This window comes from Dendrobates tinctorius, unplaced genomic scaffold (assembly GCF_039654945.1).
Source record: "Dendrobates tinctorius isolate UK_male_01 unplaced genomic scaffold, ASM3965494v1 ptg000101l, whole genome shotgun sequence".
Lineage (NCBI taxonomy): Eukaryota > Metazoa > Chordata > Amphibia > Anura > Dendrobatidae > Dendrobates > Dendrobates tinctorius.
The window spans coordinates 1,456,725-1,528,813 of record NW_027361769.1 but is presented as its reverse complement, the minus strand read 5'-3'; the positions used below and the strand labels follow the sequence as shown (position 1 = coordinate 1,528,813).

General features: G+C 44.8%; 4 protein-coding genes across 4 annotated transcripts; 3 read left to right on the top strand and 1 right to left on the bottom strand.

The window, feature by feature from the left end:
• The first annotated feature begins 403 nt into the window (after positions 1–403).
• Positions 404–1,385, top strand: LOC141099700 (zinc finger protein 404-like). Its single transcript, XM_073587661.1, has 2 exons — positions 404–1,159; positions 1,243–1,385. The coding sequence occupies exons 1-2, from the start codon at positions 1,027–1,029 to the stop codon at positions 1,383–1,385; spliced, it is 276 nt and encodes a 91-aa protein (XP_073443762.1). The 5' UTR covers positions 404–1,026.
• A 10,056-nt stretch (positions 1,386–11,441) lies between these two features.
• On the top strand, positions 11,442–14,345 carry LOC141099690 (uncharacterized). Its single transcript, XM_073587651.1, has one exon. It carries the CDS (start codon positions 11,602–11,604, stop codon positions 13,330–13,332), a length of 1,731 nt encoding a protein of 576 aa, XP_073443752.1. The 5' UTR covers positions 11,442–11,601; the 3' UTR covers positions 13,333–14,345.
• Positions 14,346–33,443: 19,098 nt separating this feature from the next.
• Positions 33,444–52,758, bottom strand: LOC141099699 (uncharacterized). Its single transcript, XM_073587660.1, has 5 exons — positions 52,375–52,758; positions 40,059–40,182; positions 39,878–39,975; positions 39,589–39,679; positions 33,444–34,686 (listed from the first exon to the last, which is right to left on the bottom strand). Exons 1-5 carry the CDS (start codon positions 52,756–52,758, stop codon positions 33,497–33,499), a joined length of 1,887 nt encoding a protein of 628 aa, XP_073443761.1. The 3' UTR covers positions 33,444–33,496.
• Positions 52,759–52,947: 189 nt separating this feature from the next.
• Positions 52,948–68,122, top strand: LOC141099698 (oocyte zinc finger protein XlCOF7.2-like). Its single transcript, XM_073587659.1, has 3 exons — positions 52,948–52,956; positions 67,720–67,899; positions 67,982–68,122. Exons 1-3 carry the CDS (start codon positions 52,948–52,950, stop codon positions 68,120–68,122), a joined length of 330 nt encoding a protein of 109 aa, XP_073443760.1.
• The last annotated feature ends 3,967 nt before the right edge of the window (positions 68,123–72,089 follow it).

Genomic DNA, 72,089 nt, shown 5'->3' with positions numbered 1-72,089 from the left:
CAGGCTCATTTCAGATGTTATCCTTAGAAGACATCCTTGGAATAACAGACCGAGGTCAGGCTGACCTCTTAAGCCCCCGTCACACACAGCGAGATCGCTAGCGAGGTCGCTGCTGTGTCACAAGTTTTGTGACGCAACAGCGATCTCATCAGCGATCTCGCTGTGTGTGACGTATCAGCGACCGCCCCCCCGCCGGGTATCGCTGATCGTGCTCGAATGCCCTGGACATTTTTTTTGATCGTTGGTCTCCCGCTGGCCAGCACGCATCACTGCGTGTGGCAGCGGGAGACGATCGATCAGCGAACTGGAGCTGGTATCCAAGGTAAACCGCTGGTAACAAGCGCGCGTGTCGCTTAGTTACCCGCTGTGTACCTTGGATACCAGCTCCCAGCGCCAGCACGCTGGTTTCCATGGTACACAGCGGGTAACTAAGCGACGCGCATGCTTGTTACCCCCGTGTCGCTGGTCCTGATAGCTGATGAGATCTGCCTGTTTGGCAGCTCACCAGCGATCATATAGCAACACACCAGCGATCCTGACAAGGTCATATCGTTGTCGGGATCGCTGGTGCGTCGCTATGTGTGACGGGAGCTTTAGTCTGAATTTATACTAACTTAACAGCACCTGAAAGGGCCCAGGTGTGATCAGAAAGTGAGGAGCAGTAGGGGGACTGGATGCAGACACAGGAGATGATTAATTAGAAGTCACAAGAGGAAATGCAAAGGGAGATAGTATTGCAGCCATAACACATACCAGTGATAGCAGACAGATACAGGGGTGATTGGGGTTCAGGAAAGATGGGTGATGATGGTTTTGCAGCCAGAACACATACCTGTGGATGAAGCAGATCGATTGTCAGAGTGATAGTAATAGTGAAGCATAGTAATAATAATAATGAAGCATCTATAGCAGGGAGTCATTTTCAGGCATATTTCAGATGTTATCCTTAGAACGACATCCTTGGAATGACAGACCGACATTATACAGTAACACTATGAAGAGATCGGGGGATGACGGTATCATTGTATGTGTCAGGTTCCTATAAGGTGTCAGGATGTCGCTGTCTATTTCTCCATGGAGGAGTGGGAGTATTTAGAAGGACACAGAGATCTGTACAAGAACGTCATAATGGAGGTTCCCCAGCCCCTCACATCTCCAGGTAATAGACAGGACTAAATACACACGGCCTATAATTATCTGTATGTAGAGAATGAATTCAGTCCCTGTATGTGTTTCCTCCAGATCTATCCAGTAAGAGGACAACACCAGAGAGATGTCCCCGTCCTCTTCTTCCACAGGACTGTAACCAAGAAGATCCCAATGTTCCTCAGGATCATCAGGTAGATGTAGAGAAGGTGTCAGGAGATCTCCCCTATGATGTGTAGACGGCTGTGAAGGTCTTGTGCTCAGTCTTGTTTTATCCCCCAGTATTATATGTTTTATACTTGTGTAATGAGAACGGTGGAGATGGCAGGATTACAGCTGACACCAGTGACCGGAGGTAAACTTTTTACCTCCGATCACAACTGAGCAGTCATGCTGTGTTCTGACAGCGTGGGAACCGCGGCTCTGTGACCGGCAGGGATGATTTTACCGCCTATCAGAAGGGCTACACCGGTGTTTACCACACTGCCACACAGCTTGGGAAACACCGGCTTTTGTGTTGTGCATGTTTGGCTATATTCTGCGATTAAATCAGCAAATATTGCAAATTCAGAGATCGTGAATCGAACATTGAAATATTCGCTCATCTCTCGCCATAATACTGTGTGAGGTGCTGTGGGGCCGTCATACTGTGTGGGAGACCTCATACTGAGCTACATGGCCACACAGGAGAACAATTTCCTTGTGATGAGTCAGAAAGTGAGAAATCCAGGCCTTTGGTCTATCTGATTGCCGTCCTCCTGAATTGATATGGTGTTGTGTGCCAGGAGGGAGACATCGGATAGTACGTTCTGAAGGAAAGCAAAGATATAATGGCAGTAAGAATTCGGATTCCAGGCAGGGAGCATAGCGGAGACACAGAGCAGGAAGAGGTCATTAGCTCAGGTTTGCTGCACTATTGTGGCTTATAGTAAAGGTTATGTACCGCCGCATGGAACCGGAAAGTTCCTGACTGCATAATGCAGAAGAAGCATTCGTAAAGTGTTGCACCTGCCATCTGATGTGTATACTTCTCATCAAGTTCTTGTTAAGTGAAGGAAAGTCTATTTTTGAACTTTGGTCTCCCTCATTCATCTCCATACCATCTGGTCTGGGCCTACTACGACAGCATGCAATCTGCAGAGTCGGGATATATGACTCTGCCAAATATATATTTAACGGGTGGTGTAGAAAATTGCTTTGGAAAGGCTTCTGGGATCGACTTTGAGATTGCCCCTTGCAGACCTGGGGGGCTGGACCCTCATCTGACCTTGTTATCCATGGGCACACCGCTGGTGAAGGTTCCGTCTCTTCCTGCTGCACGCGCCATCTACTTACTCTGTGGTGACGTCACCGCTACCCGGTGTTCGGGCGGTGTGGAGATTTCCTTCTGAACAGCATCTGCGTCCTGCCTTAGTGTTGCCCCTTGCTGACCGGGGGGTTTTCGCCCTCCTCTGCTCAAGTTAAGGCAGGGCACATCGCTGAAGTTTCTGTGGAGGACTGCTGCGGGTGCCATCTTCCTCCACCTTCAGTAATGTCCCCAGGCGCGACCAAACAGCGACGCGGGATTTCCGTTACAGACAGACAGAATTAGACGATTATATATAGCTGACCCGTGGAAGCGCTGTTAGGCCGTCGTCAGAGTTTGCTCACTCCTTTCTTCAGCCCCCTGGCCATGAAGTTTTACACTTTTGCTACAAATAAACTACGGACTTTCAAAATGGATCAGTGAGTGCTGCAGTCCTTACTTTCTTTGGTGAAATTATATATATAGATAGATATGTGAATGTATATATATATTTGGCAGAGTCATATCTTCCGACTCTGCAGATTGCTGCTGTCATTGTATTATTACACAGGATTCTTATGATGTTACATCGGCTCATCTTCTTCTCATTCAGGTCTCTACAATATCGGATCCTCTCAGTGAAGATCTTCTACAAAAGAGAATTTTCCTGATTTACCCATCAAGGATGGATATGGACAGAGACAAGATGGCGGAGAGGATGTTACACCTCACCCTAGAGATCCTCTTCCGTCTCACTGGAGAGGTGAGAGATTCTGATGACGTCACATTACATCATTCTTATCTATGGGAATAACAGATGGACAGAACTGGAGAGGTGAGGACTCTGGAAATGTCTGTAGTGAGATTTATTAATGTGTCTCTCCATAACCAGGATTACACAGTGGTGAAGAAGACCTCTAGTGATCGCTGTCAGGACCCTGTGTCTGAGGGATGGGGAAGACCCCTGAGCCCAATCACGGGACCTCCACCTCACCCCCTGATCCATGAGGACGTCAATGACCAGAAGATCCTAGAACTCATTTACAAGATGATGGAGCTGCTGACTGGAGAGGTGACACTGCTGGGAATGCTGGGACATTATACGTTAACAGTATTGTCAGAGTGATAGTAATAGTGAAGCATAGTAATAATAATAATGAAGTATCTATAGCAGGGAGTCATTTTCAGGCATATTTCAGATGTTATCCTTAGAATGACATCCTTGGAATGACAGACCGACATTATACAGTAACACTATGAAGGGATCGGGGGATGACGGTATCATTGTATGTGTCAGGTTCCTATAAGGTGTCAGGATGTCGCTGTCTATTTCTCCATGGAGGAGTGGGAGTATTTAGAAGGACACAGAGATCTGTACAAGAACGTCATAATGGAGGTTCCCCAGTCCCTCACATCACCAGGTAATAGACAGGACTAAATACACACGGCCTATAATTATCTGTATGTAGAGAATGAATTCAGTCCCTGTATGTGTTTCCTCCAGATCTATCCAGTAAGAGGACAACACCAGAGAGATGTCCCCGTCCTCTTCTTCCACAGGACTGTAACCAAGAAGATCCCAATGTTCCTCAGGATCATCAGGTAGATGGAGAGAAGGTGTCAGGAGATCTCCCCTATGATGTGTAGACGGCTGTGAAGGTCTTGTGCTCAGTCTTGTTTTATCCACCAGTATTATATGTTTTATACTTGTGTAATGAGAACGGTGGAGATGGCAGGATTAGAGCTGATCATAGATGGGACTTCTCCATCTGTCGGTGACTTTTACAATATTTGTTTCAGGGTGAAGATCTGACCCATATTAATACTACAGAGACATATGTGAGAGATGATGAGTGGTGTAAAGAGGAGATTCCCACATATGACTACCCAGGTGAGTAGTAACCACTGAATGCAGAGAAGTCACAGATTATTCTCAGTCACCGGCTGTGGCTGCTTTATCGGTGGTGTAGTCCAGCCGTATTACCATGTTACCATTTTGACTCTAGACCACAGCATTCTCCTCCACCCAAAACAGTTCAAATGACTTTGGGCATTGAAAGCCCTTTTCTATAGAACTTACCACCTGGAGGATCCTCCTACCCCCTGGGATTAGTGTGAAGGTGATCCCTTAAAGCGATATCTATATGATTACTTGTACCTGACCCAATATAGGCCGAGTGCGCGCTTAAAGAGTCACACCGAATACAGAGTTAGGCCGGAATCAAACTACCGTGTGATACAAGAAACACATGAGTCTCTCACATCAACATCCGGCGCTGCTGCCTGTACTCAGGACTGGAGCTGCGGCTGCATAGAAATACATGGCTGTTGATGCGAGAGACTCGTGCGAGTTTCTCGCATCACACACAGTAGTGTGATCCCGGCCTTACATGTCTTCTCTTTTCTCAGTAAAGGCTTGCACACAACTGAAGTTTATTCTCAAGACAAAGAGACAGGAATTAGCCATTCTCTCCTTCACATTAGGAGACGCTGACCGTTACCTGCCCAGATCTGTAACTATAAAGCCAAATGACAGCGTACGTAGAATGTGCTGACAAGATAGAAAATCACTTGAAGAAAAATCTTATGCTGGGCCTGTAAGAGAAAGTGGAGGGTAATGATGCTGTTGGCTTCCTAGATCCCTGAGATCTTATCGGATGAATCTTCTCTCCCTTCTGTGCTGCGGAATGTCTCATGGTCCCTACAAGACCAGGTCCAGTCTTTCTGGCCAATCTTTCCTTTTATGATTAACAACAGTAAGGCTGCGTTCACACATCGCGTTTTTTTCGCGGTGGTTTTTACCGTGCGATTTTGCCACGAAAAAACAGCATCCCATGCAATCCTATAGGATTCTGCAATGCTGTGCTAATGCTACGGGTTTTCCCGCGGCGGAATCGCTTCGCGGTAAAATCCGCAGCATGCTCATTAATTTGCGGAATCGCGGCGATTCCTCCCACATAGGAATGCATTGTTCTGCTTACTTTCCGCATGTGGCTGTGCCCACCATGCGAAAAGTAAGCAGAACATTTGCAGATGTTACCCACGGTCCGGAGGAGAGGAGACTGTCCTCCAGGCTCTGGGTACCATATCCTTGTAAAAAATAGAATTAAAATGAAAAAATCGTCGGGTTATATTCACCTTCCGGCGTCCCGCGCAGCGTCCCCAGGACTCAGCAATACACGCGGCAGCTCCCGTTCCCAGTAATGCATTGCGATGCCTTTGCTGACGTCACGTGTCGCGATCATGTAGCGATCTCACGAGACCGCGACCTCAAAGGTCATTGCCGCAATGCATCACTGGGAACGGGACCTGCCGGAGGATCGCGGAGGCCTGGGGATGCTGCGCGGGACGCCGGAAGGTGAATATGGCCTGATTTTTTATTAATTTTTTTACTTACTATTTTTAACATTAGATCTTTTACTATTGATGCCGCATAGGCAGCCTCAATAGTAAAACGTTGGTCACACTCGTCAAACACTATGTTAGACAAGTGTGACCAACCTGTCAATCAGTTCTCCAAGCGATGCTACAGATCGCTTGGAAAATGCTAGCATTCTGCAAGCTAATTACGCTTGCAAAACGCTAGTTTTTCCGCCGGAAAATTGCGGGAATTTAAATTTCCCACGGAATGGAATTCCGGAATTCTCGCGGTAACTTCCACGGGAGTTCCGCAACGTGTGAACATAACCTCACTGCACATTTAGGCTAAGTGTGAATTTCTGTCCAATAACAGCAGAGTTTCCCTTTATCCTGACTTTTCAATTTGTATTAAAACCAACTAACTTCCAGGAGGATTGTGATAATCTCCAGGACAAACATTCCACCTGTGCCATGATAGATCTCTAAGCTGTGCGTGGCTGAGGGCTGTAATATACATTTATTCCCGCCTGCAGGAGATGTGTTGGCTCCAGCCCTGGTTTCATGGATTCACTCCACGTCATACATTACATTGTTTTCCATCCTAAGGAATTCAGATTACTGCACAATCTCTCCTGAAATGGGGAGCAATATTATTTTCTCTAATCTTCTGGTCAGGATCCATAGTAGCTCCAATGATCCACCATAAATGAGGGCAACTCTGGTTTACTGTTGTGTAATCTGTATTTGTAGTTTTCAGTTAATGAGATTCTCGTGCTCTGGGGCGGGGCTGTGGGTGGGGTTGTGGGCGGGGCTTTATGTTATACTCTGATTACATATTCATCTGTATTGGCTTATGACAGGTCGCTGACCCCTCACTGACCTGCCCCCATTATTACATAATGCATATAATAGCATTGATGTTATTGTTGACTAGAGGTGTGCCCGATGTTATCGCATCGAGAGGGAAGTGTGTGTGTGTGTACATGTGGGTGTGTGTGTACATATGGGTGTGTGTGTCCCGCAGCTGCCTGGGCACCCACCTCCGTGCAGTCACAGCCAGCAGAAAAGAGGGTGGTTTGTGGCCTGTGCTGGAGTTGTGTGTGTGAGTACATGTGTGTATGTGAGTACGTGTGTGTGTATGTACATGGTGGGCAGGCAGCGGCGGGGGGTTCTAGCAGCGGCCAGCTGGCAAGAAAGACAGTGGCTTGCGGCCTGTGCAGGAGATGGGGTGCGGCGTCACCAGAGGGCGCCCGCACCCCATCTCCAGCACAGGCCGCAAGCTGCGGTCTTTCCTGCCGGCTGTGACAGAGGTGGGTGTGCAGGCAGCGGCGGGTCCGGTGGTGGCGGGAGGGTCCCGGCGGTATCCCACTGGTGGTACTGTGGAAGGGCCTGGTATCACCAGCAGGTGCCATATTGGAATACCCATCACTTTGGTATTCCAATATGGCGGTTGGCGTACTTCCGGTGCGGCGCGGTGGATTGTGGGATTTGAGGACATCCAGACGGAAGTGGATGACAGACAATTTAAGGTAAATATATATATAGATAATGCCTATAATACTGTGGCTATTGTGAGGCTTAGAAAAAAAATTACATCCAGTAAAATGTCACCAGCGGCGCCTGTCCAGTAGCCTCTATCTCTTACTTATAGATGCTACTGTGCAGGCGCAGCCATCGCCGGTGACATTTTGCTGGATGTAATTTTTTTTCTTAGCCTCACAATAGCCACAATATTATGGGCATTATCACCAATAATATCAATGCTATTATATGCATTATGTAATAATGGGGGCAGGTCAGTGAGGGGTCAGCGACCTGTCATAGGCCAATACAGATGAATATGTAATCAGAGCACCACATAAAGCCCCGCCCACAGCCCCGCCCCAGAGCACCGCCCCAGAGCACGAGAATCTCATTAACTGAAAACTACAAATACAGATTACACAACAACCACAAGACGCATTTCATCACCAGGTATCATTGTAATCAGTATAACGGCGCCGACCTGACAGTGTCTGTAGGTTACTGAGCACAATCCGGCTGACAGGTTCCCTTTAAGACGTCTCCGCTCTGCACTATTATACACAGTTCTCTATAAATGTGTAATATTTCTCCATGAAACTCATCTGACAGAAAATATTGGAGCTTACGATAGTTTAGATTGTGACGTCACCGAGCCCCATACTCTAATTACCCCAGAGAGGTTTCACCACTAGCTGCTCATTTATTACTGATGGAGACTGTGGAGTTTGATCATTTCAGTAGATGTTATTGTCTATAGTCACAGTGTTTGATTACAGTAGTGTCCAAAATCCTCTGATTTAACCTCTTCCTGCAGCCAGATTTGTGTTCTTTATCAGGCCCCATTATTAATATCTGACGTGTGTCACTTTATGTGGTGATAAATTATTCACAAAGGATAATAGAAAACAAATGGATCTTACAAATTATTTTCCAGCTTCGCACTATACCCTACATACGGTTGTACACTACTGTCTGGGCACATGGCAGTGTTCAGAAGGGAAGGAGCGCCATTTAGCTATTTGAATGCAGATCTAGCTGGAATAGTTTGCAGACACAATGTATTGGGAGCATTGTTCGTGGTCACCTGGCAGCTCAAAAGATGTCCCCCATGAACATGCTTGGCTCTATCTCCTCTGCTTTCCATATCCCAAGGATTGCCTTGCTCATCGCCCTTTAACACCCTCACATGGAATCTGGACTTACACAGGGACCCCTTGGCTTGGACCATGGTGTTACCTGCTATTCTGTGGTGTTAGATGGCTATTCTGTGGTGTTAGATGTCCACCATGAACCTGCTTGGCACTTTCTTCTCTACTTTCCATATCCCAAGGATTGCCTTGCTCATCGCCCTTTAAGGCTGTTACATGAATCTGGACTTACACTGGGACCCCTAGGCTTGTACCATGTTGTTACCTGCTATTCTGTGGTGTTAGATGGCAAGCAGAATAGTCAGGTAGCTGGGTCAGAACCAGAAGGACAGAATCAGAAGACACAAGAGTAGTCAGTAAACGGGCCACGGTCACAGCAGGAGACAAACACACAAGCCGGAAGCTGAGCACAGAGGACTGAACCAGAGGAGAACAGCGCTGTATCTGGCAGATTCCGGCCATGTGCTTTGCGCTTTAGTAGGGTGTGGTACTTTCCAATTGGCTGAAGAAGGGAGCAGATTACTCCAGCTGGACAGCAGGAACAGATCCCAGATGAGATTGGACACACCATATGCAGAAGCCCTAATATAACTAAATGACAGAAAACCAGAATAGTAGAAATCCCCATAAAGTGATTCCATGTTATTAATTAATTCACTGAAGGTTATAATCTCTACACACGGGGTCAAAATTGTTGGTACCCCTCGTTTAATGACAGGAAAGCCCACAATGGTCACAGAAATAACTTAAATCTGACAAAAGTAATAATAAATAAAAAATCTATGAAAATGAACAAATGAAAGTCAGACATTGCTTTTCTTTTCCAACAGTTTATTGAGTTTTTAAATTTAAAGTGTAGGGAGGGACGGAGAAGGAAGGGCAGGGAGGGGGGGAAGGAACGAGGAAAGAGGGAAGGAAAGGGGAAGGAGAACTCAAAACAGATCATACATAGACATTGCTTTTCAGCCATGCTTCTACAGAATGTGTAAATCGCAGTGTGTCCACTAATTTGCATCACAGGTGTCTACAATCCTGGAATCCGTGAGTGGCCTGTATAGAGGCTACAGATACTCCCTGTGCTGTGTGGTGACATGGTGCGTATCACACTCAACATGGACCAGAGAAAGCGAAGGAAAGAGTTGTCTCAGAAGATTAGAAAGAAAATTATACACAAACATGTTACAGGTAAAAGTTATAAGACCATCTCCAAGCAGCTTCATGTTCCTGTGACTAAAGTTGCACATATTATTCAGAAATTTAATATCCATTGGACTGTAGCCACCCTCCATGGACATGACCATATGAGGAAAATTGATGACAAACCAAAGAGACAGATAATACGAATGGTAACAGAGCCCAGAAAAATTTCTAAACAGATTAAAGGTGAACTTCAAGCTGAAGGAACATCAGTGTCAGATCCCACCATCTGTCGTATGAGCCAAAGTCGTCTTCATGGGAGATGACCAAGGAGGACACCATTGTTGAAAAAAAAATCATAAAAAAACAGACTGGAATTTGCCAAACTACATGTTGACAAGCTACAAATCTTCTGGGAGAATTTCCTATAGACAGATGAGATAAAAATGGAACTTTCTGGCAAGGCACATCAGCTCTATGTTCTCAGATGGAAAAATGAAGCATATCACAAAAAGAACACTGTCCCTGCTGTGAAACATGGAGGAGGCTCTGTTACGTTCTGGGGCTGCTTTGCTCTATCTGGCACAGGGTGTCTAGAATCTGTGCAGGGTACAATGAAATCTCAAGACTATCAAGGGATTCTAGAGAGAAATGTGCTGCCCAATGTCAGAAAGCTTGATCTCAGTCGCAGATCATGGATCTAGCAGCAGGATAATGACACACAATACTGGGCTAAAAAGACGCAAGAATGGCAAAGAGGAAAATATTGGACTATTCTGAAGTGGCCATTTATGAGCCCTGACCTAAATCCTAATGAGCATCTTTGAAAAGAGCTGAAACATGCCGTCTGTAAAAGGCAACCTACAAACACGAGACAACTGGGGCAGTTGCTCTTGAAGAGTGGGCCAAAATACATGTCGAGAGGAGCAGAAGTCTCATTGACAGTTACAGAAATCGTTTGATTGCCATGATTGCCTCAAAAGGTTGTGCAACAAAATATTTTAGTTAAGGGTGCCATCATTTCTGTCCAGGCCTATTTCATGAGTTTTACTTTTTTAAATTCTGTGGAAGCATGGCTGAAAAGCAATGTCAGACTTTCATTTGTTAATTTTCATAGATTTTTGATTTATTATTACTTTTGTAGGATTCAAGTTATTTCTGTGACCATTGTGGGTTTATCTGTCAGTAAACGAGGGGTACCAACAATTTTGACCACATGTCTAGGAGGAGTGAATATTTTGACTCCACAGCAACTTTCTGGAAATTAACACGTAGTGGATGTTGGAGAGTGAAAATTACACATTTGCCATTTTATTACCCAACACATAGTGCCCAGATTGTGCTCCAGGAGACACACACCACAAATTAAGTGGGTTCCTCTCACTATAATATTGCTAAATACAGGGATCCTAAATGTTGTTTGCGCACACTGCAAGACTCCGAAGTGAGAGCGGATTTTGCTGGATTGGTTTATGGAAACCTTGTTGCTTTTCAACAGCCTTTGAGCCACTAATAGTGCGGGAACCTCTGTTTTTCCATTGACAGATGATGGACCTGAGTGGGGACTTGTTTTTTTGTGAGATGAGAATTGGTATTATTTTCACCTACATAACATTGATTGGTTTCTTTTTATTTGATATTTGGGAGGCAGAATGAACCAACAGTTGAACACCGCACACTACTGGCTCATCCAACAAGGTTTTCTATTAGACTGTGAATTGTCATTGTCTTGGCAAATAATTAAAGTTCTTTACATAAACTGTCCATAAAAATGGCAAGCTAAGTAGAAATGTTCAAAAATATAAAACTCAAGGATATTTCATAAATAAATAATTGTTTTTTATCTTAGCAGATGACTGTACCAGGAGATCAGAGGGACAGCTGACATCTTCAATTTTTAAATCTGATAATCTTGAGATCCTACAAGATACAACTGAAGTGAATGCCATTACTCCTGATATATCATCATCTATTCACAGCAAAGATCTGTCATCTGATCCTATGAAACAGGTCCCATCTTCTGATTCATTACTGACTACTATGGAAAATCAAAGTCACAAAAGAGGCATTAAAAAACAAACTGTTCCTAAAGCAAAGAAGTCATTCTCATGTTCAGAATGTGGGAAATGTTTTACATGGAAATCGCATTTTGTTACTCACCAGAGAACTCACACAGGGGAGAAGCCTTTTTCCTGTTCAGAATGTGGGAAATGTTTTAACCAGAAATCAAATTTGGTTAATCACCATAGAACTCACACAGGGCAGAAGCCTTTTTCCTGTTCAGAATGTGGGAAATGTTTTAACCAGAAATCAGATTTGGTTAATCACCATAGAACTCACACAGGGGAGAAGCGTTTTTCCTGTTCAGAATGTGGGAAATGTTTTAACCAGAAATCAGATTTGGTTAATCACCATAAAACTCACACAGGGGAGAAGCCTTTTTGCTGTTCAGAATGTGGGAAATGTTTTGCACATAAATCACATTTTGTTAGACACCAGAGAATTCACACAGGGGAGAAGCCTTTTTCCTGTTCAGAATGTGGGAAATGTTTTAACAGGAAATCACAATTGGTTTATCACCATAGAACTCACACAGGGGAGAAGCCTTTTTCCTGTTCAGAATGTGGGAAATGTTTTAACCTGAAATCTGTTTTGGTTAATCACCATAAAACTCACACAGGGGAGAAGCCTTTTTGCTGTTCAGAATGTGGGAAATGTTTTGCACATAAATCACATTTTGTTAGACACCAGAAAATTCACACAGTGGAGAAGCCTTTTTCATGTTCAGAATGTGGGAAATGTTTTAACCAGAAATCAGATTTGGATAGTCACCATAGAACTCACACAGGGGTGAAGCGTTTTTCCTGTTCAGAATGTCGGAAATGTTTTAACCAGAAATCAGATTTGGTTAATCACCATAGAACTCACACAGGGGAGAAGCCTTTTTCCTGTTCAGAATGTGGGAAATGTTTTATACAGAAATCAAATTTTGTTACTCACCAGAGAACTCACACAGGAGAGAAGCCTTTTTGCTGTTCAGAATGTGGGAAATGTTATGCACATAAATCACACTTTGTTAAACACCAGAGAACTCACACAGGGGAGAAGCCTTTTTCATGTTCAGAATGTGGGAAATGTTTTAACCAGAAATCAGATTTGGTTAATCACCATAGAACTCACATAGGGGGGAAGCGTTTTTCCTGTTCAGAATGTGGGAAATATTTTGCACGTAAATCACTGCTTGTTACTCACCATAGAACTCACACAGGGGAGAAGCCTTTTTCCTGTTCAGAATGTGGGAAATGTTTTGCACATAAATCACTTTTTGTTAGACACCAGAGAACTCACACAGGGGAGAAGCCTTTTTCCTGTTCAGAATGTGGGAAATGTTTTAACTGGAAATCACAATTGGTTTACCACCATAGCACTCACACAGGGGAGAAGCCTTTTTCCTGTTCAGAATGTGGGAAATGTTTTATCCAGAAATCAGATTTGGTTAATCACCATAAAACTCACACAGGGGAGAAGCCTTTTTGCTGTTCAGAATGTGGGAAATGTTTTGCACATAAATCATATTTTGTTAGACACCAGAAAATTCACACAGGGGAGAAGCCTTTTTCATGTTCAGAATGTGGGAAATGCTTTTGCACTAAATCAGAGTGTGTTAGGCACCAGAGAACTCACCCAAGGGGAGAAACCTTTTTCATGTTCAGAACGTGTAACAATTTTTAACCAGAAAGGGAGTCTTGTTCCACACCAAATAACACACAGGGGAGAAGCCTTTTTCCTGTTCATAATCTGGGAAATATTTTAACCGGAAAGCATTTCTTGTTAGACATCAGAGAAGTCACACAGGGGAGAAGCCTTTTTTATTTTCTTAATGTGGGAAATATTTTACTTGGAAATCAGCTGTTAATAAACATCAGAAACGTCACATAGGGGAGAAGCCTTTTTTATGTTCATAATGTTGGAATAGTTTTAACCAAACTTGAATTTTTTTAAATGGGCTGTCTCTTGTCATTCCTCATGTTTGCTGACAAAGGGATAAAACAAAATTTTATTAATTCCAAATGTAAAACTATACCCATAATTCACCCCCTGAATATTAGTCAGTAGGTGACTAAGAGAAAAAAACATATACCCCACATTTCAGTATATAGGGTGAGGTGATGTATAAACACTCACTCTCCAAGCCTCTTATTTCTACGTGTTTCATTGTGATCACCAAAGGCGTCATCAGGTGACTATTTAATATTGATCTATATTCAAGCGAGACTGGACAAAAAAAAATTAAAATCGTGTATCATGTTTTCCGAAACAGAAAACTAGCCACATATTGGCAGATCCCAGACTTCAAACTATATACTTCATAGTTTTTACATCACGAGGGACACGGATCTATCATTCTACAGGAAACAACCTAGGGGTCTTCAGCCTCGGTTGGAAGAATACAGATCTGCTCCATTGACTATCGTTGAACCATGGATACGTTTGGAGAAGCCAGGTTGTGATCCTCGGATCAACTGGCCTTGTACCTTGTATGGACTGAATGGATTGTCATCTTCCTACACTTGTCGTTACCTCCTCTCTGTGTGCCACAGGTGGGGTAGCGACCCTGGGAGCGAATCAGCGGAAGAGTGAGACTCTGTAATGTGCACTCTGTTGGGTATGTTGCTGGGACTGTTCTTTGTGTTATCTGCCTGTTGTGTGGTTCAGTAAAGCATTGCCACACTGTTTTACCCTCACTGTGTGTTGTCTGAGTAGCGTGATGCCCATGTTAAAGGGAGAGCCGGTGCTCGGTGGGACGATCCCTGATTCATGTGGTTTCAGCCAGCGGACCGCAGCACCCGCTGACCACCCCATGTCTTCACAGGCATGCTTCAATAGTCTCAATGTGAGGCTAGAAGCTGCTATAACCCGATCGGCTCTGCTACATACAGGCAATGATCAGATCACCTTTATGTAGCAGAGTTGCTCACTTGCTATGAGCGCCAACCACTGGGCAGCGCTCATAGGATCCGGCAGTGACAACCATAGAGGTCGGCTGGAGACTTCTGGTTGTCATGCCAACTCATCGGTGACCCGCGCTCATGTGACAGGGTCACCGATGTGCGGGATTTCTGGCCCATCATGTGCGAGAAAAGATGTAGGCTCAGCGCCGGTGCCCACATCAAAAGGACGGAGTCCGACATCAGCGTACATTTACACCCAATGTCAGAAAGGGGTTAAAGGGGATTGTTTTTACAGACAGAAGTGGTAATCAATCATGTATACATACAAATAACTACAAAAATACACAGCTTCTAATGTTAAATAGTATAGAGTTAAGACAAGAAAATATAATTTGGGTAAATATAATTTGTGCAAAATATAATTTAAAACACAGCAAAGAGGCAGAGATGCTGACCTGCCCAGGCCCCCAAACAAATGCACTATCAGGGTGAGTGGGCCCATATAGTTTTTTTTAAATCAGATAAATTTTTATTTAACCAAATTTAAGGTACAAAACAAAAGAACAAAAATCGCAATGAGAACAGCATTAACAATGGACATTAGTTTCAGAAATTCCTTTCCCCTCCCCCCATTACATACAAGAGCAGCAAATAATGCATGGTGTAACCTAAGTTCAGGGTCATCTTCTCTCCACCCAAGGTGTCCACAGTGTCTCAGATGTTCTTTTGCCTTTTCTCTTAATGTAAATGTTTTTTTCCGTATTCACAATATAGTCAGATTGTCTGAAAAATTCCCTCAGTGTCGGCGGATCTTCATTTATCCAGTGTCTGGCGATCAGTTTTTGCGCAATATATAATAATCTAGCTAGAGCCACCTTATATTTATTATGTACCTGGACCTCCTCCACATATCCCAGTATACACACCACAGGATCCCTCTCAATCCTACAACCATACGCGCCTCCTATGGCATTAAGCACCGCCGTCCAATATGGGTTCAGATTTGGACACTGCCATAACATATAGAGAACTCCAGCCCCCTCCATTCGGCACCGAGGACACTCAGAAGTCTGTCTCAGACCCGCTCTATACAGCCATCCAGGAGTCCTATATACTCTATGGAGTACATATATCTGCGAGAGTCTGCCCGGTTCACTCAGCGATAATTGGGGTATATATTCCATAATCACTTCCCATTTATCTTCCTCTATCCTACCCAACTCCTCCCATTTCCCCTGTGCTCTAATAGGATAATTATTTAAAAAAGTATGCATTAGATCCTTATAAATGCCCGACACTACCCCTTTTGTTCCCCCCTCTGCACAGACATAATCAATATATCCTTGTGAATCTCCATATTCATCGTCCTACTCTGCGTAACATAAGCATGCCTACACTGCCCATATTGAAATCTGCAGACCTCCCGTAGCCCATAATCTTCCTGGAACTTTCCAAACGGCAAGAGTCTCTGTGCGTCCTGCACCTGAACCATGTACTGTATTCCCAGTCTCGTGCAATTTTTAAATTCTCCCATTTTAACAAATTCTGGTAGAGTCTCATTTTGCCATATCGGGGAAAAATTTGTCAAGTGTTCCAAACCCCTCATCTTTTTAATTGCTTCCCAGACTTTATGTATCAGCGCTAAAGTAGGATACATCAAACCCAACTTCCTAAACCTTCCTGCCTCCAACCCCTGAACCAAGGGATCCCTCCCCGTCACCTGGACGAAGACCCTTTGTATTGAACCAGCCCCAGACACATCCCTCCACTCCCTCATCTGTTGGCCCTGAGCAGCTAAGTAATAAATCCAAGGGTTCGGAAGCGCCAGTCCCCCTCCATCCTTGGGCCTCTGTAATATCTCAAGTCTGATCCTTGGCTGCTTTTTTCCCCACACAAGATCCCTAAATATAGAGTAAATAGCATGAAACCACCGCTTAGGGAACCAGATAGGGGCATTGTGCAAGGCGTATAGCAGTTGGGGCATCAAAATCATCTTAATCAGATTAATTCTTCCCACTACTGAAAGATACAGTTTACACCACGCCCCTACTTTACTCCCAAACTTACTCAGCAGTGGAATCAGATTCAAATCTGCATAGCTCGAAATCAGAAGTGTCACCTGAATGCCCAGGTATTTAAACTGTCACACCACTGCCAACCTACTACCCTCCCCCAACACTGGCAAATCAACAACACAATCATCTACAGCCATGACAGTGGATTTTTCCCAGTTAATTTCTAATCCCGATATAGACCCAAATGTTTTAATAATTTCCATTGCTCTCAACAACGACTCTCCGGAATCCTCCAAATAAAGCAACACATCATCTGCATACAGTGATACTTTTTCTTCTACCAAGCCATATCTGAACCCTTTAACCGAAGCCATCCTCCTAATTGTCTGCTCCAGGGGCTCCACTGCCAATGCAAAAAGTAGCGGGGACAGCGGACACCAGGGGCTGGCTGGCACTTTTCAGCCTGGGGGGCAATCACAAGGCAGTGGCCCTCGAGTTGTGGTGGCCCACCTCTGTCCTGCTTATCTCTGGTCGCTGCATTAAAGCAGCAGCAATGACAAGCTTTAAAGACAGGCAGGTACATAGATATGCGAACAGAACAAAGCTTGCTGCATAGATATGGGAGTAGAACCAAGCTTACTGCCTACATAGATACAGTAACAGAAGCAAGCTAACTGCATAGACACAAGAACGGAACCAAGAATACTACTTAGATAAGGGAACTGAAACGAGCTTACTACAGCAATAAGGGAGCAGAGCCAAGCTTACTACAGAGATATGGGAGCAGAGCCAAGCTTACTACAGAGATATGGGAGCAGAACCGAGCATACTACAGAGATAAGCGAGTAGAACTGAGCTTACTACAGAGCTATGGGAGCAGATCCGAGCTTACTACAGAGATATGGGAGCAGAAATGAGCTTACTCCAGAGATATGGGAGCAGAACCGAGCATACTACAGAGATATGGGAGCAGAACTGAGCTTACTCCAGAGATATGGGAGCAGAAATGAGCTTACTACAGAGATATGGGAGCAGAACCGAGCATACTACAGAGATAAGCGAGTAGAACTGAGCTTACTACAGAGCTATGGGAGCAGATCCGAGCTTACTACAGAGATATGGGAGCAGAAATGAGCTTACTACAGAGATATGGGAGCAGAACCGAGCTTACTACAGAGATAAGCGAGAACTGAGCTTACTACAGAGCTATGGGAGCAGATCCGAGCTTACTACAGAGATATGGGAGCAGAAATGAGCTTACTACAGAGATATGGGAGCAGAACAGAGCTTACTACAGAGATATGGGAGCAGAAATGAGCTTACTACAGAGCTATGGGAGCAGATCCGAGCTTACTACAGAGATATGGGAGCAGAAATGAGCTTACTACAGAGATATGGGAGCAGAACCGAGCTTACTACAGAGCTATGGGAGCAGAACAGAGCTTACTCCAGAGATATGGGAGCTGAACCGAGATTATTAAGTCTACTACATAAATACGGGAACAATACCAAGCTTACGGCATACATATGGTACCAGAATCTAGATTACTACATCGATACAGTACCAGAACCAAGCTTACTGCTTAGATATGGTACCATAACTGAGCTTACCTTCAAACATACAACTCCGGAAACACGGACATGTAAACACACAGTACGCAGGGGTGTTGCTAGGGTCCTAAAAGACCAGGGGTCCAAGCCCCAAAGTGCATGTTTCCCCATATGACCGCCCTATATCCATATAAAATAGCATCTGTAATTACAGTATATCACTGTTGCTAGCCAACAACACACAATGCAAAGACCAATATTATCAAAATGACTACTACAAAAGACCAAACAATACGGCTACACAATGTCCACTATCATCACCAATACACAGAGAATACAAAATAATATGACCATTATCTCTACATAACAAAACACTCTATACAAAGACCAATGATACCACCATACACCTTCTACTACATAATGACTGAAACACATTAACCTGTTACTAAATAAAAAAAATAAAAACCCTACTAAAAAGAGCAATCTTACCACCTTACAGTAACTGTATATTGGTAGATACCAGTCCCACAGAACATACACGTGATTACAGTACAGTTTAACTTACACATGACGTTCTTTCTGATTCGGGTTGTTCACTTTTCCAGTCTTTTCCATCTGGCCCAGACCTCCATTACCACTTCTCCAGCCACAGCTTGTCTGCACAGATTACAATAAAAACACATTTAAAGCGACGTAGCCATCTATTTCCAACCTACAAAAACTCCCCACTCTGCGTGCACTTGCGGTGTGGAGCACTGACCCCAATATTTAAAAAATTATGGCATCATTAGGATTACTCCCTCCCCAAAAAATTCTATATAATATCCCAAGTGCCCCCTTCCAGCAACAAATACTCTTGAGTGTCCACTTAAAGTTAATAATGCCCCCCCCAACAAAAATAAATAATGGGACCTGAGTGCCCCTATCAAAACTAATAATGTCTCCTTTTATAATAAATAATGTCCTTTGAGTACCCACACAGCTCTGTATATACAGAATGATAGTCCTACAGCCCTCAATACACAATATGATTTTCCCCAAAGCCCTTTATAATACATTGAGGACCCTAGAGCTCCCTATATATAGTAAAATGGCTACATAGCCCCTATATACAATATGATGTCCCCACTGCCCCCTATATATAGTATGAAGGTCCTCACTGTCCTATACGTATCATACAGTGGGGAAAAAAGTATTTAGTCAGCCACCAATTGTGCAAGTTCTCCCACTTAAAAAGATGAGAGAGGCCTGTAATTGACACCATAGGTAGACCACAACTATGAGAGTCAAAATGAGAAAACAAATCCAGAAAATCACCTTGTCTGATTTGGCGGATCAGTTTTTTTTCCCATTGACTTGCATTACTGGCGGATCTTGACGGATGGGGATGGCCATCCGTTGAATCCGTTTTTTTGCGGATCCGCCATTTCTTTACCGTCCGCCGACATGCCCAGACGGAGCATGTAACGTTTTTTTGGCTGAATGATCCGCATTTTTGTATTGCGCATGCCCGGAGGCATGAACTCAGCCGGCAATTTAACCCTGAAATACTTTCTGGCGCACGGAAAAATTCTCTCTCTCTCTTTCTCTCTCTTTCTCTCTCTTTCTCTCCCCCAAACTGCAGTTCCTTAAAAATTCTTCAGCCAACGGATCAGTAAAAAAAACGGTCCGCTGCCGTCCGTTTGCATCAGTTACGAACGGATCCGCTTTCCACCATTTTGGCGGATTGTAACTGACAAGAAAAAACTGAGGTGTGAAACAGGCCTTAGAGGGACACATCAGTCACAGTCACATTAACATTTTAGATGTCTGTGAATGTGGCTAAAACACATTTTCCCATACTTGCTGTGCTGGAGGAGCCTGCCTGGGCTGGAGGACACACGATCAGTAGTGCACTCAGTGGAGCGAGTCACGAGTGGACAGTTTGAGGCCTGGCTGAGGGCTGAGGCTCTCACTGTGTGAGCAATGGCGGCTGATCTCTGCCTCTTCTCTCAGATATGGCTGCGGACGGTTCAGAGACGTGCTTACGTAGCACGCTGTACACATGACCCACCCACCCCCCTCTCTCTGAACCTCGGCCAGATCCTCCAATCACAGGCTGCCACGTCTGTGCTGTCTCACTGTCTCAGTCAGCCTGCAGTGACAGTCTGACTCTGTGTGCAGTGACTGAGTGCCCCTCCCCATGTCTCTGTACTGCTACACAGTACTATAATGAATGATGCAACCTATGTGTGCTGCCGTGTCCTGCCCACCCCCCCTGTGTCAGTTAATGTGCTATGTGTGTGCGGCGGCCCGCCCCCCGTGTCTGCCAATGCTATGATAATGTCACATAGCATTTAGCAGACACATGGAGGGAGGGCGAGTGGGCGGGGCGCCGCACACACATAGCCTATGTGTGTGTGGCTGCAGTAGTGCCCGGCCACCCGCCCAGCAACCCTGTCTCAGCTAATGCTAACCTATGCCTATGCTATGTCTGTGTGGCAGGCAGCCCGCCCGGCCCCCCTGTGTCTGCAGCTGCTAGTGCGGCGGCCGCTCTCCTCCTCCTGTCTCCAGTCCTCTGATGATGCCGACAGTACTATTATGTACACAACAAGCACTGTGGCCCTGTCCTTCTGCCAATTAACCGGCCCGGGGGAAAATTCCTCCCTGCCACCCGGCCCAGCCCGCCACTGGTGGACACCCCTGCCTAGTCCCCCTATGAAGCGAAAAACTCCCAGACATTTGCCCATTAACTCTGACCCTAGCGGTCGGAAAAGTATATAGCAACCGTATCCATGAAATAAAGGTTGGCCCAAAACCAAAGCGTTCCAACACCCTCCAAAGATACTGTCACTCAACACTATCAAACGCTTTACACATGTCCAATGATACCACAACCCTACTGCCCCTATTGTCCGACGGCAGCTGCAAGTTCAGAAAAATTCTACGCAAATTAATCGCCGTAGACTTATTTGGCATAAAACCGGATTGGTCCGGATGGACAAGATCCTTAACCACACTCGCCAAACGGCTAGCCAAAATCATTACATCCACCGTCAGCAACGAGATGGGCCTATAAGATTCTGCCAACCCCAGATCTCTTCCCTATTTCGGAATGACCACCACCACCGCCTCCCTCATGGACGCCAGTAATTCACCCTCCCGAAGAGCCTCTTCAAAAACCTTTTGCAGTCTGGGTGTCACCATCTCAATTAATTGTTTGTAGATTTCACTCGGATACCATCAGCCCCCAGGGCCCTATTATTAGCCATAGATGTAATAGCCATTTCTATCTCGTCTTTTGTTATGGGCAGCTCCAGTCTCCCCCTATCACTGTCTTTAATCCTCTGGAGCCCTGCTTCCTGAAGAAAACCCTCTATGTCCCCAAATGAATCCCCCAATCCCGAAGAATATAACTGATTATAGAATCGTCTAAATTCCTCCAAAATACTCTGTGTCCCCCACCTCCCTTCCCTCATCAGTCTTCAATTTATATACATAAGACGATTCCCTCTGCGCCGCTACCGCCACTGACAACAGAGGCCCCACTTTTTCACCTTCATCATAAAATTGCATTTTCTGGAAGGCCCTCCTCCTCTCTGCTTTCCTCAGATACACCTTATTAACCTCTTCCTGTGCACCCCTTAGCCTACTCTGATTTTCTGCTGACGGGTCCAGTACCATATCCCTCTCCACCCTCTCCCAAGTTTCTATTATTTTCCTGTCTTCTAGCTGAGATTTCGACCTACACCTGAAAATCTCTTGAAACACGAGACCCCTTAGGACCGCTTTCATAGCGTCCCACACCACCCGACTATCAGCACTCCCTTCATTAATCCGCCAATACTCCTCCAATTCTTCGTTGATAATATTCATATCAATATATTCCAGCCACACTGGGTTCAACTTCCACCCACCTCCCTTCCCATTCTTCCCCCCTACCCATCTAATGGACAATTCTAGAGGCTTATGGTCTGGAATCACCCTTGGGAGGTATTCCACTCCACAGACCAGTTGTGTCATTAGTTCATGTCCCAGTGCCATATCTATTCGTGAGAGAGACCCATGTGTCGCCGAATAACAAGAGTAGCACACCGCGTTCTCATTCCTCACCCTCCACAGGTCCATCATTCCAATCTCTGTAATATAATTCCCAAGTACCGTCAGTTTCCTAATGCTTTTACCTGCACTCTGTTTAGGTCTATCCCGCCCCTCATCTATAACATTATTGACATCACCAATAATAAGTAATGGTAATCCCGTACCCCACTTATATAATTCCATAACCTCACATAGCTTTTTCCCGCTCTATGGCGGTGGTATGTACATAGCTACTATACATAGTGATTGCCCATAGATTCTACAAATAACAAAAATATACTGTCCTTCACTATCAACATGGCTTTCAATTTCTTCACATGGCGTAGACGCTCCTATTAATGGCGAGACCCCTCTAGCATATGAAGAATACGTGGAATGATATGCTCTCCCAATCCACCTCCTCTTCAACACCTCCACCTTTTCCCATAGTAAATGAGTCTCCTGGAGGCATAGAACTTTTTTTCCATAAGCTTTTTATTAAATTTAAATAAAGTCATTAACAACAAGGTAAAACAAAAAAATTAGTCTCACTGTGTCCTATATTATTATTCAGTTCGTCTTGCAATGTAGTGGGTCTCCAGCCAATAGTCGTGACTTGCGACTTATCATAAGAAAGATGTTTTGGCAGGGGCGTGGCTATGTAAGCGACGGAGTGAGGACGCGCTTTGTGGAAGCTCCTGTTATCCTGATAATATCCGGCCAGCGGACCCCTGCTTCGGCAGCACACTTGCCTGTCTTCTGACCCCTCTGGACTCGGGGCCGCTCCTGGACCCCCGCAGGAGAGCGGGGCTGGATTCTTCAGTGCCTGCGGCTCTGTGCACTTGGGCGGCCGGCGGGGCCTGCACAGGGCGCCGGTCATCTTGGAGGCGCGCGCTCTGCCTGTGAGAGATGCGGCGCTGGGCTCCATCGCTGCAGCGCTGAGGATGCCGGAGGACGGTGAGCGGACAATCTGACCAGTAGTGAGGGACAAGCGGTGTGTGCCCTGAAAAATTGGGCCCCGCGTCCCCCTCTTTACTATATCGCCTGCCCAGCCAGCGCCATAACTATAGGGATTTGGATCCCTCTCTAACTGTTGTCCCTGTGGGGTCCTGAGGGTCATTCCCTGGGCTGTGGGGGCCCTTGCCTGCCTCCTGGGGCTGGACATTACCTCCCTGTGAGACGCTGCAGGTCTGTGCTGCTCCTGGGACCCTGCAGCCACCATCTGATCATTATACCCTGTCTGTAACTCTGATTCAGAAGACTCCAGAGTGCACTGTTTCTAATACCCGGCTGTGCCCTATTGCTACTAAAATGAGTCGTTCCAAGGGGTCTGGAACAACGGCTGAAAGGCTAAAGGAATATGCCAGAATAGACCATGCTGAGGGCTCAAGATCTATTAAAAACAGTCCCTCACAAGCTCAGCGTAAGAGCCGCCCCTCTAAAGGTGGGGAAGAGAGTGAGGAGGAGGAATTAACCCTTAAACAGGCGTCCGAGCAACTCTTGCAGGCCATCTCCTTGACCAGGACATCTCGGTCTGGGAAGATAGAGGATGTATACACCGAGGTGGGATGCCTCCGACAAGATATGCAAGCCATGAAGGGCCGCATTACGGAGGTGGAGACGTGGGTATCCCAGTTGAAGACACCATCACACCCATGGAAGCTAAACTAACGAAAGTGGCAGGCTCCATGAATGTGTGGAGGCAAAAAGCAGATGACCTGGAGAATAGAATGCGTCGGAACAACATCCGAATTATTGGCCTCCCGGAGCGATCGGAAGGACAACACCGGGAGCAATTCCTAGAAGACTGGCTTAAAACCACTTTGGGCGACGAATTCTCCTCAATCTTTGTGGTGGAAAGGGCTCACAGAGTCCCTACTAGGCCTCTTCCTCCGGGAGCCCCACCTAGACCCTTTCTGGCGCGCATCCTCAACTGCAGGGATAGAGACGTGGCTCTACGTCTGGCGCGGAAAAAGAGTCCTATCAAGTTCAACAATGCCACGATCTCGATTTTCCCGGATTTCTCTGCGGAACTCCAGAAACAACGGGCGCAGTTTACGGAGGTCAAAAGACATCTACGGGAGAGGAATGTTGTGTACTCGATGATTTACCCGGCCCGGCTCTGGGTGGTTCAAGGGGGTTCTACTCTGTTTTTTACAGACCCGGCAAAGGCGGCGGAGTGGCTGCGATCCCATGGAGGGTCTGCTGAAAAAGAATCCTAACGCATCTATTGCTAGTTGGTATTTTTTTTCTCTATTAATCAGCTGATTGGAGCTTTACTCGAAGGCGTCCAGGTTACCAACAATACCGGACACAGGGCTCAGTGATGGTATCCCCTTGTTTGTTTTGTGATGTGAGTACAGGACTCTGCTCCTACGTTGTTTGTTGTTTATTCACTTTGTTTTGGTTTTTTTTCCGTAGTGGTTTTTGGTATTTTTTAGGTTATAATTGCAGTCAACAACAATTTCAGTCTCTAGGTGATGTCTCTAAACTTTGCCCGGGTAATACTATGCACCATGTTCAGAGGAGTAAAATATGGAGTCGGAGTTAATATGTATGACATGGAATGTGAGGGAAATAAAAACTCCTCGAAAAAAGATCAAGGTCTTCTCACAGGTCAGACATTATCACCCTCACATTGTGGTCTTGGTGGAGACGCACCTGACTAGGGATACAGCGCGGTGAGTGCAGAAGCCCTGGGTACAATGGTCTGCCCATACATTCCATACCAGCTACTCGAGAGGGGTCTCACTGTTGGTACATAAAGACGTCAGATGGGAAGCGAGGGAGACTCGGAGGGATCCTGAGGGTCGTTTTATTTCTGTCCATGCATTGATAAACACCAGGAAATATGTGGTCTTATGTATTTATAACCCCCCTCCGGCTCGTATATCCATCCTGCAGAAGGCAATGAGTTTTTCCCTTAACTACCCAGACGCAGATGTTATTTGTATGGGCGACTTTAATATGGTCATGAACAACCGCCTTGATAAATTTAGGCTGGATGATGAAGCGACTGGGGGGTCTTCTCCAACGACTACAACCCCATTTTCATCATTTATGGGGGGTGGTGGGTGGTTGGATTTGTGGAGGGTGCGTCACCCTGAGTTAAGGGAATACACTTGTCACTCATCCACTAAATGCTCTCTATCACGCATAGACTATATATTTGGTTCTGGCGGTCTGGCAATGCGGGTGGCTGATATAGAGCATGGAAGTAGGGGGATCTCAGACCATAGTCAGGTCATCCTTAAACTCAAATATGGGCAAGTAAACAGTGGGATAGCTTGGAAGTTTAATCCTTTCTGGTTAAAACTGATGGGGTCTCCTGACAGAACAATTGATCAGTTGAATTGCTTCATCGCGTCCCACCCGGAACCCCAAGATATTAATTTATTCTGGGATGCCCTTAAGGCATACCTGAGGGGCTGTTTGTCCTCCATGATCTCTTATATTAAGCGGGTAACCGCAAGGAAGGATGATGAGGTGGAGCAACGTCTGAAAGACGCAGAGGCAGCGTATGTATCTAACCAAACTAGCGGGAACAGGATTGAGTGGCTGGCTGCCCAGAGGTTATATACTCAGCACGTGGACACTAAATCTAAGCGTAAATTATTCTTTACTCGTCAATCCTATTTTGAACTGGGGAACCAGGCGGGTACATTTTTGGCCTACCTGGTGCGCCAACATAACACCTCTAATATGATATTGCAAATTCGTAGGGTGGACGGTACATTGGTGTCTTCGACCGAGGATATTCTTGGCTGTTTTCAGGATTACTACAGGTCACTATATGAATCTAAAAGTGACTTTGACACTTTGGGGTGCTTAGACTATTTGTCAGATATATCATTCCCCACATTAGATTCGGAACAGCGGGCCCTTGTGGACACTGAGTTTGCTGCAGAGGAGATAGATAACGCTATGACAGACATGGCTTCTGGGAAGGCCCCTGGACCTGATGGGTTACCTATTGAACTATATAGGAAGTACCGGGATATATTGACGCCACTCCTTGTAAAGGTATTTCGGGGAATATGGGAGGGGAATTCTATGCCTGAGTCCTTTTACGGGGCTAATATAATAGTGCTTCGGAAGGAGGGGAAGGACCCTTTAGAATGTGGATCCTATCGTCCCATTTCATTAGTGAATGCGCACTATAAAATTTTTACCAAGATTCTAGCTACCAGGCTGAATTCCATTATATTGAATCTCATACATCCAGATCAAATGGGCTTTATGCCTGGTAAAAGTACTTCTATCAACATCAGAAGAGTCCAGTCAATAGTCCAATATAGCTCCCTGGTGCCAGACAACAGATGGGCATTGGCATCGTTAGATGCTGCCAAGGCTTTTGACTCTCTTGAATGGCCTTTCCTCTCCGCATGTTTGCAAAGGTATCGCTTTGGCAATAAATTTATAACATGGATCAAAATATTATACATGAAACCTAAGGCCTGTATTATAATAAATAATTCTATATCTGAGTCTTTCGCGTTGCATAGGGGAACCCGTCAGGGTTGCCCTCTTTCCCCGGCTCTCTTCGCCCTTGTGATTGAGGCACTAGCAATACGTATAAGGTCCTTCCCTAATATCCGAGGTATAGATATAGCAGGCAGGGTAGATACCATAGGCCTATATGCTGATGACATGGTGATATTCTTGAATAATGTGGAAGAAACTTTACCGCAGGTGATATCCCTTATAGATAAATTTAGTAAATATTCAGGCTTACATATAAATTGGTAGAAGTCTGCCCTGTTACCTCTTTCCCATGCTCCGATTCCCCAGCTAGAGGCTCTCTCCTCGCTGCCTATTGTATCTAGTTTTAAATATCTGGGTATCCACATTTCTAATAATAGTACGCTTGATCTACAACTTAATGTCCACCCGCTGCTGGACCTAGGTAAAGCTAAATTTGGAGTAGGCTCCCATTATCTGTGGCTGGACGCATTAACCTGAGTAAAATGATATTACTCCCTAAATTTGGCTACTCGCTCCAGCACAGTGCGGTAGCGGTGCCCAAGTCCTTTTTTGTTAATCTTAATTCTCTGGTCACAGCCTTTATTTGGGGGAAAACTAGGCCCAAACTTAAATTGTCCACTTTACAAAGACCAAGAAAGGGAGGTGGGGCGGCACTGCCAGATTTTTTTTCTGTACTAATTAGCTGGGCAGGCTAAAGCTTTAAATAAATGGATGCCGGGTAATTGCCTTCCTAATTCTGAAAGCCACCTGCTTCACGCTGGACAAGCGGATTGCCCATTAGGTTTCCTTGAGTTGGAAAAAAACAGTGCTCCGCGTCTATTACCCCTGCTCCGGCTGACACGATTAATATGGAGGCAAATTAAGAAGGTAACAGGGTTTAAAGATGTTGTAGCTGAAATGCCCCTGTGGAGTAATAGCTATTTTCCGGAGCTGCTGAACCACCCGTCCGCTGTTTTTTGGACCCAGTGTGGCATTTCTTCAGTAGGAGACTTGTATGACCAAGGGACCGTAAAGTCTTTTGAACAATTACAAGCCACGCATGATATTCCGAGGTCTCAATTTTTTTCGCTATCTGCAGCTGAGATCGGCTCTTCAATCACACATGAGGGATGGGGGTGTGGACCGTACTATTTCATCTTTACCTCTGATAGGAATCCTTAATTTGCAGGGTCCCCAGGGTCTCATATCCTCCTTGTACACATATATGCTGTCAGTAGGGGCAGAATCGGCCATAAGCTCTATAAAGATGAAGTGGGAACGACTCATCCCTGATGCGCAAAGAGAGGAGTTGGAGGAGATTCTGGAGTCTCCGATTGGAGTATCACCATCTATCAATAACAGAATGATACAGCTGTATATAATAAATCAATCATATTTGACTCCGTTGCGACTTTTTAGGATGGGTCGGCTTCAATCATCAGAATGTTTGCGATGTCACTCGCCAGATGCTGATTTTATCCATATGGTGTGGCAGTGTCCCATTATTCTACACTACTGGAAAGAGGTGACTACACTACTGACATCCCTGGTGCGGGCCCCTGTCCCTCTAGAGCCATTGGTCTGCTTGTTTGGGGTGTGGGAGGAGGAGATTTGGGATCGCTATGCTGGGGTCTTCTTGCGCGAGATGCTGTTTATGACACGGAAGGTGCTGGCACTGAGGTGGATGGGGGGTTCATGTCCTTCCCTTAGGTTTTGGATCAAGTTGGTAAATTCAATTGTTCCATATGAGCGCTCGTTATACCAAAACAGGGGATGCCCGGGTAAGTGTGAAGAGATCTGGGAGAGGTGGAATTCCTCTCACCTCACGTTGCAAGACTGAGACATCACATGCGACACAATATGATATAGAAACCAGGCTGCGGAAATAGTAGATATTAGTTGATGTAGCGGTAGTTGTAGTTTAGGAATTTTTAGTTAGTTCTTATTGTTGCATGATATGACAAGGTTTGTGAAATTGGATTGATGTACATGTAGGGAAATACATAAACGGTTATCCTTTACATATGCTTGGAAGGAAAAGTACACATTACCTTGTTTATCTATAAGAGTGTGCAATCTCTTTGTATTATGTTTTACTATGGATGGAGATATGTGTGCTTTGTATAATGCCTGTTATCATAAGCCATTGTGTATGTTGTACATTCTTTGTACCCTGATATTTAATAAATGAATTTAAAAAAAAAAAAATTTTGGCAAGTCCCAAAAATTTATAAAATCCTCAAATTTATTTCACATATTTTAAAAGATCATACAGGTTGGGGATACATCTCAACGCGTTTCTGGCAAAAGCCCTTATTCACTGAGATACAGATTCCTTATGATACATGGTCTAAAAACAAATGGTAACCAACCGCTGATCAATGAACACACATGTTAGCAATCAATCACATTTTGAGAATAATTTGCATAATCATCAAGCTAGATCCCAAGAAAAAAAACAAAAACCTCCATAATCAAACCACCGGAATTTAATATAGATAGTGTCATTTCTATCATTCTTACCATTGGGGCATTTTGTGTCACGTCTGATGATCCAAAATCGTTCTCTTCGGAGGAGTTTTTCTTCCACTCACCGCCTCTGATAGGATTCTCCACTCTTTCTATCCCATAGAGTGAAACATTGGTTGTTCCCCCTTCTGTCCCTCTGCACAGTGTTTCCTGCTCCTGAGTAGGAGGCCTTCTTATCTCTGATGTTGGTAACATGTTCTGTGTCCTTTTCTGTAATTTACGCATTGTGCGGCCCATGGATTTCATTTTACGTTCTTTGCAGAATATACAATACACAGCATGGTTTGTGCTACAATTGATGAATCTTCTGATCTCATTGGCGGCATCAATCTTTGGCGTTTGCAGGGTATACTGACACACGGCACATTTGGGACATGCACATTTAATAAACCTCCGCAGCTTAGCCAAGGTTCTTTATCACTTTTTGGAGGCCTGTACAGACTTGGGGAAAGAGCAGCACCTACTGATCGCCCTTTTCCCGGCACACATACTAATCCATTTTTCAGGATTTTATATAAGTCCTGACCTTGGAATAATATAGGGACATATCTATGTACAATGTTATTATTTCCTGAAATTGGCCACTATATGGAGAACTAAAAATGGTTTTATTTTTCATTTTGTTATTAGTTTGTTATTACTATTTATACCGTCATCTCGAGTGTTTCTTACAAGACCTTTTGTTATTGCTGTATCAGTTTGTTTCTTCCTGTGTCCCCATCAGTCTCGATGTCGCTGTCTCTGCTTGCTCATGGCGTAGTGTGATGTCAGAGCGGTTTCTATAGATTCTATTTAGTTCCCATAAGGGATGAATTCGCAGTGTGTGCAGGGTGGCAGCTGTCCGCTCTAAGGGTGGTGTTCCCACTGATTTTCTATAGTGCCGATATCTGACTTTTTGTTGTTTTACATCTCCCATAAGAAACAAATCCAAGAGACTGATTTTACCCTGTGGTTCGGTATATGTAAATTTTACATTTACATCATTGGCATGGATATAGGATACAAAATGTGGGATTTTCTCCACTTGCCCGACCCATATTAATAGAACATCATCCAGATATCTCACATATAGCTCAAGGTCATTTTTTAATGGATTTTTGTCTGTAAAAATAATGTTTTCTTCCCACCACGATACAAAAAGTACCGTTAAAGATGGAGCGAAGCACGAGCCCATTGGGCAACCTTTGATTTGGAAGTAATATTCCTCATTGAACATAAAGTTATGCTGTAACAGATATTCAGTGCTGCGGAGAATAACTTCCTTTGTTTCATCCGTGTATCCGCTGTATTTTGTAGGTGATGGAACACAGCAGTGCTAAATTCTGTGGAATAGATGAGAACAGGTTCACCACACCACATGTCAGGCATTTAGACTTTTCAGACCATTTTACATCTTTCATATAATCGATTACTGATGACGGATCTTTTATAACCTGGGCTTCTGGGAATGAATGGCTGTAGATAGAAATCTACCCATCGGCTTAAATTCTCATTCAAGGAAGAAATGCTCGATATAATGGGACGCAGGGTGTAGGAAATCTAATTTATGGAAGCCCATGGAATATTGGTGTTATCGGATTATCAGGTATAATACTGCAACTTATTTGGTTAGAGAACACCCCCATTTTCTCTCCATCTTCAACCAGTTTACCCAGGGTTTTTCTGCACGATTCTGTAGGGTCAAATTGAATCCAGGAAATCATAAACCCATTTTCCATAATGCTTCTTATCCATAAGGACAATGCAGCCGGCTTTATGGGATTTCTTAATCACCAGGTCTTCTCTTTGGGATAAGCTGGTGATTGCTTTTTTCTTTTTTTACCCAAAAGATTCCAAGGTAGAATGTATTTCAACTTTTCAGTCTTTAATTGAAAGAGATTTGATAGAACTTTCTCAAAAAAATAAACAGAATGTATCACTCAAAAGAAATAATCTAACCATAGAGGAAAAACACCAATATTTCATGGGCTTCCAAAAACCCATAAATTAGAATTTCCTACACCTCTGCGTCCCATTATATCGAGCATGTCTTCCTTGAATGAGAATTTAAGCCGATGGGTAGATTTTTATCTACAGCCATTCATTCCCAGAAGCCCAGGTTATAAAAGATCCATCATCAGTAATAGATTATATGAAAGATGTAAAATGGTCTGAAAAGTCTAAATTCACTCTAGCTATAATAATACCTATATAATGACTTTTCCCTGTGTGGGATTTTTGATAAAAAGGTTGACAACTAGTTGGACAACCCCTTCTCATTCCTCATGTTTGGTCCTGTTACAATAAAAACACTTACACAAACCTCCCATGCTGGCTCCGTTTCAGTGGTGTTGGCACTTGCGTTCTTGGCTCTTTTGAGGTTTTTACGTCATGTGAGCCCTGTGCCCAATCAGCGCTGACGTCACTGTCCCCACCTTCGGACAAATCAAGCATCATGAGGCCGTCAGAGAGCAGCCGCAGCCCTGGCTTCATGTTGATGTTCAATATGTCCGAAGGAAGGAACAGTGAAGCTGCCGCTGATTGGGTGCAGGGCTCGTGTGATGTGAGAACCTCACATAAGCCCCGGGACAGTGAGTCTCAACACTGCTGAAGTGGAGCCGGCACGCCAGCGGAGTATGAGTGTTTTTATTTTAAAGAGGCCAAACATGAGGAATGAGTTCACTGAGAAAAAAAAGATATTTATATACCGTATTTTTTGGACTATAAGACACATCTAGGTTTTAGAGCAGGAAATTAGAAAAACAAATTAAAGCAAAAAATGTGGTCAATTCTGTACTTAATATCCCCTATCCTGGTATATATGGTCCCTTCGCCCCCATCCGATACACAACCCCCCCTCATCACTATCCTGGTATGCAGGGCCCCCATCTCATCCTGGTATGCAGGGCCCCCATCTTGTCCTGGTATGCAGGGCCTCGACCCCCATCCTGGTATGCAGGGCCCCCATCTTATCCTGGTATGCAGGGCCTCCACCCCCATCCTGGTATGCATGGCACCATCAGAAAACATTAAAAAAAATTACACTTACCTACCCGGCGCTCCCTCACAGCGTCCTGCTCCAGTGTCAGCAACTGCTTTATGCTTGTAAGCAGCACATGGCAGGGACGTCATACGCTGCTCACAAGCAGAGCACAGCTGCCGGAGTACTCGCCGGGACTGTTCATCGGAGATCGCAGTGAGTATTCATTGCTCTTCAGTAGCGCGCAGAGTCAGCCACCGGCCTCCTGCTGCTGCCGGCGGTCATGTGTGCCGCTACTTATGAGAAATGAATATTCATTGGATTCATTCATCAGGAGATTATTTAATATTAAACTATATCCAAGAGAGACAAGACGAAGAAAATCCTAAAATCATGTATCATGTTATCCGAAGCAGTCAGAAAACTAGCCACATATTGGCAGACCCCAGACCTCAAACTATATACTTTGTAAGTTTATAAGCCACTCCAGTGTCAGGAATAGATAGTATGTGAAAATACCGTATATACCGCTCAGGGAACACTTACCTTTCAGAGATAATTTCCATATTCATTCTAAATAATGGCACAGATCTCCCAGACATTATGACTGCACATATCCCTAGTCTTTATACCGATATTGCACTCATTCCCTGACAGACCGCAGCATGGCCATTAGTTAGAAGCTGCTAATGATCTTTGGAGCAGGTAAGTTTTCCCTGAGTGGTACATATTGGGCCGTCTGAAAACTGGGTTTAGTCTAGGACAATTTGTCTGCAATACTAATTAACAGCAGTTACATTACCAAACTAGGGCAGTCCCTATAGGAGAAAAACACAAGAATTATACTGTATTGTCACATTCTATCTATTCCTGACACTGGAGGGGCTTATAAACTTACACAGTATATAGTTTGAGGTCTGGGATCTGCCAATATGGGGCTAGTTTTCTGACTGTTTCAGATAACCTGATACATGATTTTAGTTTTTTGTCTAGTCTCACTTGAATATAGGTCAATATTAAATAGTCTCCTGATGAGTCGCCTTTGGTGAGGACAATGAAACCCATAGAAATGAGAGGCTTGGAGAGTGAGTGTGTATACGTCACCTCACCCTATATACTGAACTGTGGGGTACATGTTTTTTCTATTAGTCACCTATTAACTAATCTTCAGGGGGCGAATTATGGGTATAGTTTTACATTTGGAATTAATAAAGTTTAGTTTTATCCTTTTGTCAGCAAACATGAGGAATGACAAGAGACAACCCATTTAAGAAGATTCAACATTATGAACATAAAAAAGGCTTCTCCCCTATGTGACGTCTCTGATGTTTATTAACAGTTGATTTCCAAATAAAATATTTCCTACATTAAGAAAATGAAAAAGGCTTCTCCTCTGTGTGACTGCTCTGATGTCTTACAAGAAGCACTTTCTGGTTAAAACATTTCCCACATTCTGAACATGAATACGGTTTCTCCCCTGTGTGAGTTCTATGGTGAGTAACAAGATGACATTTCTGGTTAAAAGTTTTCCCACATTCTGAACATAAAAAAGGTTTCTCTCCTGTGTGAGTTCTTTGGTGATTAACCAATTGTGATTTCCAGTTAAAACATTTCCCACATTCTGAACAGGAAAAATACTTCTCCCCTGTGTGAGTTCTCAGGTGATTAACCAATTGTGATTTCCGGTTAAAACATTTCTCACATTCTGAACAGGAAAAAGGCTTATCTCCTGTGTGGAGTCTCTGGTGCTTAACACAATCTGATTTATTATTAAAACAGTTCCCGCATTCTGAACAGGAAAAAGGCTTCTCACCTGTGTGAGTTCTCTGGTGAGTAATAAGATGCTCTTTCTTCTTAAAACATTTCCCACATTCTGAACAGGAAAAAGGCTTCTCCCCCGTGTGAGTTCTATGGTGATTAAACAAATCTGATTTCCGGTTAAAACATTTTCCACATTCTGAACAGGAAAAAGGCTTCTCCCCTGTGTGAATGCTCTGATGTCTAACAAGAATTGCTTTCCGGCTAAAACATTTCCCACATTCTGAACAGGAAAAAGGCTTCTCCCCTGTGTGAGTTCTATAGTGAGTAACAAAATGTGATTTCTCATTAAAACATTTCCCACATTCAGAACATGAAAAAGGCTTCTCTCCTATATGGATTCTCTGGTGCTTAACACATTCTGATTTACTGTTAAAACATTTCCCACATTCTGAACAGTAAAAAGGCTTCTCCCCTGTGTGAATTCTCTGGTGAGTAACAAAAAGAGATTTCTTGTTAAAACATTTCCCACATTCTAAACATGAAAATGACTTCTTTGCTTTAGGAGCAGTTTGTTTTTTAATGCCTCTTTTGTGACTTTGATTTCCCTTAGTAGTCAGTAATGAATCAGAAGATGGGACCTGTTTCATAGGACCAGATGACAGATCTTTGCTGTGAATGGATGATGATATATCTGGAGTAACAGCAATCACTTCAGTTGTATCTTGTAGGATCTCAAGATTATCAGATTTAAAAATTGAAGATGTCAGCTGTCCATCTGATCTCCTGTTATAGTCATCTGCTAAGATAAAAAAAAACAATTTTTTTAATAAAATATCTTTGAGTTTTATATTTTTGAACATTTCTACTTAAACTGTCCATAAAAATGGCAAGCTATGTAAAAAACTTTAATTATTTACAAAGACAATGACAGTTCACAGTCTAATAGAAAACCTTGTTGGATGAGCCAGTAGTGTGTGGTGTTCAACTGTTTGTTCATTCTGCCTCCCAAATATCGAATAAAAAGAAACCAATCAATGTTATGTAGGCGAAAATAATACCCATTCTCATCTCACATAAAACAAGTCCCCACTCAGGTCCATCATCTGTCAATGGAAAAACAGATAAAGCAGGTTGCAGTTAATGCTATAGTTAGGGTTAGTGTTGGGGCTAAAGTAAGGGTTACTGTTAGGCTAAAGTTAGGGTTTATTCTAAAGTTAGGGGTAGGGTAAAGAATTAGGCTTTTCTCAATTGTCTCCCAAATAATTTGGTCACATCAGTCATGTCAGAGTTTTCTATTTCCAGAAAAAAAAAATAAAAACAAATAAAATGGCCCGTCAGTACTATAGTGCAGAGGAGGCTTATGCACTTTTTATGTTCTGACAGCTAAGAAAGTGCAGTGTCAGATGGCGATGTGGATTTCGAGGGCTTTAGTACCAGCGACAGTGATAGCTCAGAAATGAGCAGTGATTCTGGTCCATCCTCACACACAAGGACCAGTACAACAAGAAGGACAAATAGCGCTTCTGGAGAAATGTCTCCAACTCAGGGAACAATGCCCAGTACTAGCGCTGTCCCTAGTGCTCGTGAATTGGCGCACACCAATGTCCAAGGGGCTTTGCCTCTTGATGTAGCATTTCCCAGATGGGAGGCTTTGGATTCGGCTACTCCATTCATCCCTAACTTTAAAGCCATTCCTGGTATAAATGTGGAGGTGGAACATTTTGGAACAATTATTTTTTTAATTTGTTTCTGACAGATAGCTTGCTAGAGCATATTGTCCTACAAATTTATATGCGTCCCAATTCATCAGCCAGAATCCACGATCCTATTATGCTAGGTCAAATTTATGGAACCAACTAATGTCTTAGAAATTAAAACATTTTAAGGACTTACATTCGCCATGGGGCTTGTTAAAAAAATGAGCATTCGGTCATTCGCAAGATGACTTCACCACATTCAAACAGGCAACACTCGATTTCAAATCTGCCCTCACCTCTGCTAAACAGGCCTACTTCACAACCCTCGTATCTTCCCTATCTTACAACCCAAAACAGTTATTCAAAACTTTTAACTCCGCCCACCACTGTCCCCTCCAACCTCCCTCATCTCTGCTGAGGACTTTGCCACACACTTCAAAAACAAGATTGACCAAACAAGGCAAGTATTCATCACTCAACCACCACAACCCCTTTGTATACCAGACCAATGCCCAAACCCCATAACCTCACTCTCCAACATCACTGAAGGGGAACTTAATCACCTCTTCTCCAAATCGCACATCACAACCTGTGCACTTGACCCCATCCCATCCCACCTCCTCCCCAACCTCATCACCACACTTATCCCATCCCTAACCCACCTCTTCAACCTATCACTAACGTCCGGTACCTTCCCTTCTGCTTTCAAGCATGCCACAATCACGCCTATCCTTAAAAAGCCAACCCTCGACCCAACCGCTATGTCCAGCTATCGCCCAATATCGTTGCTCCCATTCGCTTCCAAACTCCTGGAACAGCATGTCCACGCTGAACTTTCCTCCCACCTCTCATCTAACTTGCTCTTTGACAATCTGCAATCTGGTTTCTGCCCCCATCACTCCACTGAGACAGCCCTGACCAAAATTACTAACGACCTACTTACAGCCAAATCAAATGGACAATACTCTATACTCCTGATTCTAGACCTGTCCACTGCATTTGACACAGTTGACCACTGCCTCCTACTACAGATCCTCTCCTCCTTCGGCATCAAAGGCCTTGCCCTATCCTGGATCTCCTCATACCTTTCCAACCGCACATTCAGCGTCTCCCACTCCCACACCACCTCCTCATCCCACCCTCTCTCTGTTGGAGTCCCCCAAGGCTCTGTTTTAGGACCCCTACTCTTCTCAATCTATACACTTGGTCTGGGGCAACTCATAAAGTCCCACGGATTCCACTACCACCTTTATGCTGATGACACTCAGATCTACCTCTCTTGCCCAGACGTCACCTCTCTGCTGTCCAGAATCCCAGAGTGTCTATCAGCCATATCCTCCTTCTTCTCCTCTCGCTTCCTCAAACTCAATGTAGACAAATCTGAACTCATCATCTTTCCTCCATCTCACAGATCTTCTTTACCCGACCTAGCTATAACAATTAATGACATCACACTTTCCCCAGTACCAGAAGTCCGCTGCCTTGGAGTAACCTTTGACTCTGCCCTGTCCTTCAAACCGCACATCCAAGCTCTTTCTACCTCCTGTCGCCTCCAGCTAAAAAATATCTCCAGAATCCGTCCTTTCCTCAACCCTCAATCTACTAAAATGCTTGTGCATGCCCTCATCATCTCCCGCCTCGACTCCTGCAACATCCTTTTCTGTGGTCTCCCTGCTAACACCCTCGCACCTCTCCAGTCCATCCTTAACTCTGCAGCCCGACTAATTCATCTCTCTCCTCGCTACTCCTCCGCTTCTCCCCTCTGCAAATCTCTTCACTGGCTCCCATTCCCTCTGCGTATCCAGTTCAAAATACTAATTCTGACCTACAAGGCCATCTATAACCTGTCTCCTCCATATGTCTCTGAACTAATCTCCCGATACCTTCCCTCACGTAATCTCCGGTCCTCCCAAGACCTCCTTCTCTCCTCCACACTTATTCGCTCCTCACCCAACTGCCTCCAAGACTTCTCCCAAATAGCCCCTATTCTCTGGAATTCTTCACCCCCAACAAGTCCGACTATCAACCACATTTGGATCCTTCAGACGGAACCTGAAAACCCACCTCTTCAAGAAAGCCTACAGCCTGCAATGACCCCGCTACCTCCTTCTCTCTCACCACTACCGGTGATATCACCTCAACCAACACCGGAACTGCTGCAACCCGCGAACCTACTGTCTCCTTCCCCACAATCCTGTAGCATGTAAGCCCGAAAGGGCAGGGTCCTCTCTCCACTCTGTATCAGTCTGTCATTGTTAGTTTGTTTACTGTAAGTGATATCTGTAATTTGTATGTAACTCCTTCTCATGTACAGCACCATGGAATCAATGGTGCTATATAAATAAATAATAATAATAATAATAATAGCTGTGGTGTCAGTATGCTCACTGCACCACGAGAAAAATTCATTCAGGGAAGTATTTGGTAAAATGCAGTCACTTTTGGGGGCTTATGCTGTTCTGGCACCTCAGGGGCTCTGACAATGTGACATGTCACCCACAAACATTTCCAGCAAAATCTGCTCTCCAATACGGCGCTCTTTCTCTTCGGAGCTCTGCCATGTGTCCAAACAGTGGTTTACCCCCACAAATGCGGTGTCAGCACACTCACGACAAATTGCACTACAACTTTGGGGTCCAATTTCTCCTGTTACCCTTTGAAAAAAAATGGAGGGCGAAAAGATCATTTTTTGTTGAAAAAATATGATTTATTTATTTTCATGGCTCTAGGTAATTAACTTCTACGAAGCACTTGGGGGTTCAAAGTGCCCACCACACATTTCCTTGGGGGGTATAGTTTTCGAAATGGGGTCCCTTGTTGGGGGTTGTCACTGTTTAGGCACATCAGGGGCTCTTGAAACGCGACATGGCAACCACTAATTATTCCAGCATATTTTACATTCAAAAAGTCAAATGGCGCTCCTTCCCTTCTAAGCCCTGCCGTGCACCCAAACAGTAGATTTCCCCCATATATGGTATCGGCACGCTCATCAGAAATTGCAAAACAAAATGTATAGTCCATTTTCTCCTGTTACCCTGGCGAAAGTAACAAAAAAAATTAGGTGTAAAGGAAAATTTTTGTTATTTGAAAAGTAAATGTTTACTTTTCCTTCCACATTCCATTCATTCCTGTGAAGCACCTGAAGGGTTAATAAACTTATTGAATGTGGTTTTGAGCACCTTGAGGGGTGCAGTTTTTAGAATGGTGTCACGTTTGTGTATTTTCTGTCATATTGACCCCCAACCTCACTTAAAATGTGAGGTGGTCCCTAAAAAATGGTTTTGTAAATTTTGTTGTAAAAATGAGAAATCGCTGGTCAACTTTTAACCCTTATAACTTCCTAACAAAAAAATTTGATATATTTGATATAGAGGCTACTGCGCAGGCGCCGCCATCGCCGGTGACATTTTACTGGATGTAATTTTTTTCTAAGCCTCACAATAGCCACAATATTATAGGCATTATCACCAATAATATCAATGCTATTATATGCATTATGTAATAATGGGGGCAGGTCAGTGAGGGGTCAGCGACCTGTCATAAGCCAATACAGATGAAAATGTAATCATAGCACCACATAAAGCCCCGCCCACAGCCCCACCCACAGCCCCACCCCAGAGCACGAGAATTTCATTAACTGAAAACTACAAATACAGATTACACAACAGTAAACCAGAGTTGCCCTCATTTATGGTGGACCATTGGAGCTACTATGGATCCTGAGCAGAAGATTAGAGAAAATAATATTGCTCCCATTTCAGGAGAGATTGTGCAGTAATCTGAATTCCTTAGGATCAAAAACAATGTAATTGTAAGTTCTATAGAAAAGGGCTTTCACTGCCCAAAGTCATTTGAACAGTTTTGGGTGGAGGAGAATGTTGTGGTCTAGAGGCAAAATGGTGATCATGGTAATACGGCCGGACTACACCACCGACAAAGCAGCCACAGCCGGTGACTGAGAGGAATCTGTGACTTCTCTGCATTCAGTGGTCACTACTCACCTGGGTAGTCATATGTGGGAATCTCCTCTTTACACCACTCATCACACCTCACATATGTCTCTGTAGTATTAATATGGGTCAGATCTTCACTCTGAAACAAATATTGTAAAAGTCACCGACAGATGGAGAAGTCCCATCTATGATCAGCTCTAATCCTGCCATCTCCACCGTTCTCATTACACAAGTATAAAACATATAATACTGGTGGATAAAACAAGACTGAGCACAAGACCTTCACAGCCGTCTACACATCATAGGGGAGATCTCCTGACACCTTCTCTCCATCTACCTGATGATCCTGAGGAGCACTGGGATCTTCTTGGTTACAGTCCTGTGGAAGAAGAGGACGGGGACATCTCTCTGGTGTTGTCCTCTTACTGGATAGATCTGGAGGAAACACATACAGGGACTGAATTCATTCTCTACATACAGAAAATTATAGGCCGTGTGCATTTAGTCTTGTCTATTACCTGGTGATGTGAGGGGCTGGGGAACCTCCATTATGACGTTCTTGTACAGATCTCTGTGTCCTTCTAAATACTCCCACTCCTCCATGGAGAAATAGACAGCGACATCCTGACACCTTATAGGAACCTGACACATACAATGATACCGTCATCCCCCCGATCCCTTCATAGTGTTACTGTATAATGTCCCAGCATTCCCAGCAGTGTCACCTCTCCAGTCAGCAGCTCAATCATCTTGTAGATGAGTTCTAGGATCTTCTGGTCATTGATGTCCTCATGGATCAGGGGGTGAGGTGGAGGCCCCGTGATTGGTCTCAGGGGTCTTCCCCATCCCTCAGACACAGGGTCCTGACAGCGATCACTAGAGGTCTTCTTCACCACTGTGTAATCCTGGTTATGGAGAGACACATTAATAAATCTCACTACAGACATTCCCAGAGTCCTCACCTCTCCAGTTCTGTCCATCTGTTATTCCCATAGATAAGAATGATGTAATGTGACGTCATCAGAATCTCTCACCTCTCCAGTGAGACGGAAGAGGATCTCTAGGGTGAGGTGTAACATCCTCTCCGCCATTTTGTCTCTGTCCATATCCATCCTTGATGGGTAAATCAGGAAAATTCTCTTCTATAGAAGATCTTCACTGAGAGGATCCGATATTGTAGAGACCTGAATGAGAAGAAGATGATCCGATGTAACACCATAAGAATCCTGTGTAATAATACAATTACTGGAGATAATAAGGGAAACATATGAGGAGATTTATTATCTTACAGGGTTTAGTTTTCTTCCCTGACATCTACTAATAAAACCCATATATTTAGGCCCCAGACAACAAGCAGTTTCCTCCTCGGAGTCGGCAGCTGAACACGTTCCTCATAGACTCATCTTCCATAACGCTAATTCTCGTCTCATTACCGACACTGGAATCGGCATTAGCAATACTGCAGGAGAGATTCATTACACGCGACATGAGAAATAACTCCTTCATGATGAGGACGACATCTTCATCTTCTACTGCGGCTCTAGAGACAGATGTGGCCAGAGTCGGTCACTGCCTCCATCCCCACCGGCCGTCTATATGAAGGTTTCCCGTCTTCCCCGCACTGGAATCTTCTCTCCCGTTAGATCTCAGCTCTGAGTCACACACAGAAGTTTGAGGCTTTTAGAAAAGATTTTTAGTTTTCACAAACACAACAGACAGAAATGATCTGACCCCAAAGTCTCCATGTACAGTGATTTATGGGGATTATTTCTGGCCTTAGACTTTCCTATATTACAAGATGGATGTGAAGACTTTTCTGCCCAATGATGATATAACTATTCTAGGAGTGACGCCTTTATAACCAGATAATAGTATGTTTGCAGCTTGCAGAGCACAGCGGCTCCTTCTTCAGGCAGCTGCAACAATCCAGTCTCTCAGCACTGACAGCTTCTATGGCTGCTCTGGGAAGAAAAACTATTTTTTTGTGGTAAAATGTAATTATTTTGGTATAAAATTCTGGGAGAAAGATGAGTAATTGAGAGGTGGCGGGTGTAACATGGCGCCTCTTATTGGGGGCTCTGATAATGTGACATGGCCCCTAACACCATAAGAGCAGACTCTGCCCTGTCAGACGGCGCTCCTTCCCTCCTGTGTTCGGCCCCTTATGGGGTATCGGCGCTCAGGGGAAATTGTGGAACAAGTGGTTTCTGTTTTCTCCTCTTCTCCCGTGTGATAATTACAGACTTGGGGACGGAGCGACATTTTAGTGGGAACATTTCATTCCTCCGCTCAATGTTACACAATTCTGTGACCCCCTGAGGGTTAATAATCCTCCCTGCCCCCTAGATGAGCCCCCCAGAGGTGGAGGGGGTAACATGGGGCCACTTGTGGGGTCTCTGCTGTTCTGGTGTCAGAGCTCTTCACACGTCACACGGCGTCCGCCGTCTATCCCCGCCACAATGGCGCCCCTTCCCTCCCGAGCCTGTGGGGTATCGGCACTCAGGAGACACGGCGCACTGTGCGGCCTCAGCGCTCCTGTCACCTGTAGGACAATGATACATTGGGGGGAAAGTCACATTTCTGTGAGGGAAACAGTAAAATTGTCATTTCTTCCTTCCACATTGCTGAAATTCCCGTCACACTGTCCGAATTCAGAGATTGTCCTGTCAGAAAGGAGAAGACAGGGAGCGAAAGGGTTAATAGGACTCACAGGAGGAACCGGCCCAGAAAGCAGAAGGTCCAGGAGGGTCCCCCACATATATGACTGCTCTGTGTGCACAGGACCAGTGATGAGGTCACAGGAGGGGAGGAGTCAGGGGTCACATGATCAGGGGCCTCAGTGTGTGCAGGACTCTGCTGTGCTGGTTGTCATGGTGCTGGATGAGGGGAAGTTTATGTGTGGGGTCAGGAGGGGTTTACAGGGTGGATGTAGCAGAGCCGTGTGTGTACGAGGTGTACGGAGCGGAGCCGTGTGTGTACGAGGTGTACGGAGCGGAGCCGCGTGTGTACGAGGTGTACGGAGCGGAGCCGCGTGTGTACGAGGTGTACGGAGCGGAGCCGTGTGTGTACAAGGTGTACGGAGCGGAGCCGTGTGTGTACGAGGTGTACGGAGCAGAGCCGCGTGTGTACGAGGTGTACGGAGCGGAGCCGTGTGTGTACGAGGTGTACGGAGCGGAGCCGTGTGTGTACGAGGTGTATGGAGCGGAGCCGTGTGTGTACGAGGTGTACGGAGCGGAGCCGTGTGTGTACGAGGTGTAAGGAGCGGAGCCGTGTGTGTACGAGGTGTACGGAGCGGAGCCGTGTGTGTACGAGGTGTACGGAGCGGAGCCATGTGTGTACGAGGTGTACGGAGCAGAGTCGCGTGTGTACGAGGTGTACGGAGCAGAGCCGTGTGTGTACGAGGTGTACGGAGCGGAGCCCTGTGTGTACGAGGTGTAGGAGCGGAGATGTGTGTATGAGGTGTACGGAGCGGAGCCATGTGTGTACGAGGTGTACGGAGCGGAGCGCGTGTGTACGAGGTGTACGGAGTGGAGCCATGTGTGTACGAGGTGTACGAAGTGGAGCCATGTGTGTACGAGGTGTACGGAGCGGAGCCGTGTGTGTACGAGGTGTACGGAGCGCAGCCATGTGTGTACGAGGTGTACGGAGCGCAGCTGTGTGTGTACGAGGTGTACGGAGCGGAGCCGCATGTGTACGAGGTTTACGGAGTGGAGCCATGTGTGTATGAGGTGTATGGAGCGGAGCCGTGTGTGTACGAGGTGTACGGAGCGCAGCCGTGTGTGTACGAGGTGTACAGAGCAGACCCGTGTGTGTACGAGGTGTACTGAGCGGAGCCGCATGTGTACGCGTGTACGGAGCCAAGCCATGTGTGTATGAGGTGTACGGAGCGGAGCCGTGTGTGTACGAGGTGTATGGAGCGCAGCTGTGTGTGTACAAGGTGTACGGAGCGGAGCCATGTGTGTACGAGGTGTACAGAGCAGAGCCGTGTGTGTACGAGGTGTACTGAGCGGAGCCGCATGTGTACGAGGTGTACGGAGCCGAGCCGTGTGTGTATGAGGTGTACGGAGCGGAGCCGTGTGTGTACGAGGTGTACGGAGCGCAGCTGTGTGTGTACGAGGTGTACGGAGCGGAGCCGTGTGTACGAGGTGTGCGGAGCGGAGCCGCATGTGTACGAGGTGTACGGAGCGGAGCCATGTGTGTACGAGGTGTACGGAGCGGAGCTGTGTGTGTACGAGGTGTACGGAGCGGAGCTGTGTGTGTACGAGGTGTACAGAGCAGAGCCATGGGTGTACGACGTGTACGGAGCGGAGCCATGTGTGTACGAGGTGTACGGAGCGAAGCCGCATGTGTACGAGGTGTACGGAGCGGAGCCATAGGTGTACGAGGTGTACGGAGCAGAGCCGTGTGTGTACGAGGTGTACGGAGCGGAGCCGCATGTGTACGAGGTGTACGGAGCGGAGCCATGTGTGTACGAGGTGTATGGAGCGGAGCCGTGTGTGTACGAGGTGTACGGAGCGCAGCCGTGTGTGTACGAGGTGTACACGGCAGAGCCGTGTGTGTACGAGGTGTACTGAGCGGAGCCGCATGTGTACGCGTGTACGGAGCCGAGCCATGTGTGTATGAGGTGTACAGAGCGGAGCCGTGTGTGTACAAGGTGTACGGAGCACAGCTGTGTGTGTACGAGGTGTACGGAGCGGAGCTGTGTGTCTACGAGGTGTACGGAGCGGCGCCGTGTGTGAACGAGGTGTACGTAGCGCAGCCATGTGTGTGTACGAGGTGGACGTAGCAGAGCCGTGTGTGTACGAGGTGTACGGAGTGGAGCCCTGTGTGTACGAGGTGTACTAAGTGGAGCCGTATGTGTACGAGGTGTATGGAGCGGAGCCGTGTGTGTGCGAGGTGAACGGAGCGCAGCCGTGTGTGTACGAGGTGAACGGAATGGAGCCGTGTGTGTAAGGAGCAGAGCCGAGTGTGTACGAGGTGTGCAGAACAGAGTCGTGTGTCTACGAGGTGTACAGAGCGGAGCCGTGTTTATGAACTGTACAGAGCAGAGCCGTAGGTGTACGGAGCGGAGCCATGTGTGTACGAGATGTACGGAGCAGATCCACGTGCGTCCAAGGTTACAGAGCGTAGCCATGTGTACAGAGTGTATGGAGCAGAACCGAATTTGTGCGAACCCATCTGTGTACTCTGTATACCTCATCTTCAATTACAGACCCCTCTGTGTATGCTGTATATGGGCCGCCCTCCCAGGGCTGTGGGGTACTCGGTACCGGGCCGGTGTCAGCGGGATATGTCACAGCAGCGGTGACCCGGTCCGTGGCCCTGGGTGCCCAAGTAATGGGGGAGATTGAATGGTGGAATGTAGTTGTTTAAATGAATAGTTCGTGATGCCACCTGTGGTGTTCGGCAAGTGAGATGTTAAGCTGACGCTGCATGCAGATCCACTGGGACTGATGGTATGGTGCAGCAAAGATGTAAAAGCTCCCCACAGGTGAAGCTGTAGTCCCAGGGCAGTGTAGATATCGTTGGCACGGGGATGTAGCAGTGCCGGAAGGGTAGGAAGCAGACAAAGACACAGCAGGGTGCAATTTCTGTACCTTTACTTGATAAATGCAGTCCAGGGTCCTGATTACAGATGGTGCAGGAGCAGGCTAGCCTGGAAGCAAATCAGGGATTCTCTCTCAGCAGATGGGCTGTGCAGTCTCCTTCCTAGCGCTTATTTGAGTGAAGTACTCCTAGTACTGAGTTACACTGAAGTTCCTCCTAATTCTCTTCTGCTAGTACTCCTCATATGGCAGACAGCTGTAGCCGCTATTCCTCTCTTGGCTCACTCCGTGCTGTTGTGCCTCCGAGTCTTAGATGGGGGTAGGGCATTTACAGCCTCCTACTCCTCTGGTGTCTGTTGCAGGACCATTAGTATCCGTACAACCCTGGAGACCTGGCTCCAGTTCATGCGCTCTCACTGGAGATGAGCCTTTCCTCTCTGCTTGATATTCACCCTCCTCACACTAACTGACCACTCCTTCCTCTTGGCCCTCAGAGAGCAATCCTCCCTTCAATTCCAGTTCAGAGTCCCCCCTGCTGGCCTGGAGTGGAACTGTGTTGCATGTATAGGTTAACTGTGAGAGAGACCCTTCACTGCTTCCAAGCCTGGCATTACCCTCCCTGGAGGAAGGCAAAGCCACTGTGGCGGCCATACTCTTGGGGGCGCCACATTTACACCCGTATACCCACAGCTTCAGTCAGAGACCCCCCTTTGTGTATGCTGTATACACCCGCATACCCCCAGCTTCAGAAACCAGACCCCTCTCTGTAAACTGTACACACCCATATACCCCCAGCTTCGGTCGCAGACCCCTCAGTGTATGCTGTATACACCCATATACCCCCAGCTTCAGTCGCAGACCCCTGTGTACACTGTATACACCCAAATACCCCCAGCTTCAGTCACAGACCCCTCTGTGTGCACTATCCAGATCAGTAATTAGATTAAAAAATTTTTTATTCCTTTATTCCAAAATTTAAAAAAATCATAAGATTCTCCATCATGATAAGAGACGCATCAGGACTAGAGTTGAGCGATACCGTCCGATACTTCAAAGTATCGGATCGGAATGGATCGGCCGATCTTAAAAAAAAGTATCGGTATCGCCGATTCCGATACCGGAAGTCCCATTCAAGTCTATGGGACTTCCGGTATCGGAATAAGAAAAACCCTGTTTTTGCCTTGTACAGCCTCTCTGGGGTCTGTACGGGCCTTTCGGGGGGCTGTGCCGGCCTGCCAGGGGGTCTGTGCAGGCTCCGGTGGTCTGTGCCGGCCTGCCGGTGGTCTGTGCAGGCTCCGGTGGGCTGTGCCGGCCTGCCGGGGGGCTGTGCCGGCCTGCCGGTGGTCTGTGCAGGCTTCGGGGGTCTGTGCAGGCATCGTCCGATGGGACTACAAGTCCCATCGGGCGATGCCTGCTACCATGACAGTGATTGACACATTAGCCAATGATGGGACAGTAGTAGTCCCATCATCCGGCTAATGTGTTGAATGTAAAAAAAAAAAATTACATGCTACATACATGCTACATTCATACTACATACTACATACATGCTACATTCATACTACATATATACTACATGCAACATACATACTACATATATACTACATGCATGCAACATGCATACTACATATATACTACATGCAACATACATACTACATATATACTACATGCATGCAACATACATACTACATATATACTACATGCTACATACATACTACATATATGCTACATATATACTACATGCATGCTACATACATACTGCATGCTACATACATACTACATGCTACATACATACTACATATATGCTACATACATACTACATATATACTACATGCATGCTACATACATACTGCATGCTACATACATACTACATGCTACATACATACCACATATATACTACATACATACTACATGCATGCTACATGCTACATACATACCACATACATACATACTACATACATACTACATGCATGCTACATACATACTACATGCTACATACATACTACATATATACTACATGCATGCTACATACATACTACATGCTACATACATACTACATATATACTACATGCATGCTACATACATACTACATACATACTACATGCATGCTACATACATACTACATGCTATATACATACCACATATATACTACATACATACTACATGCATGCTACATGCTACATACATACCACATACATACTACATACATACTACATACATACTACATGCATGCTACATGCTACATACATACTACATATATACTACATGCATGCTACATACATACTACATGCTACATACATACTACATATATACTACATGCATGCTACATACATACTACATACATACTACATGCATGCTACATACATACTACATGCTACATACATACCACATACATACTACATATATACTACATGCATGCTACATACATACTGCATGCTACATGCATGCTACATACATACTACATACATTCTACATACTACATACATACTACATACATACTACATGCTACATACATACCACATATATACTACATACATACTACATACAATACATTCATACAATACATACATAGACATACAGTACATATAACATAGAGTAACATACTTACCAATACTTGTCACATTGTTCCCCGAAGCCATTGTCTTTTACGGAATAAATATTAACATAACAAACCACAAAAATACTCACCCATGATCCGAAGCAGTCCACGAGTGTGTCCCACGACGATCTTGGGTAGAGAACGGCAGCATCAGCTGATGCTGCCGTTCTCTACGGGCTGCAGGAATCCAATGACGGAAGGTAGGTATCCTTCCGCACTGTATTCCTCCGCCACTTAAAAAAAAAAAAGTCCCTAGTCTCACTTTATGCCATTGCTGTGTGGGAATTTCCCACGCAGCAATGGCATAAAGTGAGACTAGGGACTTTTTTTTTTAAGTGGCGGAGGAATACAGTGCGGAAGGATACCTACCTTCTGTCATTGGATTCCTGCAGCCCGTAGAGAACGGCAGCATCAGCTGATGCTGCCGTTCTCTACCCAAGATCGTCGTGGGACACACTCGTGGACTGCTTCGGATCGTGGGTGAGTATTTTTGTGGTTTGTTATGTTAATATTTATTCCGTAAAAGACAATGGCTTCGGGGAACAATGTGACAAGTATTGGTAAGTATGTTACTCTATGTTATATGTACTGTATGTCTATGTATGTATTGTATGAATGTATTGTATGTAGTATGTATGTAGTATATATGTGGTATGTATGTAGCATGTAGTATGTATGTAGTATGTATGTAGTATGTAGAATGTATGTAGTATGTATGTAGCATGCATGTAGCATGCAGTATGTATGTAGCATGCATGTAGTATATATGTAGTATGTATGTGGTATGTATGTAGCATGTAGTGTGTATGTAGCATGCATGTAGTATGTATGTAGTATGTATGTAGCATGCATGTAGTATATATGTAGTATGTATGTAGCATGTAGTATGTATGTAGCATGCATGTAGTATATATGTAGTATGTATGTAGCATGTAGTATGTATGTAGCATGCATGTAGTATGTATGTAGTATGTATGTGGTATGTATGTAGCATGTAGCATGCATGTAGTATGTATGTAGTATATATGTGGTATGTATGTAGCATGTAGTATGTATGTAGCATGCATGTAGTATGTATGTAGTATGTATGTAGCATGCATGTAGTATATATGTAGTATGTATGTAGCATGTAGTATGTATGTAGCATGCATGTAGTATATATGTAGTATGTATGTAGCATGCATGTAGTATATATGTAGTATGTATGTAGCATGTAGTATGTATGTAGCATGCATGTAGTATGTATGTAGTATGTATGTAGTATTTTTTTTTTTTTTTTTTAACATTTAACACATTAGCCGGATGATGGGACTACAACTGTCCCAGCATTGGCTAATGTGTCAATCACTGTCATGGTAGCAGGCATCGCCAGATGGGACTTATAGTCCCATCGGACGATGCTTGCACAGACCCCTGGACATCAGCACAGCCCCCCGGCAGGCCGGCACAGCCCCCCGGCAGGCCGGTACAGACCCCCACAGGGTGCACAGACCACCGGCAGGCCGGCACAGCCCCCCGGCAGGCCGGTACAGACCCCGGGCAGTCCACACAGCCCCCCGGCAGGCCGGCAGAGACCCCCGGAAGGCCCGAAATGACGGCGCATCATGATGCGCACACACCGCGCATCATGATGACGTCAGGCTGTCAATCAACTTTGAACTTCCGTTTCCGATGCCGACTTCCGATATTGAAAAAATATTGGAAGTCGGTATCGGAATTCCGATACAGCAAGTATCGGCCGATACCCGATACTTGCGGTATCGGAATGCTCAACACTAATCAGGACGTGTAGTTGGACGCGTTTCGGACAAAAAAACAGTCCTTATTCTAAGACAACACATAATACATCTGAACACATGCTTTTAAAGGGAAACAAAGGAAGTCAAGGAACAATCAAGACTAAACATAGCCAGCTGATTAATAGGAGGTAGTAAGTCACAATCACACTTACAAAACACTCAAAATCTCACGCCTAATATTCATACCTGTTGGAACTCTGCTTTGTAACAATAACATCCATTTTGCCTCTCCGCGTAATAATAAATCACTTAAATTTCCACCTACCCTCTTTGTCTGCACCTTCTCTATGGCATTAACCCTAAAGTTGCTGAGATCTCCTTTATGTATATGCAAAAAATGTCGAGAAGCAGCAGACAAACTGCGTGTGGTAGTGTGACCTACGTCATAAACGTGCTCGGAAATACGACGTCTCAAGGTGCGTGAAGTATTTCCCACATACTGAATATTACAATCCACGCATGTTATGACATAGATCACACCAGTAGAACCACAGTTCAAAAAAGATTTTATTTTAAATTCCTTTCCATTAACAGAAGATACTATTTTTTCTGTGTTCCACATAAACCTACATAGCCCACAGTTTTTCTGAGCACATTTAAAAGATCCACAAGTGGGTAACCAATTAGTTATACTTGCTGAACTGTCTGAAAAATATTTGTTAGCATGTCTATTGACACTAGTATGATCACTTGGAGATACCTTATTAGCAATAGTTTTATTCCTCCTTGAAACAAATCTGATCCCATCCTTCAGTATATTCTTCAATGTATCATCAACATACAAAATAGGGAGGAATTTTTTAATAATATGAACAATCCTGTAGTAGTCAGTACTAAAATTAGTTGAAAAAACAATAGGTGACCGACCCTCCACAGGATTTGGTGTTTTTCTGCTTTCCTTCTGCAAATAATCCTCTCTACTTTTTTCATCCGTTCTATGCTTAGCTTTCTGAATGTCTACCTTAGTATAACCCCTCTTTATAAAACGTTTACCAATGATCTCACATTGTTTATCGTATAGATTAGGCGTGGTACATGTTCTTTTTGCTCTTACAACCTCCCCTGTAGGTATATTGGCTATAACATGACGTGGATGGCAGCTAGATGCGTGTAACAGTGAATTACCTGCCGTAGGTTTTCTAAAAATATCACAATCAATCTTTCTTTCCTCCAAATTAGCCGACAAAAAAATATCCAAAAACGAAATAATCCTGGCATCAAATTGATATGTGAAACGTATATTGCATGGATTATTATTAATATAGAACATGAAATTCTCAATATTAAATACATCACCATCCCACACAATTATAACATCATCAATGAATCTCAGAAAAAGAAAAATATCAGAAGAAAAAGGATTTTTTTCAGAAAAAATGTACTCCTCCTCCCACCAGGCCATAAAGATGTCAGCAAGAGACGGTGAAAACTTGGAACCCATGGAACAGCCTTGCACCTGTAAATAAAGATCATCCAAAAAAGAAAAAAAATTGTTTTTTAACAAAAAATAAGTCACTTCAATCAAATACATCTGTAAATCTTCTGAAAAATTACTGTATTTCTGTAAATAAGTAGTAAGAGCCAAAATAACCAAATCGTGTGGGATGGAAGTGTACAAACTTTGTACATCACAAGTGAGCCAACAAAAGGAACTTCGCCATTCCACCTGAGAAAAAATACTGAGAACATGCTTGGAATCCTGCACATAGCTAGGTGAAATAGTGGCTAGAGGTTTTAATCTTGCGTCCAACCATTCCGATAAGTTTTCATTAAGAGATCCGATGCCCGATATGATAGGACGGAACAAAGGTGGAAAAACCTCCTTATGAACTTTTGGAAGTGCATGTAACAAAGGAACTCTGGGATATAAAGGACAGAAAAATTCACATTGTTTTTGATTAATAATTCCCAAACTAAAACCCCTATGTAACAATTCCTGTAATTCCATTCTGATGTTATCTGTAGGGTTATAATTAATTCCCTTGTATACCTCACTATTAAAAAGCATAGCCCTCACCTCTCTTTCATACAGCCCAGTATCTAATATGGTCACAGATCCCCCCTTGTCAGAATTTCTTATCACGATATTGACATTAGCAGATAACAAATCAAGTGCCTGTTTCTCAGTACGAGAAATGTTAGAACGACCATTCTGATTAGCATTATAGATTTTCATAAGTTCATCCTCAACAAGAAATTGAAAATCATCCATAACTTGTAATTTTGACTGCTCAGGATAATATCTAGGATCAGGGACTCTAGAGGAAAAATTAACATCAGTTAAATACATTAACTTAGAACCAGATTCAGACAAGTCCCTCAAATTCTTTAGGGTAACTTGCTCCTGGAAAGAAGTAGGCATAAATTCCTCGGGAACTTTATCAACATATTCATCATTGATATTGGAAGTTCTTTCATATTCCACATCCTCTACAAAAAAAGTCTCCTAAGAGTCAATCTTCTCATGAAATGATTAACATCAAGCATAGTGTTGAATAAGTCCATTTTCGCTGTAGGCACAAAATTAAGACCCCTTTCAAGGATATTAATTTGATCATTCGATAAAATCGATGCAGAAAGGTTCAGGACTGTAAAATTATCAGTTGTATCTAAGCATGCTTGTTCCGCGCTGATCTCCTGAATTCTCTTATGATGGGAGTGTTTCCTCCTTGATCTCCTTTGACGTTTTTTCTTTTTCCTGAACCGTTTTTTGGAAAACTACTGCTTTGTGGAATCCGCTGCCCCACATCCCGTGCATACGTGGAACTGTTAGATGGTAAATTCTCAGTATCAGAAGTGTCAGTATTAACATCCGTATTATCCATATCCGTTGAGGAAACGCTTACCCTATTATCTCTGCGTTTGAGAATAGAAGGGTAAATGTTATTACGTTTTCTTCTATAATCATGCCAGTCATAAATATGATTATTCTGGTAATCAGTTTTATCTTTTCCTTTATCACTGTAATAGAGTCCTCCATTTTGCTCAGATTGTCATTAATTTTATCTCTAGCCATTATAAAAGAAGAAGAATCTTTATATTTCACCAAATCACTTTCAATCATTTTAATAGATTCCTCCAAAGTTAACATCTTGGCTTCCTCTCTCTTCACAATCAAATTCATCAGCTTAATAGAACAGTCACTAAGAATATTGTCCCATTCTTTTACAAATTCAGGGTCATATTCCGTAGTAGGGCGCTTCTTGATGCGCAAACCTCTTGGAATCATATTGCTGTTCATATAAGCTTGTAAGGTTTTGTGCGGAACAAGCATGCTTAGATACAACTGATAATTTTACAGTCCTGAACCTTTCTGCATCGATTTTATCGAATGATCAAATTAATATCCTTGAAAGGGGTCTTAATTTTGTGCCTACAGTGAAAATGGACTTATTCAACACTATGCTTGATGTTAATCACTTTATGAGAAGATTGACTCTTAGGAGACATTTTTTTGCGGAGGATGTGGAACGTGAAAAAATTTCTAATATTAATGATGAATATGTTGATAAAGTTCCCGAGGAATTTATGCCTACTTCTTTCCAGGAGCAAGTTACCCTAAAGAATTTGAGGGACTTGTCTGAATCTGGTTCTAAGTTAATGTACTTAACTGATGTTAATTTTTCCTCTAGAGTCCCTAATCCTAGATATTATCCTGAGCAGTCAAAATTACAAGTTATGGATGATTTTCAATTTCTTGTTGAGGATGAACTTATGAAAATCTATAATGCTAATCAGAATGGTCGTTCTAACATTTCTCGTACTGAGAAACAGGCACTTGATTTGTTATCTGCCAATGTCAATATCGTGGTAAGAAATTCTGACAAGGGGGGATCTGTGACCATATTAGATACTGGGCTGTATGAAAGAGAGGTGAGGGCTATGCTTTTTAATAGTGAAGTATACAAGGGAATTAATTATAACCCTACAGATAACATCAGAATGGAATTACAGGAATTGTTACATAGGGGTTTTAGTTTGGGAATTATTAATCAAAAACAAAGTGAATTTTTCTGTCCTTTATATCCCAGAGTTCCTTTGTTACATGCACTTCCAAAAGTTCATAAGGAGGTTTTTCCACCTTTGTTCCGTCCTATCATATCGGGCATCGGATCTCTTAATGAAAACTTGTCGGAATGGTTGGATGCAAGATTAAAACCTCTAGCCACTATTTCACCTAGCTATGTGCGGGATTCCAAGCATGTTCTCAGTATTTTTTCTCAGGTGGAATGGCGAAGTTCCTTTTGTTGGCTCACTTGTGATGTACAAAGTTTGTACACTTCCATCCCACACGATTTGGCCATTTTGGCTCTTACTACTTATTTACAGAAATACAGTAATTTTTCAGAAGATTTACAGATGTATTTGATTGAAGTGACCTATTTTTTGTTAAAAAACAATTTTTTTTCTTTTTTGGATGATCTCTATTTACAGGTGCAAGGCTGTTCCATGGGTTCCAAGTTTTCACCGTCTCTTGCTAACATCTTTATGGCCTGGTGGGAGGAGGAGTATATTTTTTCTGAAAAAAATCCTTTTTCTTCTGATATTTTTCTTTTTTTGAGATTTATTGATGATGTTATAATTGTGTGGGATGGTGATGTATTTAATATTGAGAATTTCATGTTCTATATTAATAATAATCCATGCAATATACGTTTCACACATCAATTTGATGCCAAGACAATTTCGTTTTTGGATATTCTTTTGTCGGCAAATTTGGAAGAAAGAAAGATTGATTGTGATATTTTTAGAAAACCTACGGCAGGTAATTCACTGTTACACGCATCTAGCTGCCATCCACGGCATGTTATAGCCAATATACCTACAGGGGAGGTTGTAAGAGCAAAAAGAACATGTACCACGCCTAATTTATACGATAAACAATGTGAGATCATTGGTAAACGTTTTATAAAGAGGGGTTATACTAAGGTAGACATTCAGAAAGCTAAGCATAGAACGGATGAAAAAAGTAGAGAGGATTATTTGCAGAAGGAAAGCAGAAAAACACCAAATTCTGTGGAGGGTCGGTCACCTATTGTTTTTCAACTAATTTTAGTACTGACTACTACATGATTGTTCATATTATTAAAAAATTCCTCCCTATTTTGTATGTTGATGATACATTGAAGAATATACTGAAGGATGGGATCAGATTTGTTTCAAGGAGGAATAAAACTATTGCTAATAAGGTATCTCCAAGTGATCATACTAGTGTCAATAGACATGCTAACAAATATTTTTCTGACAGTTCAGCAAGTATAACTAATTGGTTACCCACTTGTGGATCTTTTAAATGTGCTCAGAAAAACTGTGGGCTATGTAGGTTTATGTGGAACACGGAAAAAATAGTATCTTCTGTTAATGGAAAGGAATTTAAAATAAAATCTTTTTTGAACTGTGGTTCTACTGGTGTGATCTATGTCATAACATGCGTGGATTGTAATATTCAGTATGTGGGAAATACTTCACGCACCTTGAGACGTCGTATTTCCGAGCACGTTTATGACGTAGGTCACACTACCACACGCAGTTTGTCTGCTGCTTCTCGACATTTTTTGCATATACATAAAGGAGATCTCAGCAACTTTAGGGTTAATGCCATAGAGAAGGTGCAGACAAAGAGGGTAGGTGGAAATTTAAATGATTTATTATTACGCCGAGAGGCAAAATGGATGTTATTGTTACAAAGCAGAGTTCCAACGGGTATGAATATTAGGAGTGAGATTTTGAGTGTTTTGTAAGTGTGATTGTGACTTACTACCTTCTATTAATCAGCTGGCTATGTTTAGTCTTGATTGTTCCTTGACTTCCTTTGTTTCCCTTTATAAGCATGTGTTCAGATGTATTATGTGTTGTCTTAGAATAAGGACTGGTTTTTTGTCCGAAACGCGTCCAACTACACGTCCTGATGCGTCTCTTATCATGATGGAGAATCTTATGATTTTTTTAAATTTTGGAATAAAGGAATAAAAAATTTTTTAATCTAATTACTGATCTGGATGCTGGAATTTTTTTCCATATTACGCTTTGCTGCAGAGGGATCCTGTTTCCACATTCCGTGCACCGATCGGACTTATAGCTGTCTTCTTTGGGGTGAGCTGAAAAAATTTTCTTTTTTTACCCCCTGTGTGCGCTGTATACACCCGTATACCCCCAACTTCAGTCGCAGACCCCTCTGTGTATGCTGTATACACCTGTATACCCCCAGCTTTGGTCACAGATCCCCTTATGTACGCTGTATGCACCCGTATATCCCCAGCTTCGGTCTTAGACCCCTCCGTGTATGCTGTATACACCCGTATATCCCCAGCTTTGGTTGCAGACACCTCTGTGTACGCTGTATGTACCTGTATACCCCTAGCTTCGGTTGCAGACTTGGTCGCAGACCTCTGTGTACGCTGTATACACGTGTATACCCCCAGCTTTGGTCACAGACCCCTCTGTGTACGCTGTATAGACTCGTATACCCCCAGCTTCGGGCATAGACCCCTCCGTGTATGCTGTGTACACCCGTATATCCCCAGCTTCGGTCACAGACCCCTCTGTGTACGCTGTATACACCCGTATACCCCCAGCTTTGGTCGCAGACCCCTGTGTACTCTGTATACACCCGTATACCCCCAGCTTCAGTCGCAAACCCCTGTGTATGCTGTATACACCCGTATACCCCCAGCTTCGGTCACAGACCCCTCTGTGTATGCTGTATACACCCGTATATCCCCAGCTTCGGTCACAGACCCCTCTGTGTACGCTGTATACACCCGTATACCCCCAGCTTTGGTCGCAGACCCCTGTGTACTCTGTATACACCCGTATACCCCCAGCTTCAGTCGCAAACCCCTGTGTATGCTGTATACACCCGTATACCCCCAGCTTCGGTCACAGACCCCTCTGTGTATGCTGTATACACCCGTATACCCCCAGCTTCGGTCACAGACCCCACATATCTCACACTGTAGAACAGACGCCGGACACACACGGTAAAACTGCGGTCGTCGGTCTCTCATCTCTCGCACTTATACTGAAAACATAAGATGGAGTCAGACGAACCCTCCTACAAAACGTGAGAACAAAGTCATTACTACAGGACTGTGTGAGAAAGGGATTTATTCTACAAGAAACGCTGGGGCCACAAATGAGAATAACATAATGTCGCTCATCTTCTCTTTCACCATAGATATTGACAGTGAGGGCGACTTCCACTTTGCCGCAATGTGGATTTTAGTGGCCGTACATAAGTAGTTTACTAGCTTCTGAAAGGTTTTTGGAAGCCGGGAAGGCCTGGTTCCCAGTAAAAGGGTAGAAGGTTCCAGAACAACCGGTCCACCATACATCTGTGCTATCAGACGCTTCACCTTCTCCCAAAGCCCAGAAACCACCATACAAGACCACCAAATATGTCTCATGTCACCAGATATTCCACAGCCCCTAAAACAGGTTCCCGAGATTTTAGGAAAAATGCTGTGAAATTTTTCCGGTACATAATAAACTCTGTGCAATAGTTTTAAGGAGGTCTCCATGAGGGAAGTCTGGTGACTACCTCATGATATGGTGTCACAGCTACGATACCATTCATCAATTGACTGTTCAAACCCCAGATCCTCCTCCCACTGTAACATATACTTCAATTTTTTATCATTTTGTGGAGAATTTCTAGCATAGTAGATCAATGAGATCGTTCCCCTGCCCAAAGGGTCATTTAGACATTTATTTTCAAAACTCGTTGCCCTGAGAGTAGTACCGCTCGGGAGGATCTGCTTTGTAAAGTGGAAGATCTGGTTTAATCGCATTACCTCCCTAACTGGAGGTTCAAATTTTTGAACAAATTCCTGTCTGTCAAGTAAGATATTAAATGAGGAACACAAATGTTTAAGTATATGAATACCTTTCAGCTTCCACCAAGAAAAAATTTGTGGCTCAAGGCCTGGAGGGAACATGGGGTTTTGTAATATAGCTGTCAGGGGAGAAGGGCTTGATTGTAAGTTATATTTAACCGGACTTTCCTTCAAAGAAGCAACGAGTGGACTGTAAAAGGAGCCACATTCATTAACCCCCGTGGAAGTCGGTCTGTGGTCCACATTAGGCCTGATAAAGAGAATGGTTTGGAGAGAAATGATTCCAGAATAACCCATCTCGGACTATTGGGATATGAACATGCACTTATTAATGGAGCAATCTGTGCCGACTTGTAATAAAGTGTAAAATTAGGGAGGGATAAACCCCCTTCTTTTCTGTGACGGAACATAAGTTTTTGCACAATTCTGGGTTGTTTTCCGAGCCAAAGAAACTTAGACATCGTAGAGTGTAAATGAGTGAACGTTCTGGCTGGTACCATAATTGGGAGGGACCTAAATAGATATAAGAAGTGAGGCAGTGACACCATTTGTAGTGCATGTGTTCTGCCGAGCCAGGATAACTTTGAGGAAGCCCATCTATCCAGGTCCCTCTGGAAGTTTTGGATCAGTGGAGTGTAATTCCACCTAAACAGAGGTGACCTGTTGGCTGTTAAGTTGATACCCAGATATGTTAGATAATGTTCTTTGTCTATAAACCCAAAATGGGAGGCTATATTAGTTTGCTCTTAGGAAAATTTACAAATAATGCTTCGGATTTATCAATGTTAATCTTTAACCCTGAGATCTTCTCAAATTTATGAAGGAGGGAAATCAAGTGAGGGAGTGTAGTGTGGGGACTTATTAATGTTAGCAGGAGATCATCCGCAAAGAGGCTGACTTTATATTGGTCTCCCATATTCTCAGGGCCCAGGATATTCTGATCTCTCCTTATTGCTTCCACAATGGGTTCCATTGTAAGTGCAAAAAGATCCGGAGATAGAGGACAGCCCTGCCTGGTACCCTCTGAATATTAATTGGAGGGGGATGTGGTGACGGGAGTTTTACATAAGCGATAGGGCTATCATATAACAATTGGAGGCACTTTATAAGTTTAGGGGAGAATCCGACTTCCGATAGAACCGTAAAGAGATATGTCCAGGACGCCGAATCGAAAGCCCTCTCAGTATCTAATGCAGGCAGGAGAAGTCGCTTTCGTTGTAGGTTAGTTGTATGAATAATATTTAACGCTCTCCTAATATTATATGGGGCCTGTCGCGCTGGTATAAAACCAACCTGACCCCGATGGATGAGGGGAGGGAGGATTGATCCTGTTAGTCACAATGGATGTAAAGATTTTGAAGTCAATGTATAAGAGGGATATAGGTCTATAATTTGTTGTGAGATGATCTTTCTTAGGATTAGGGATTACGGTTACATGCACCACGTAGAGCTCAGGGGGCAGCTGTGAGCCATTTAGTAGTGAATTACAGAGGTTTTTATATGTGGTGTCAGCACATCGCTGCATTTTTTATAATATATTGCTGTAAGACCATCCGGTCCCGGGGCCTTTCCTCTCTTTAGTTTTTTGATTGTTGAAACTATTTCCTCCTCAGAGATGTGTAAATGGAGTTGTTGTGCCGCGGACTCAGTCAGGTTAGGTAGATGTAGTGTGTGAAGGAATGACTCCAGTAGTGAGGGGGGTGATTGTGGGGGGAATACAAACTCTGGGGGTATTCATTATAAGTGCTATACATGACATCGGGGTGGGCTGAGATCTGACCCTTAGGGTCTTTTATAGAGGAGATTATATGCAGTGACTCTCTCATTCTGAGCTTACGAGCGGCATCTTATTAGGCTTATTGGCATGGTGATAAAACGCGGCTTTAGTCCAAGTTAGCGCCTCTCCGTTCTGGTGGTGAGAATGGCGTCTAATTGTCATTTCATATCTTGTATTTGTGTAGATAAGTATAGGGGTGAAGAGCGCTGATTGGCCAATTCTCACTCCTGCAGTTTCTCCTCCAGTCTGGGCTGTAATTCAGACCTTTCTTCTTCCTGTCGGCCGCTAACTTATCACAGAACCGGGAATAGATTTTCTGTGCGCGAGTCACATTGCTCCAAGTGAGGCCTCCTCCGCTGTGTGAGTTTAGGAGAAATTTGTTATATCTTCTCTTATAGCGGTTACATTAGAGATTTGGGCATTTTAGCTCCTGGTGTGGAGCCGATAGCACAATCATATGCCGCCATATAGTAGACGGCCGGTAACTGGTGAGAATTCCCTCATCTGTGGGGTCTATTTCCCTCCAGAGAAATCACACGTTACATTCCACACATAACACTGTGTAGAGAAGGCGGCGCGGGGTAATTGTGCCAGTAGTGAGGGGCGAATAATGGCGGGAATGTCACTGACTGAGGAGAAGGCTCCATGGAGGTCTGCACTCCGGAGATCATGTGACCCCTGACTCCTCCCCTCCTGTGACCTCATCACAGGTCCTGTGCACAGAGCAGCCATATATGTGGAGTGCGGCTCTGCAGGTTAGTGATGGGCAGTCCGGCTCTTCTGGCTCCTTCCCCCACTTTTCTCCCTCCTGTCCCTTCACTATAAAGCCTGGGCCTCATTATACAGCTGTACAGGGGTCTAGTGAAGGCTTTTTAACCCTTTCCTCAGACTGTAGCTCCTGGGAACAGGCCCTCGCTCTTGTCCCTTCACTATAAAGCCTGGGCCTCATTATACAGCTGTACTGGGGTCTAGTGAAGGCTTTTTAGCCCTTTCCTCAGTCTGTAGCTCCTGGGAACAAGCCCTCACTCCTGTCCCTTCACTATAAAGCCTGGGCCTCATTATACAGCTGTACAGAGGTCTAGTGAAGGCTTTTTAACCCTTTCCTCAGACTGTAGCTCCTGGGAACAGGCCCTCGCTCCTGTCCCTTCACTATAAAGCCTGGGCCTCATTATACAGCTGTACAGGGGTCTAGTGAAGGCTTTTTAGCCCTTTCCTCAGACTGTAGCTCCTGGGCACAGGCCCTCACTCCTGTCCCTTCACTATAAAGCCTGGGCCTCATTATACAGCTGTACAGGGTCTAGTGAAGGCTTTTTAGCCCTTTCCTCAGACTGTAGCTCCTGGGAACAGGCCCTCACTCCTGTCCCTTCACTATAAAGCCTGGGCCTCATTATACAGCTGTACAGGGTCTAGTGAAGGCTTTTTAGCCCTTTCCTCAGACTGTAGCTCCTGGGAACAGGCCCTCACTCCTGTCCCTTCACTATAAAGCCTGGGCCTCATTATACAGCTGTACAGAGGTCTAGTGAAGGTTTTTTAGCCCTTTCCTCAGACTGTAGCTCCTGGGAACAGGCCCTCACTCCTGTCCCTTCACTATAAAGCCTGGGCCTCATTATACAGCTGTGCAGGGGTCTAGTGAAGGCTTTTTAGCCCTTTGCTCAGACAGTACCTCCTGGGAACAGGCCCTTAAGGGGGTTTTACACTAAGCGATATCGCTAGCAATATCGCTAAAACGTCACCAGTTTTGTGACGTTATAGCGATATTGCTAGCGAAATCGCTATGTGTGATACTTACCAACGACCGGCTCCCCCGCTGTCAATCGCTGATCGCGCGAGAATGTCCGGCTCCATTTCTCGTCGTCTGCTTCCTGCTGGGGCTTCCTGCTGTGTGAGACAAGTGACGCTGGACGCGGGCGGGAGGACGTCAGGATCGCTGTGTGTGAAAGGAAAGTATCGTGCGCTGCGTCGCTGCTGCATCGCTGTGAGATCTTTCTGTGTGAAAGCTCACTAGCGATCATTTAGCGATGCACCAGCGATCCTGACCGGGTAGGATCGCTCGTCGGATCGCTGGTGCATCGCAAAATGTAAAAGGGCCTTTACTCCTGTCCCTTCACTTTAAAGCCCGGGTCTCATTATACAGCTGTACAGGGGTCTAGTGAAGGCTTTTTAGCCCTTTCCTCAGACTGCAGCTCCTGGGAACAGGCCCTCACTCCTGTCCCTTCACTATAAAGCCTGGACCTCATTATACAGCTGTACAGGGGTCTAGTGAAGGCTTTTTAGCCCTTTCCTCAGACTGCTGCTCCTGGGAGCAGGCCCTCACTCCAGTCCCTTCACTATAAAGCCTGGACCTCTTTATACAGCTGTACAGGGATCTAGTGAAGGCTTTTTAGCCCTTTCCTCAGACTGTAGCTCCTGGGAGCAGGCCCTCACTCCTGTCCCTTCACTATGAAGCCTGGGCCTCATTATACAGCTGTACAGGGGTCTAGTGAAGGCTTTTTAGCCCTTTCCTCAGACTGCTGCTCCTGGGAGCAGGCCCTCACTCCAGTCCCTTCACTATAAAGCCTGGACCTCATTATACAGCTGTACAGGGATCTAGTGAAGGCTTTTTAGCCCTTTCCTCAGACTGTAGCTCCTGGGAGCAGGCCCTCACTCCTGTCCCTTCACTATAAAGCCCAGGCCTCATTATACAGCTGTACAGGGGTCTAGTGAAGGCTTTTCAGCCCTTTCCTCAGACCGTAGCTCCTGGGAACAGGCCCTCCTGTCCCTTCACTATAAAGCCTGGGCCTCATTATACAGCTGTACAGGGGTCTAGTGAAGGCTTTTTAGCCCTTTCCTCAGACTGCAGCTCCTGGGATCAGGCCTTCACTCCTGTCCCTTCACTATAAAGCCTGGGCCTCATTATACAGCTGTACAGGGGACTAGTGAAGGCTTTTTAGCCCTTTCCTCAGTCTGTAGCTCCTGGGCACAGGTCCTCACTCCTGTCCCTTCACTATAAAGCCTGGGTCCTCATTATACAGCTGTACAGGGGTCTAGTGAAGGCCTTTTAGCCCTTTCCTCAGACTGTAGCTCCTGGGCACAGGTCCTCACTCCTGTCCCTTCACTATAAAGCCTGGGTCCTCATTATACAGCTGTACAGGGGTCTAGTGAAGGCTTTTTAGCCCTTTCCTCAGAGTGTAGCTCCTGGGATCAGGCCCTCACGCCTGTCCCTTCACTATAAAGCCTGGGCCTCATTATACAGCTGTACGGGGGTCTAGTGAAGGCTTTTTAGCCCTTTCCTCAGACTGTAGCTCCTGGGAACAGGCCCTCACGCCTGTCCCTTCACTATAAAGCCTGGGCCTCATTATACAGCTGTACAGGGGTCTAGTGAAGGCTTTTTAGTCCTTTCCTCAGACTGTAGCTCCTGGGAACAGGCCTTCACTCCTGTCCCTTCACTATAAAGTCTGGGCCTCGTTATACAGCTGTACAGGGGACTAGTGAAGGCATTTTAGCCCTTTCCTCAGTCTGTAGCTCCTGGGCACAGGTCCTCACTCCTGTCCCTTCACTATAAAGCCTGGGTCCTCATTATACAGCTGTACAGGGGTCTAGTGAAGGCCTTTTAGCCCTTTCCTCAGACTGTAGCTCCTGGGCACAGGTCCTCACTCCTGTCCCTTCACTATAAAGCCTGGGTCCTCATTATACAGCTGTACAGGGGTCTAGTGAAGGCTTTTTAGCCCTTTCCTCAGAGTGTAGCTCCTGGGATCAGGCCCTCACGCCTGTCCCTTCACTATAAAGCCTGGGCCTCATTATACAGCTGTACGGGGGTCTAGTGAAGGCTTTTTAGCCCTTTCCTCAGACTGTAGCTCCTGGGATCAGGCCCTCACGCCTGTCCCTTCACTATAAAGCCTGGGCCTCATTATACAGCTGTACAGGGGTCTAGTGAAGGCTTTTTAGCCCTTTCCTCAGAGTGTAGCTCCTGGGATCAGGCCCTCACGCCTGTCCCTTCACTATAAAGCCTGGGCCTCATTATACAGCTGTACAGGGGTCTAGTGAAGGCTTTTTAGCCCTTTCCTCAGACTGTAGCTCCTGGGATCAGGCCCTCACGCCTGTCCCTTCACTATAAAGCCTGGGCCTCATTATACAGCTGTACAGGGGTCTAGTGAAAGCTTTTTAGCCCTTTCCTCAGACTGTAGCTCCTGGTTACCATGTGATCTCACCATAACCCTAACAAGCTAATTAAGGTGTGAAATCTTGGTCAAAATGATCTCAGTACACAAATCTCCAAGGGTGCCCAAAGTTTTGCATCGCCCCTTTTTCCTTTTTGTAATTATGAAATTGTAAAAAAGTCTATATATATATATATATATATATATATATATATATATTTTTTTTTTTTTTTTTATTATTATTTTTGCCTAAAATACAAAGGCCATGTGTTATCTTAGAGGTTCGGCCTTTTAGAGATCATTTCATCTTCATCTTACTACTGCTCACAATAACGGTCATTTTGACCAGGGGCGCCCACACTTTTACATGCCGCTGTCAATGCTTCATCCCGCTGGTGCTCAATATTTAATAGGGTCTCGCTATTAAACTTAATGAAAAGTTCGGTGATTTTCTTTGAGCTGTTATTACTAGAGATGAGCGAATATCGTCGGAGAAGTTGTTATTGGCTAATATCACTTAGGCCTGTTTCACACATCCGTTTGTGTCCATCAGTCAAAATCCGCCGTTTTGCAAAAAAAAAAAACGGATCCGCCATTTTTCTTGGCGGATCCGTTTTTCTTCTCATTGAGTTGCATTACCGGCGGATCTTGACGGATGGCCATCCGTTGGATCCGTTTTTTTGCGGATCCTCCAAAATTTTGACGTCCGCCGACATGGCCGAACGGACCATGCAACGTTTTTTCGGGCGGCAGGATCTGCACTTCTCACTGCGCATGCCCGAAAGACTTCACTCAGCCGGAAATTTAACCCTAAACTCTGTTCTGGCGGCTGAAAAATTTCTCTCGCTCTCTCTCTTGCTCTTGCTCTCTCCTTCCCTGGGCAGCGGTTCCTTTAAAATTCTTCCTTTGATGGATCCGTTAAAATAACGGTCCGGTGACAAACGTTGTGGTCAGTACAGGAACGGATCCGCTAGCCGCAATTTTAGCGGATTTTGACTGAACAAAAAAACTGATGTGTCAAACATGCCTTACCGAATAGCTGCATCGGGACCCCGGATCCCTGGAGCGCTCCCGATAATCAGCTGCATGTGTCGCCCTCCATGCAGGTGCTGTGACTATCACACAGCGCGACACACGCAGCTGATTATCGGGAGCGCTCCAGCACACTGAGTCCTGCACACACTGAGGCCCCTGATCATGTGACCCCTGACTCCTCCCCTCCTGTGACCTCATCACAGGTCCTGTGCACAGAGCAGTCATATATGTGGCGGACACTCCTGGATCTTCTGCTTTCTGGGCCGGTTCCTCCTGTGAGTCCTATTAACCCTTTTGCTCCCTGTATTCTCCTTTCTGACAGGGCAATATCTGAATTCGGATAGTGTGACAGGAATTTAAGCAATGTGGATGGAAAAAATGACAATTGTACTTTTTTCCTCACAAAAATGTGACTATAGGCCCAAAATAGGCAGCGTAACAAATCCTTATTTCCCCACTGTAGTTTGTAGACTCCATATACAGATCCCTTAAGTGAGAAAAGAGCTGAATTCCCCACTTAAGTTATTGCATTTTGGAAATTGCCCCCACTGGGAATTTATCTCCAGGGAAAGGCACAATTGTGTCTCCATGGGGGTTGTGCTCACAGCCCAACATCGTGTGGCCTCCAAAGAAATGCCACCCCACACCATTACTGACCACTGCCAAACCGGTCATGCTGAAGGATGTTGCAGGCAGCAGATCGCTCTCCACGGCGTCTCCAGACTCTGTCACGTCTGTCACATGTGCTCAGTGTGAACCTGCTTTCATCTGTGAAGAGCACAGGGCGCCAGTGGTGAATTTGCCAATCCCGGTGTTCTGTGGCAAATGCCAAGCGTCCTGTACGGTGTTGGGCTGTGAGCACAACCCCCATCTGTGGACGTCGGGCCCTCAAACCATCCTCATGGAGTCAGTTTCTAACCGTTTGTGCAGACATATGCACATTTGTGGCCTGCTGAAGATCATTTTGCAGGTCTCTGGCAGTGCTCCTCCTGTTCCTCCTTGCATAAAGGCGGAGGTAGCGATCCTGCTGCTGGGTTGTTGCCCTCATATACCCCCTCCACATCGCCTGTCTCCTGGTAGCACCTCCAGCCTCTGGACACTATACTGACAGACACAGCAAACCTTCTTGCCACAACTCGCATTGATGTGCCATCCTGGATGAGCTGCACTACCTGAGCCACTTGTGTGTGTTGTAGAGTCCGTCTCATGTTACCACAAGTGTGAAAGCACAACCAACATTCAAGTGACCAAAACATCAGCCAGAAAGCATTGGTACTGAGATGTGGTCTGTGGTCCCCACCTGCAGAACCACTCCTTTACTGAGGGTGTCTTGATAATTGCCAATAATTTCCATCTGTTGTCTATTCCATTTGCACAACAGCATGTGAAATTGATGGTCAGTCAGTGTTGCTTCCTAAGTGGACAGTTTGATTTCACAGAAGTTTGATTTACTTGGAGTTATTTTCTGTTGTTTAAGTGTCCCCTTTATTTTTTTGAACAGTGTATATAGATAGATAGATTTTTTTTTCTTTACGTTGGAGGGTCCAATTCCAGCTATTGCTGTGGGATCTGTGATTTCTATCTACTCCACTGTGTACAGGATAATAGAGTATAATAAAGTAGTTATGGACATGACGTAATTAACATTGTGCAGTGACTCTGCTTTCCATATAGTGATGGATGTTTCTTGTTGCTGAAACTGAGATATTTTTTCCACTTTAAACCTTTTTTAAACCCCTCTGATCAGTGCGATCATACAACATACAAGCCTCTGATGGCTCCGGTGATGCCCTGTACTACTGTAGTGCCGTGTATCATCACTGCCTGTCAGTGTAATACTAACGGCCCCATACACATGAGATCAGAGTTGGCTGAACGGTCATTTGGCAGACGGCGATCTCTCCCGACTCCCCCATACACACAAATATTCCAGCTTTCCTGTGGACTGTATGAGAGAGTCGCCTCCAGACTCCTCTAGAGGAGGATTATCTACAGGAAGAACAAACGGATTATCCTCTGAAATTCAGGATGCCGGATCCTTCTCTGCCCTGACATCATCTGTCAGGAGGCCCCCAAATACATTATATGGTCGGCCAATCCCCCCGAAATCAGAGCTTTCATGGAACTTTAGTCTGTGTATGGGGGCGTTATAAGGTGACTTATTGGACGCTGCCTCTGGCCCGGCCTAATAGACCTTCATACATTGCAGCCCAGACCCCATTATTAGGCATGTAAGTATCGGAGTAACTAGGCCGTCCCATACTATCGAGTACTTGGAGGCGGGGGGCATTCAGCCAAACTCTGTCACACCTTCTTAGATGCCATGTTTGCTTTTCACAGCAGCAAGTGGTTTTGTTGAAGCCTCATCTGTGCCGTCCCTGCGGTGTCCATCTATGTTCTGGGGCCCAAAAAGATTCATTTATTTTTAATAAAAGTTTAACATGTTAAAAATTATAAAATGTGTCTTCTGCTTTTTGCATAATTTTTTCTTCTTACAAGAATTGTTGGAGCCAATTTTTCTTTAGAAACATTTTAATATCGGCTTTTTCTGGAGTTTTTCTTGTAATATAGGAAAGTCTAAGGCCAGAAATAAACCCCATAAATCACTGTACATGGAGACTTTGGGATCAGATCATTTGTGTCCTTTGTGATTGTGGAAGCTAAAAATCTTTTCTAAAAGCCTCAAACTTCTGTGTGTGACTCAGAGCTGAGATCTAACGTGAGAGAAGATTCCAGTGCGGGGAAGACGGGAAACCTTCATATAGACGGCCGGTGGGGATGGAGGCAGTGACCGACTCTGGCCACATCTGTCTCTAGAGCCGCAGTAGAAGATGAAGATGTCGTCCTCATCATGAAGGAGTTATTTCTCATGTCGCGTGTAATGAATATCTCCTGCAGTATTGCTAATGCCGATTCCAGTGTCGGTAATGAGACGAGAATTAGCGTTATGGAAGATGAGTCTATGAGGAACGTGTTCAGCTGCTGACTCTGAGGAGGAAACTGCTTGTTGTCTGTGGCCTAAATATATAGGTTTTATTAGTAGATGTCAGGGAAGAAAACTAAACCCTGTAAGATAATAAATCTCCTCATATGTTTCCCTTATTATCTCCAGTAATTGTATTATTACACAGGATTCTTATGATGTTACATCGGATCATCTTCTTCTCATTCAGGTCTCTACAATATCGGATCCTCTCAGTGAAGATCTTCTACAAAAGAGAATTTTCCTGATTTACCCATCAAGGATGGATATGGACAGAGACAAGATGGCGGAGAGGATGTTACACCTCACCCTAGAGATCCTCTTCCGTCTCACTGGAGAGGTGAGAGATTCTGATGACGTCACATTACATCATTCTTATCTATGGGAATAACAGATGGACAGAACTGGAGAGGTGAGGACTCTGGAAATGTCTGGAGTGAGATTTATTAATGTGTCTCTCCATAACCAGGATTACACAGTGGTGAAGAAAACCTCTAGTGATCGCTGTCAGGACCCTATGTCTGAGGGATGGAGAAGACCCCTGAGCCCAATCACGGGGCCTCCACCTCACCCCATGATCCATGAGGACATCAATGACCAGAAGATCCTAGAACTCACCTACAAGATGATTGAGCTGCAGACTGGAGAGGTGACACTGCTGGGAATGCTGGGACATTATACAGTAACACTATGAAGGGATCGGGGGATGACGGTATCATTGTATGTGTCAGGTTCCTATAAGGTGTCAGGATGTCGCTGTCTATTTCTCCATGGAGGAGTGGGAGTATTTAGAAGGACACAGAGATCTGTACAAGGACGTCATAATGGAGGTTCCCCAGCCCCTCACATCACCAGGTAATAGACAGGACTAAATACACACGGCCTATAATTATCTGTATGTAGAGAATGAATTCAGTCCCTGTATGTGTTTCCTCCAGATCTATCCAGTAAGAGGACAACACCAGAGAGATGTCCCCGTCCGATTCTTCCACAGGACTGTAACCAAGAAGATCCGAGTGCTCCTCAGGATCATCAGGTAGATGGAGAGAAGGTGTCAGGAGATCTCCCCTATGATGTGTAGACGGCTGTGAAGGTCTTGTGCTCAGTCTTGTTTTATCCACCAGTATTATATGTTTTATACTTGTGTAATGAGAACGGTGGAGATGGCAGGATTAGAGCTGATCATAGATGGGACTTCTCCATCTGTCGGTGACTTTTACAATATCTTTTTCAGGGTGAAGATCTGACCCATATTAATACTACAGAGACATATGTGAGAGAAGATGAGCGGTGTAAAGAGGAGATTCCCACATATGACTACCCAGGTGAGTAGTAACCACTGAATGCAGAGAAGTCACAGATTCCTCTCAGTCACCGGCTGTGGCTGCTTTATCGGTGGTGTAGTCCGGCCGTATTACCATGATCACCATTTTGCCTCTAGATCACAACTTTCTCCTCCACCAAAACTGTGCAAGTGACTTTGGGCATTGAAAGCCCTTTTCTATAGACCTTACAACCTGGAGGATCCTCCTACCCCCTGGGATTAGTGTGAGGGTGATACCTTAAAGAGAGAGCTATATGGTTGCTTGTACCTGACCCAATATAGGCAGTGTGCTCTTAAAGAGTCACACTGAACACAGAGTTAGATGTCTACTCCTTTCTCAGCAAAGGCTTGCACACAACTGAAGTTTATTCTCAAGACAAAGAGACAGGAAATGGGTGTCACACAATCTTCTGAGTAGCCAGTGTCAGTCTATGATAGGTCCATTTCAGCTTCACTTCCATATATGGTATCCAGTATCTCAGCTTCTGCATTCCAAGGATTCCTTCCAAGGTGTCTGAAGACACAGACGCCATCTTGGTACACCATATCTGAACTGACTTATATAAGGTTTAATAATTGATTTCATTAGCCATTCTCTCCTTCACATTAGGAGACGCTGACCGTTACCTGCCCAGATCTGTAACTATAAAGCCAAATGACAGCGTACGTAGAATGTGCTGACAAGTTACAAAATCACTTGAAGAAAGGTATTATGCTGGGCCTGTAAGAGAAAGCGGAGGGTAATGATGCTGTTGGCTTCCTAGATCCCTGAGATCTTATCGGATGAATCTTCTCTCCCTTCTGTGCTGCTGAATGTCTCATGGTCCCTACAAGACCAGGTCCAGTCTTTCTGGCTAAACTTCCCTTTTATGAGCGACAGCAGTAAATGTGCAGTGAGGCCAAGTGTGAATTTCTGTCCAATAACAGCAGAGTTTCCCTTTATCCTGACTTTTCAATTTGTATTAAAACCAACTAACTTCAAGGAGGATTGTGATAATCTACAGGACAAACATTCCACCTCTGCCATGATAGATCTCTAAGCTGTGCATGGCTGATGGCTGTAATATACATTGATTCATTGTATACAAAAACACATGGAGTAAAGACATCCACCAAGGAAAATAATAAAAAATAGTTTTATTCTGAAAAGTTAATAATATAGACAATGAAGTACATAAAGACGGGTCACATAATAAAAGAGCTCCATATGATAAGGAATTCAGGTACAGAAAAAACACACATGTAGCAATACTAACAGCAATGGAATGTGTATAATGGATATGCAGAGATAAGTAAAGTGCCAGTGCTTAAAGTCTTTCTTTCAGATATCCAGAGAATCCCACAAAGTGACCCCTTTGTGAATATCCATATTGAATCAGGAGCCCCATATAATGCTCCATACAGTTCATGATGTCCCCATAAGATGCTCCATACAAAATGCACCCCATATAATGCTGCACAGAGGTTAATAATGGCCCCATAAGATGCTCCATGGAATAATATGCCCCATATGCTGCTCCATAGAGGTTATGGCCCCATAAGACATTCCATAGTTTATGCCCTATAAAATGCTCCATAGAATAGGCCCCATAAGATGCTCCATTGAATATACCCCCATATGCTGCTCCCATAAGATGCTCCACTGAATATGCTTCCATATGCTCCCCCATAAGATGCTCCACTGAATATGCCCCCATTTGCTGCCCTCATAAGATGCTCCACTGAATATGCCCCCATATGCTGCCCCTCATAAGATGCTCCACTGAATATGCCCCCATATGCTGCCCCTCATAAGATGCTCCACTGAATATGCCCCCATATGCTGCCCCCATAAGATGCTCCACTGAATATGCCCCAATATGATGCACCACTGAATATGCCCCCATATGCTGCCCCCATAAGATGCTCCACTGAATATGCCCCCATATGATGCTCCACTGAATATGCCCATATGCTGCCCCATAAGATGCTCCACTGAATATGCTCCCATATGCTGCCCCCATAAGATGCTCCACTGAATATGCCCCATATGATGCTCCACTGATTATGCCCCCATATGCTGCCCCCATAAGATGCTCCACTGAATATGCCCCCATATGCTGCCCCCAAAAGATGTTCCAATGAATATGCCCCCGTATGCTGCCCCCCATAAGATACTCCTCTGAATATGCCCCCATATGCTGCCCCCATAAGATGCTCCACTGAATATGCCCCCATATGATGCTCCACTGAATATGCCCCATATGCTGCCCCATAAGATGCTCCACTGAATATGGCCCCATATGCTGCCTCCATAAGATGCTCCACTGAATATGCCCACATATGATGCTCCACTGAATAAGCCCCGTAAGGTGCTCCACTGAATATGCCCCCATATGCTGCCCCCATAAGATGCTCCATTGAATATGCCCCCATATGCCCCCATATGCTGCCCCCCATAAGATGCTCCATTGAATATGCCCCATATGCTGCCCCCATAAGATGCTCCACTGAATATGCCCCCATAAGATGCTCCATTGAATATGCTCCCATATGCTGCCCCCAAAAGATGCTCCATAGATTATGCCCCCATATGCTGCCCACAGAAGATGCCCCACAGTTTATGCCCCCATATATTGCTGCTGCCGCTACTGCAGGTATTAAAAAAAATCTGCTCAGTCTCCCCCCGGCCCCCATTCTCCCCCTGGCACTCATTAAACCCCCCCGCTCATTCCCCCGCTCATTCCTCCCCGCTGCTCAGTCTCGCCAGACCCCCATTCTCCCCCCTGGATCATTTATTGCCCCCCCTGGCGCTCATCCCCCCCTCCCCCGCTGCTCAGTTTTTTCCCTGGCCGCCATTCTCCCCCCGGATCATTTATTGCCCCCCCACCCCGCTGCTCAGTCTTCCCCCTGGCCCCCATTCTCCCCCTGGACCGCACGCTGAGACAGGAAGAAGACAGACATCCTGGCAGCCGTGCAGGACCATCGGAGCAGCCTGCAACAGACACCACTGGAGCCTGGAGGAGGTGAGTATGATGGCAGGGGATGGCGCAGGGGGGGGAGTAAACGAGGATAAGGGCCGACACCGGACCAAATTTAAACCAAAAAAAAAAAAAACACTCGCTCAGGTGCCGCCATACCGCTAAGCCCCGTCCTAGGCACGGGTCCTCCAGTGCCTAATGGCAAATACGGCCCTGCCTGCAGGAGATGTGTTGGCTCGAGCCCTGGTTTCATGGATTCACTCCGTGTCATAAATTACATTGTTTCTGATCCTAAGGAATTCAGATTACTGCACAATCTCTCCTGAAATGGGGAGCAATAGTATTTCTCTAATCTTTCCTCAGGATCCATAGTAGCTCCAATGGTCCACCATAAATGAGGGCAACTCTGGTTTACTGTTGTGTAATCTGTATTTGTAGTTTTCAGGTAATGAGATTCTCGTGCTCTGGGGCGGGGCTGTGGGTGGGGCTGTGGGCGGGGCTTTATGTGGTGCTCTGATTACATATTCCTCTGTATTGGCTTATGACAGGTCGCTG

Bases quoted from the DNA above. Each gene is read 5' to 3' on its own strand.
- LOC141099700 (XM_073587661.1), top strand. From the start codon at position 1,027: ATGTGTCAGGTTCCTATAAGGTGTCAGGATGTCGCTGTCTATTTCTCC. The intron at 1,160-1,242 runs GTAATAGACAGG...TGTTTCCTCCAG, and splicing joins CCAGCCCCTCACATCTCCAG to ATCTATCCAGTAAGAGGACA.
- LOC141099698 (XM_073587659.1), top strand. The intron at 67,900-67,981 runs GTGACACTGCTG...TGTATGTGTCAG, and splicing joins TTGAGCTGCAGACTGGAGAG to GTTCCTATAAGGTGTCAGGA.
- LOC141099699 (XM_073587660.1), bottom strand. From the start codon at position 52,758: ATGCTTGTTCCGCACAAAACCTTACAAGCTTATATGAACAGCAATATG. The intron at 39,976-40,058 runs GTAATAGACAAG...TGTTTCCTCCAG, and splicing joins CCAGCCCCTCACATCACCAG to ATCTATCCAGTAAGAGGACA. The intron at 39,680-39,877 runs GTAGATGGAGAG...TATTTGTTTCAG, and splicing joins GTGCTCCTCAGGATCATCAG to AGTGAAGATCTGACCCATAT.
- LOC141099690 (XM_073587651.1), top strand. From the start codon at position 11,602: ATGAAACAGGTCCCATCTTCTGATTCATTACTGACTACTATGGAAAAT.